The sequence below is a fragment of the Plectrocnemia conspersa genome, unplaced genomic scaffold (genome assembly GCF_051122295.1).
Source record: "Plectrocnemia conspersa isolate PC_06_02 unplaced genomic scaffold, ASM5112229v1 ptg000006l, whole genome shotgun sequence".
NCBI classification, from domain to species: domain Eukaryota; kingdom Metazoa; phylum Arthropoda; class Insecta; order Trichoptera; family Polycentropodidae; genus Plectrocnemia; species Plectrocnemia conspersa.
The window spans coordinates 2,120,684-2,192,772 of NW_028277170.1; the positions used below are offsets into that span (position 1 = coordinate 2,120,684).

Sequence of the window (72,089 nt, forward strand, 5' to 3'; positions counted from 1 at the left end):
GAGAGCTGCTTTGAACGCCATCTTCGTCGAAGAGGAGAGAGCAGATTGATGACTTCTAAGATTTGACTTCGCCTTTTATAGCAACCGAGAGTGCTATATGACGTAGGTAAACGTGAAAAAATGCGCTAAAAACAATCAATAAAACGTTTGCTACGTGACTATTTGCTAACAATACGTATGAAAAGTATTTTGAGAATTTGTTATCTTCGATGCGTGCCTAACGTGTCACAAAGGCTTCGATAAAAATCTTACTTATTTTTTAGTATAGATCATGAAAAAATTCATCCCTTGGAATGTTTATTATTCTTTATTTAGACTAGAGAAAAATATGAAATGGAGAATGATTTTAAAGTACCGCAGGTTATGAGTAGATTCTTACATTTTAAATTGAGCTAGAGCTTTTTGCCACAAAGACGGAATATAATACCACTAAATATAAATTATTACTATCCCCTGCTAGTTTTTTAAATACTTCAAAATTATAATTTGTTCCACGAATAAAAATAAGCAATAAAGTAATCACCTTCATTGACTGCCAATGAAAAATGTGTAAACTTAGATGCCTTTTCTTTTAGCTTAAAAACAATATTTGCTTGTAAGTTTTTTTCACCAATTATCAGAAAACCAATTCACCAATTTTTAACAAATTTGCCACCATTAATATGTAGTATATGTTTTTTAGCAATAATTTAGGCAACGCGGTAACTTGCTCCAGCTGAGGCAACATTTTGATTTGTAATTTAAAAAAAATACTTTGTTGCTTTGTTAAGTCTTTTTTAAATTTTTAAACTTTTTTTCTCAATTCATTATATTTTCAATTTTAATTTATAAGAAAGTACTACCGTAAAAAGTATTAGAAAATTTGTTTCTTGTCAGTTATGTAAAAGTTCGAGCGGACAAAGAGAAACAATTTTGAATTTGGGGGGAGATGAGCGTTGGTTTTTGACGAATCGATACTACAAACTTTTTCGTAGGATAATTCGTAACTGAAATTCAAAGTAATCGTTTTTCTATATATCTTGTCATTTGTCAAAGTTGTGAGCAAAGATCTTTGTTTTAGGTAAAGAAAGCACGTCAGATTAATTATTGAAAGTAAAGTTTCACGGGTTTGGATATTCTCAGTTTTAAAAGTCAATTTTGCAAAAAAAATTTGGAAAAATGAAAACACGCTAGTTATTTTTTTAGAAGTAAAGTTATATTTTCGGAACTCTTGCATCAGAAATTCTTAAAATCTTCCATGTTTGTGGCTATTGACTGAAATGAATAAATAATGAATTAATTCAGCAAAATTGATGAAAAATTTTATATACATAATTTTCTCGAATTTATTGTATTATATATAGAATAGCTAATAAAGTTTGGAATGAATTTGAAATATATTAAGATCGGATCCGTTTTGGCGTTTGTTTTGTGCGGATTTGTAAATATATTAAATAACTGGAATAAAATTGATCGCGATTTAATTATTAAACGGATTAAAATAAAATCTTTGAATTTTAAAACAACATATACAAATAACTTATAGCTTGCGACGTACATCTGTTTTTAAGATAAGCGTTAAACGATAATAAAAGGTTAGCCTTTTCTACATGTTATTTTTTTCAATGAACCAATTCAGCGAATCAGGTCATAGTAAACACCGTCACAAACATTCTATCCACAATCGTTTTTCGAAAAAAATTCTAGCCTAACCTAACCAAAATTTTTCAAAATGCGTACATAGTACGAATTTTGATTAGAATGATTTCTAGGCGTATTTCTAAGAAAAATATTGAAATGTATCGCCATCGTATTTTTCACACTCAATGGTTTACAGTATTTTTCGTTAAAATTTGTCCCTACGTGAACCCATTCAAAAAGTATGTCTTTTTGTCTGGATCCGAATATTTTTTTAAACTGCGTTCGTAACACAAAAAAATTTGACGAAATTATTTTATTTACACTCTTCTAAAATTATTACGAATATTGTGAATCAACATAAGAATTTCCGGGACTCGATGCATCCAAAACCCTATGTATTTCCGGGTCAGAAACCTTATGTACACCGCAAGTTATAAGTTATTTGTATATGTCGTTTTAAGATGCAAAGATTTTATTTTAATTAGTTTAATAATTTATTTCTAGTTATTTCATTTATATGCAAATCTTAACAAAACAAGCAACGATACAGATCTGATCTTTATGTATATCAAACATTATTCGTTATTGTATGTACCTACAGTAAATTTGATGAAACTATGGATATAAAATCTTCAATCAGTTTTGTTGAATTAATTCAATCGCAGCTGATCTTAATTCTAGTGATTTAATTTACATGCTATTTCTCACAAAATAAGGGATGAAACAACTCCGATCTCTGTGTATATATCGAATATAGATTAATACACATCGAATATGTACCAAAAATTTAATCTTTACAACAGAAAGATAGCTGAAAAAATATATGGGATGCTGAAAAACCAGCAGTTCAATCGTTTTTTTTTATATTTAATGGTATTATATTCATAACCCGCGGTACTTTAAAATCATTCTCCGTTTCATGTTTTTTTCTAGTCAAAATAGGGAATAGTCAACATTTCAGGGGATTAATTATTCGATGATCGATACTAAAAAATAAATAAGATTTCTATCAAAACCTATAAGTGATTGCTGAAAAAGCATATGACATGTTAGGCACGCATCGAAGATAACCACTTCTCAAAATACTTTTCATACGTGCCAAATTGATACCAAATGGTCACGTAGCAAACGTTTTATTGATAGCTTTTAGCGCAGTTTTTCACGTTTACCTACGTCATATAGCACTCACGGTTGCTATAAAAGGCGAAGTCAAACCTTAGAAGTCATCAATCTGCTCTCTCCTCTTCGACGAAGATGGCGTTCAAAGCAGCTCTCTACGGACTCCTCGCTTTTTTAGTGATCCAAGTAAGACCTATTTTTTTTTCCAAAAATACATTGGATTATTGAAATAAAATATTAATTTGCAATATGTAATTATAGGGAGGTCTTTCGGCATGTGTTGACCGATGCCCGATAACGGAACCTAGGTGTTGCTGTAATCCACCCACAACCTGCACTACCCCATCCCCTATTTGCTGCGAACCACCCCCACCACCACCCTGCACTACTCCATCCCCAGTATGCTGTGAACCACCCCCACCACCACCTTGCACAACTCCATCTCCAGTATGCTGTGAACCACCTCCACCACCCCCCTGCACTACTCCATCTCCAGTATGCTGTGAACCACCTCCACCACCACCCTGCACAACTTCTACACCAGTATGCTGTGAACAACCTCCACCACCACCTCCACCACCACCCTGCACAACTCCTACACCAGTATGCTGTGAACCACCCCCGTCACCAATATGCTGCGTGCCGCCAAAAATTTGTTGCGTGCCTCCACCATCGTCATGCGAGTGAACACAATCGCCGCCTCTGTTCGTCACACACTTTTTTCCAAAACAACGTGCAAATACACCAAACAACCATAATCAAGCAATACTATATTCTGTATATCATTCTTGGACAAAACATTTTTTTTGGTAAATGAATATATTTGTTTTTAAATACATCAATATATTTATTATGACGAACATATTACTATACCAAAATACAAAATAAGTTGTAAATTTAAATTCAGTGCTATTATATCTTGATGTTTAGTTAAAAGTTAAGCGATGGTCTCGGTTTCGTAACTTTCAGTTAAACACAATAATTTGTATAGCGGCCCTAACGAGACAGAATCTCTAAACTGGACGAGTCGAAGTGCAATATCTGAAAGATAGTACCGACCGTTCAGGAGAGGGCTGGGGAGAGGTTTTAGCCGGTAGGTCGCTGTTAGCAGCGGAATCCGGCACTATCACCAGCAAACTGGAGGCTGGTGGTGTCTTTCGAAGATTTCCTCTCCTCACAACAAAAAAAAAAAAAAAAAAAATACTGTAACTAGACCAATTCCGGTAGGTTTCCTTCGCAAAAGCTACCCTTGAAAGTTATAAACGCAAAAATTTGTGTGTTATGCAATGTTTCAGATGCCATACGTTTGGCCACGTCTCAAAAAACTGCCAGCGAGTCTATAGAAGCGTAAAATGCACCAGTAACCACGACACAATGAACGGCTCGAAGAAGGATCGCGACACACCTGCACAATGTACTGGATGCGGAGGAGATTATCAGGTCAATTACAATAATTTCCCGCTTTAGAAAGAGTATCTTCATACGATACAAAAGAGACATCAGAACCCATCTTTCTTTACGCTATTTGCGCCTAAGCCTATTTAGAACCTGGAACAGTCATAAATTCGTACGGGATAAATTTCCTATTCAGAGGCCGATGAAATCAACACTTGAAAAAACGCCTGTCGTCCGCAAATCAGACAGTTCGAGGAGCCCTTCTCAGATGAAATGTCCACTACACAACTTAACAGGATGCCGATCGTGCTCCAGTAGATCAGAGTCAAGCTGGAAAGTGTGCCAGAAAAATGAAAATCGCCTTGATGATGGTCGAATATCTAGATGTGCTCTTCTAAGATGGAGCTCAACGTTTTGACAAATACTGGAACTTCTGATCAGTGAGTACAATTTTGTTATTATCATAATCATCGAACCATTCTTTAAACATGTCAACGTTTTAATACTGAACTTTGCCTGTCTCCGCAGGGACCATCTTTCGATGCCAGGTGGAGGGGTCGCGATATTTGTAAAAAAATTAACCAAACATGCTCACATCTCGAAACCGTCGAGATACAAATTAAACTGGATATTATATTATTAATAATTATCGTGGGGTATAATTCTCCTGGTGACGGATTTCTCCAGTGCGACTTTGATGCTGTGGAGAATCTGTGATTTAAATTAGAAACTTCAACGCGTGACATGTGCACTGAGATTATTCCGTACGAATCGAACCAGTAAATTAATCTCAAATTATTTACTCAATACGGTCCGAAATTCTCGAACCTACCAACTACACGACACCGTCAATTCTGGATATAGTAACTCTCTTAGGTTAGGTAACTGTCTTAGGACCACCTTGCAGTGTTTTTACGTTGGATAGTGATGTCGAGATCGTGTCGGAGGTCGTTTTTTACTATGCAAGGCTGCTTAGAAGCGATTTAGGAACATGTTAGAGTCTCGGGTATTAATTAAACGATAGAAAAATACCCAAAGTGACCCAAAAACTAGAATGAATGCTATTCATTATTTAACATAAAAAGAAACTACGTCAAACTTTCATAAATTTTGCGAATTTCTATATGTTCAGATAATGGTATAACATTTTTTGAGGTTTTATCCTAAAATAATAACAACACTATTAATATGTTTGTTGTTTGGGTGTCCTGAATAATATGTTATATATCTATTGATTTTAGTATAGGCTGGTCCAAGTTACAAAAGCCAAAATATCGCTAAAATATAAAGTCACGAAGGTAAAGTATAAAAATCATTGACAGGTACAAAGTGTTTATTTCGATCTTGTCGCATTTTCATGTTCAAAGCACTGTAAGTATGCAAGTTGTAAATAAATAACGTGCGAAGCAAATGAAATTGAAAAAGTGCACAAAAACGGTTGTTCAAACCATGGCTTACGCAACATAATGGAATGCGAAATCATTAGTGCAAGGTTGCCAAATCACTTGTTTGAACTCTGAACAATTATATTTTCATTTAGAATTCGCATCCGTCAGCATTTTAAAGTCCATCTGTCAGAAAAAGTTAGGGTTGAAAAAACTACAGATGTTGAATTGTTAATTTAAGAAATGAAAAAAAAGCATTAATTATTTTACAAATGATATCAAAGCTACAAAAGCAATTGATTCGTAGAATCTATCAAAACATTTTAATTAGGCAAACGAAGTCCAATCTTAGAAAAACTTTTTAATTGCTTGCTGTCAATTGAACCTACTTCAACTGCAAGTGAACGGGTGTTTTCCGTTGCTAATAATTTTTCAACAAAAATTCGAAGTTATTTGAAATATGAAACCCTAGATGCGTTGATATTTTTAAAATATTACTTTTTGGAAAAAATTAACAGTAATGAATTTTAAATTCGGCTTTGGAATTTAAAAAAATGTATAAAAACGTGTGTAGAAAATGTAATGTGTGTAATTAATAATAATGTAAGAAATATAATGTATGTAATATTAATGTATCTAATAAAATAATGTTCTTAATTAAGTATTTTTATATGTATGTTCTTGTTTGAAGTTTGAATGATACGTGTGTGTACATTAATATTTCGATAGAATAAAATATTACCATTTATACATCTGTTTTAATTATCGAATCAAACATGTTTTTATTTATTTATTTAAATACTATTTAAGCAAATATTTTAGTTTATAATACATACCAAGATATATAATATTCGTAAATTTGAACTCAGTATATAATAGGAACTGAACGGGAATTTTTATTAACTATTCAATCCTAAAAGTTTATATTTAAAAGAATATTCATGTCAATTTCACATATAAAAATATCTACTAAAAAATAAGTATAATTCCTGCGGAATTTATATTTCACATATTTTACATTATAAAATTTTTATTTAAGTTAATTTTTCAAAAAAGTTGCCGGACCATATAAAGTTTACATTTCCGAACAAAAGAAGCTTCTTTATATTTTATGCATGATAATATATAATATAAAAATAGCTACATAAATTAGAAAATATTCTGTATGTAACAGGGGGTAGGCTTGAATCCGGACTTATTAATATTTGGATATGCTACACCGAATTTGTGAAATTGCTTTTTATATGAAATCGGTTAAAATAATTTTGAACGGGTTGCCACGGCGACCGCGGGGCGGCTGTCAAACTGTCCGAAAATATACTGTTTTAAATTACGATAGTTTGCCTTAATGTCGACGGATCGCGGTGATATTGGTGTCGGGACGCTCAGGAGACGCTCATGCTTCGATTGATGTGCTCTTGTTAAACTGGGGCACAAAACTGACGGTCTGGAGACGCGATGAAAATGGGTTTCGGGTATATATGTCCATTGTTTATTCTTTTAAAATGTTCATCACGGGCTCAAAAGTTTACGTATCGCGGCGATTATTATATCAACTTAAACTTGAAACTTTTCTGCGTCGTTTAATATGCGTCCGGACGGCTGGGGCAAAAAATTAATACGGCGGGGACGAGAACATAAACTCCCGTGTACGCTATCAAAATGGCGGCGCCGTGGTGCTGTCAAAATTAATATATTATAAAAACTCCACTTATCTTCAGGTGATTCCCTTAAAGATGGCCTCTATCAATTCACCGTCAGCACAGGAAGGTCTCAGCAAAAATTCGGCTTGTTCGAAGCTGAATGGCCGTCTCAAAAATCGAAACTTTGCGGAACGTCAGAAAAGCTCGTAATTATTATATTTTCTAAAAAAAAAACATTCGACATATCTAATTGTTATAGTGAAATTGTAAAATTTTTGAATAACAAAAAATAAGATTTTGATTCATTATGGGACAAAGTCTGGATTAAAGAGTTACATAGAGATCACGATGATAATATAGAAGGTCTGAAATTGAGGTATAAAGCTCGATATTTCGAAATATTTAAAACAATTTCCACGAATACTACCGATCGTTTTTAAGTTATTTATAATTTAAAATTTATGGCAATTTTAAACGTGACTTTTAAGGAATACGTAAAAAATATTCCAGAACCACTTTTTATATCACTTCAACGCTCCTATTTATTTATTTTTATTTATTTTATTAATTTATTTAGCTTAATAGCTAATCTTTACATCTAACAAATTTAGTAAATATATATAAAAATATATAAAAAATACATAACAGAAAGAAAAAATATACAATAATAAAGACTTAATATTATAATATTTTATTTCTATATGTACGAAGGTGTTTTTTTATTCCATTTATAAAACCCGTTATATTTTTGCTGTTTCGGATTTCTCTTGGAAGACTATTATATAAATTAAAACCTCCGTACATAATTCCCCTAGCCGTACTCGTTTTCTTATACTTAATTATTTTTAAATTTTCTCTATTTCTAGTATTATATTTATGTACATCTTTATTTCTTATTAAATACTTATTAAAATAGTGTGGTAACATATTATTTTCTAACTTATATATAAATACTAAAACATTCATACTCAATATTTCTTGAACATTCAACCATTCTAATCTATCAATCATACTTTTACAATTAGTTAATCTATTTTTATTTAAGATTACTCTCATTGCCCTATTTTGTAATTTTTGCAACATTTGTTTATCTAATTTATTCAACATATTTAAAAGTGTTGCACAATAATTAAAATGGGGCAATATTATACTATTGTAAATTAATTTTTTTGTATTTATACTTAATATATTTCTTAATCTAGATAATAAACCTATTTTTCTACTAATTTTTTTAATATGTAATTACAATGTTCTTTAAAGTTTAATTTTGTATCAACAATTACTCCTAAATATTTTATATTATCCACTATTTCTATATTAGAGTTATTTATTACTATTTTGGTACTATCATCTAACACATTTTTATAATTAATAAACATACATTTAGTTTTATTCTCATTTAATTTAAGTACATTATTCTTTAACCATATCTCTAACACACCTAATTCATCATTCAAATTACTCACAACTTCTTCAATGTTATCACCCATGCAATAGATCAATGTGTCATCCGCAAATAGATGAACTTTACATTTTCTTACGTTATTAACTATATCATTTATATATAAAACAAACAACAATGGTCCCAATTTAGACCCTTGTGGTACTCCATAATACACTAACCTCTCTTCAGAACATACATTATTTATCTTAACTTTTTGTTTTCTTTTATATAAGTAATTATTAAACCATCTCAAAACTATATCACTTATACCTATACTCTCCAATTTCTTCAACATTATTTCTCTGTCTATTGTTTCGAAGGCTCTCTTGAAATCCAAGAAAACTGCTCCAATGATTTTGTTTGTATCCTTAGCCAACAGCCAATCATTTATCACTACTTGTAATGCAGTTTCAGTGGAATGCTTTTCTCTGAATCCCGATTGTTGTTCACATATTATGTTTTGAGAAGTAATAAATTCCTTTAATTGTTTGATTACTACTTCTTCTATTATTTTTTCTATACACGGTAGCATGTTGATTGGTCTCATTTCTTCAACTTTTTTACTATTTTTTATTTTAGGTATAGGTACAATAGTAGCAATCTTTAAATTTTCAGGCATTTCTCCTAATGAGAGTGCTTTATTTATTAAATAATTTAATTTAGTTCCTATTATTTCCCATGTTTCTTTAATTATATTTATATCTAGTTCATCAGTACTAGTTCCTTTTTTAAATTTACATATTATGTTATGAATTTCATCTAATGATACTGATTTAAATTTACTAAATTTTACAATTAATGTTTTATTATTATATTGTACTAAATTACTAATCCTTGGTATTGAATTTACAATTTCTTCTATGCTCTCAATGTAATATGTATTCATCTTTTCTGCCATTATATAAGGATCTTGATATATATTTCCATTAATTTCCATTTTTATTATCTCGTTTTTCTGAGTTGGATTAATTAATTGTTTTATTGATTTCCACATCTTATTTGGATCATTTTGTATTTCATCTATCAATTTTTCATACCATTTCTTTTTAGCCATTCTTAATACTTTGACTGCCATATTTCTACATTGTGTGTATGTTTTCCATTTTTCATTAAAGACTTTATATTCTATTTGTTCTGTTTTTAATATTTGAAAAATTTTGTATGACTCATCTCTTTTCTTTATAGCATTTTTAACATCATCATTAAACCACGGTTTTGGGTTGTAACGATATTCCTTTTTAAAATTATATTGACTTTTTGTTTTACAATCTACTATATTCTTATAAATTTTGTTCCATATCCTATTAACATCCATATTATCTACATTCCAGTCACATTTTTGTAATTCTAATCTTAATTTATTAAAATTAATTTTTTTAATTATATCAATTTTTTTTGTTTTTTTAAACTTAAGTTCATTATGTTTTTCTATATAAATATATACAATTGAGTGGTCAGTTATTCTTGGAGTTGATTTTACTTCACAATAAATTTTTTTGTTGTTGGTAAATACTAAATCTATTAATGTGCTCGATCTATTATTAGTCCTTGTATTTTCTTTGACACATTGTCTTAAACCAAATATATTTGATATTTTTTCTAATTTTGCTGTGTAAAAATCTTCACATTTGTTCCAATTAAAATTCCAATCTCCAATTAAAACAGTATCCAAAATTTGATCAAAACTCCATTCTGCAATATTATTTATAAATTCTATGAATATATTCGGATTACTATTTGGAGATCTGTATGCTATACATAATATTATGGGAATTTTTTCAATAAAAATCTTAACTGTGATAGACCAGTATGTCTTATCTTGATTATTTTTAAATATAGTATTGAATTTTATATCATTTCTAATATACAGTATAACACCTCCTGTATGTCTGGAATTAGAATCACATCTAATTATATTATAATTGCCAATATTTAGTTCAAATTCTTCAATGTCATTTGTGATATGGGTTTCAGTTAACCCTAAAAATATTGGATATTCCTTTTCAGTAATTAATTCTATTTCCTCTTTATGTTTTAAATAACCTTGTGCATTGATTAATATCCCAGTTACTGATTCTTGTTTCCCATATGAACTTGATTTTTTTAATTGCTATACTATATTATATTGTATTTTATTATAGTAATTTTGCTCGTATCTTTTATAAATTGAACAATTTCTATCCATGGAGTTGTGTTCCACATTCAAATTAAGATTTAGTAATTTATTTGCTCTACAGCAATTCACACAGTTTTCTTTTTTGTTGCATTGATTTATTAAATGTTCTTCCGAACCACATTTTATACAATTTTTTTTATTTTTACATTCACTGGCTTTGTGATTATAACCATAACAGTTATAACAACGGTATATGAATATGTCTTCATATACTTTACACCTATCCCATTCAATATTTAATTTGCCTACATCCATTATATTTTTAAATGTCGTAACATCTACTTCAATAATAGCATCATACTTATTAAATTTGTTTTTTTTAATATGTTTTACTTCTAAATAACATTTGTTTTCTTCTACACATGTGTTTTGTTTCATTATACACTTTTTTAGTTGATCATATTTTAATTCTTCAGAAATTCCAATTATTTTTATTTTTGGTTTCTTTAAATTTCCTACTTTTATATTATATTTATCTCCTAGTTTTTTTACTGCATCTGTCGTAATTTTCGATGCATCTTCTTTACTATCACATGTAATTATTATACCTCCTTTGCTTATTGGTCTTATATTTTGTATTCCAACTTCTAATTCTGTTGGTTTAATTAAATTTTTGCAATCCTTTTTTGTCTGCTCTATATTTTGCAAATTTTTAGGTATAATTATCGCAATATCTTTTCCTTTTTTTACGATTTCCGAATAATGTTTCTTTTGCATTTTATTTTTAATAATGTTGTTATTTAAATTTAGTTTATCCTTTATATTATAAACATCTTTTCTAACTTCATTTAATAACTCAAATATTGAGTTATTATTTTCATTTTTATTATTTACATCGTCCCTATTAGTTTTTAACACATCTAATAAATGTTTATACATAATATCAAATGTATTAGTTATAATGGTTTTTTTTTCTTTTGATAGTATATTACCATTTGATAATAATACATTTAATTTTGTTTTTAATTCATCCATTTCTTTTATTCTGTTTTCTGGCGTAATTACGCCCGCTATATTCACGCCGCTATCGGCCATTTTTTTTATGTAACAATACTAATTATTTCTATCTTATACTATTTATATATTATATTAATCAATCTATTTATACTATTTATTAAATTGTGCTACTTACGCGCAAATATCTGCCGGTTTTCACCTCCAAAGGGGTTGGTTACCACAATCTTGGCTAATTGCACGGCAGACACATGCACATACGATGAACACAAACAACTGACTATGAAACATTTTTAATTTTATGAGTTTGAAAAGTGAACTTATTTAATTAATGAAAGATAATATAATATAAGAGCGTAGAATAAAATTCATTTTCAATTAATAAATTCATAATATGTTCATCAAATAAAGTAAATAGATTTAAAAATATAGTTTTTGTTCCCTTGTTGTTTTGAGGTAATGAACGATGATTATAACAATATCAAGATTGTATTCACCGATCACACATATAAAATATTCGACCATCATCAAGCCGATCTTCATTTTTCTAGCACACTTTCCAGATTGACTCTGATCTACTGAAGCACGATCGGCATCCGGCGAGGCTTTGCAGTTGACATTGCATCTGAGGAGGGCTGCTCAGGCTGATTCAGCTCCATGTTCCAGATTTTTTTTTTGTTGTTGTGAGGAGAGGAAATCTTCGAAAGACACCACCAACTTCCAGTTTGCTGGTGATAGTGCCGGATTCCGCTGCTAACAGTGACCTACCGGCTAAAACCTCTCCCCAGCCCTCTCTTGAACGGCCGGTACTATCTTTCAGATATTGCACTTCGACTCGTCCAGTTTAGAGACTCTGTCCCGGTAGGGCCGCTATACAAATTATCGTGTATAGAGTACGCTCGGGATAAGGATGCCAGTTTGTTATTGTGTGCGTGTACATGTATATAAGATGGAGAAGCGATGTAGCGTGTACTTCGTTGTTTCGCTTTCTCTTTTAAGGACAGTCGCTGATTCGTCAACGCTGGTATTCGTCATTAAAGTGCAGTGTGGCACAGAAGTTCGATCTACTCTAGTGATTTATTTTAAATAATTTTGTGTTGATATTGGTTTAACCCAGATATGCCCACTGTCCCGTGGGTAGGTCACTAAACTCGTGCCACTGTTTTTTATTTATAAATGAAATTTTAAGAGAACAAAATTTCTTGGGCATATCTGGGTTAATTGATATCAAGGCTGTACACCAGTGGTTCTTAACCGGTGCACCGCGGTGCACCAGTGCACCGTGAACTTATTGCAAGTGCACCGTGAGAAAATTGGTAAAAACAAAAATTCCGCAAAATAGTAAAATATTAATGTTTCAATCAATTTATATTTTATTAGAGTCGTGATACCCCACAATGGATAAATTTATTACCAAACGAAATTGTGAATCAGACCAAAATATTAATGACACTGGGAGTACAAGTGGAAGAAGTAGTGACGATGTTACTAGACATCATACTTCTCATACAAAAGAAAATATATCCAGTAAAATAAAAAAAAATAATGGACAGTATTCTGAAGAATATTTACGTTTCAGTTTTACTAGCATCAATGAAGAAGGATATCACATTCCACTATGTGTTGTATGTGGAGAAAAACTGTCCAATAGCGCGATGTATACTGACAAGTTAAATCGCCACTTCACTACGAAGCACGCCGATCTTGCATCAAAAAGTAAAGATTACTTTAAAAGATTGTTAAGCACGCAAAATAAGCAAGCGAAATATTTTGAAAAAACTGTTAAAATTTCCGATAAGGCACAACTGGCTTCATACAAGATTGCTGAATTGATTGCTGTACAATTAAAACCACATACTATAGCAGTCTCTAATTTTACTTGCATATTGTGAAATAGGAAAAATTATGTTTGGTGATGAAGCAAGAAGAAAATTATGAAAATTCCTCTTTCAAACGATGCAATAAAAAATAATAATTAAATATGTCGGATGATATTGAGAAAACAGTTAACGATAAACTTTCCAAGTGATATTTTGTTTTACAAGTCGACGAATCTACTGACATTAGCGGTAAGGCACAAATAGTAGGATTCGTTCGTTTCATAAATCAAAACAAAATAGTGAATCAATATCTATGCTGCAAAGAACTTAAGGAGCATACGACAGGACAAGATGTTTTTGATCTTATCTATTTATATTTAGAACAATTTAAAATATCATGGGAGTTATGTGTTGGAATTTGTATGGATGGTGCTCCTTCAATGGTAGGCTCATTTAAAGGATTTGTAGCCCTTGCAAAGACAAGAAAACCTAATATTATATCTACTCACTGTTTTTTACATAGAGAATCTTTAGTTTCGAAAACATTACCAGCAGCACTAAAATCTGTACTAGATCAAGTTGTAAATATAGTGAATTTCATAAAATCAAGACCTTTAAAAACACGCATGTTTAAAAAACGTTGCATTTCTATGGAAGCTATGTTCGAGTGTTTGATTTTTCACACTGAAGTCAGATGTTTATCTAAGGGTAAAGTTTTATCCCGATAGAACTTAAGAATAAATTTTTAATCTTTTTTCGAAATGAAGGTATGGATGATTTTGTAAAATGTCTTCAGAATAATGATTGGTATGCTAAAGTGGCTTATTTAGCAGATATTTTAAATTAATTAAATAACATTAACACAAGCATTCAAGGAAAAAACGAAAAATTCATGACATCCATTGACAAATTGACAGGATTTCGAAAAAAATAACTCTTTCGAAAAATCGAATAATAGAAAAAAAAGTAGATATGTTTCCTTCACTTAACGAAAACATTCCCAAGGGAGTTATTTCCGCAATATTAGAACATTTACCTTCATTGGAAGAAAAGATTGCACATTATTTTCTATTCTTAAATATAGAAAATTATGACCGAATACGAAATCATCAAATTAGTCTCATTGTCGACTGATCGTACTCTAAAAATTAAATTTTCCGAAATAACTATGAAGAATTTTTGGATTACTGTCCAAGAGGGATATTCAGTTCTTTACATGAAGGCACTGAAAATTTTGTTACAGTTTTCAACATCATATTTGTGTGAGCTTGGTTTCTTAACAACAACTAATATGAAAACTATAAAACGAGAAAGACAGAAAAAAATGTAAACGAAGAATTCAGGGTAACTACATAAAATATTCGACCTAATATTTCTAATATCTGCAAAAGCCAACAAGCTCAGGTATCACATTAATTCATTTTTGATTGATCATATAAATTCCATTATGTTAAGCAGGAACGTTATTTTGGGTAAACAAAGGGGGGAAAATGCACCACTTAGATTTGCCACCCAAAGAGCACCTTTAAATATTAATACAAATATTTTTAATAAAACAGGTAATTAAAAATTGGTTCTAGGGCAAAATTAACTAACTAAATTTATTTTCAATACTAAACTTTTTTATATAATTTAATTTAAAAAAATATGTAAAAAATTTGTATGTAATTTTGTATGTAACTATTATTTTTTTAAAATATGTAATAAAAATTATGTCCACATATTTTTTTCGACCTCTAAATTCTAGTGCACCGCCACTTTTTCCCATGATCAAAAGTGCACCGTGACTTTGAAAAGGTTAAGAACCACTGCTGTACACTGTAAGTTATTCGTTCTCCTACCCGTGGATTAAAATATTTTAATTATTTTTGCATTAATCCGTACGTTGTTGGTTTTTTTACACTATTCTCTGTAAGGCTTAAAAAAATTATTATTCTTATCGTTGTGCCAATGATATTTTTTTAATTTATTCAATGGACCCTTATGATTTAATAGAGTCGTCGAGCCATTAAACAATCTGCGAATAATTTCTTTCCCCATTTTATATCTTTTTGCTTTTGAAGAATAGCTAAAGACTTCATTATTTTTTTGACTAGTGAAAGATTTTGAATTTTGCAAATATTTAATTAATGACATCATTGTCTGGTTTCTTCGATTATATAATATATTTTTAATTATCCGTTGAAATTTCCAACTTAGCTCAGATGTATGTATGTTAAATAAACATATATTTTCGTTTAAAAAAAAAAAAAAATATTCTGAGCGAAATTGTTTTGAGCCACACAGCTCACGCACACAATAACAAACCGGAATTCTTATCCCGATCGTACTCTACCTGAAAGTAACGAAACCGAGACCTTCGCTTTCATAAACTTTCAAGTAAACACCAAGGTATAATAGCACTGAATTTAAATGTATAACTTATCTTGTATTTTGGTAAAGAAAAATAATTAAAAAAACAAAGATAGTAAATATGTTCGTCATAATAATTTTATTGAAATATTTAAAAACAAATATATTTATTTAACAAAAAAAAAAGTTTTATCCAAGAATGATATACAGAATATAGAATTGCTTGATTATGGTTATTTGGTGTATTTGCACGTTGTTTTGGAAAAAGTGGTGTGACAAACAGAGGCGGCGATTGTGTTCACCCGCATGATGATGGTAGAGGCACGCAACAGATTTTTGGCGGCACGCAGCATATTGGCGGCGGGGGTGGTTCACAGCATACTGGGGTAGGAGTAGTACAGGGTGGTGGTGGAGGTGGTTCACAGCATACTGGTGTAGGAGTAGTGCAGGGTGGTGGTGGAGGTGGTTCACAGCATACTGGAGATGGAGTAGTGCAGGGCGGTGGTGGGGGTGGTTCACAGCACACTGGAGATGGAGTAGTGCAAGGCGGTGGTGGGGGTGGTTCACAGCATACTGGTGTAGGAGTAGTGCAGGGTGGTGGTGGAGGTGGTTCACAGCATACTGGAGATGGAGTAGTGCAGGGCGGTGGTGGGGGTGGTTCACAGCACACTGGAGATGGAGTAGTGCAAGGTGGTGGTGGGGGTGGTTCACAGCATACTGGGGATGGAGTAGTGCAGGGTGGCGGTGGTGGTGGTTCGCAGCATACTGGAGATGGAGCTGTGCAGGGTGGTGGTGGGGGTGGTTCACAGCAAATAGGCGATGGGGTAGTGCAAGTTGGGGGTGGTTTACAGCAACACCGAGGTTCCGTTTTCGGGCATCGGACAACACATGCCGAGAGACCTCCCTGTAATTACATATTGTAAATTAATATTTTATTTCAATAAACCAATGTTTTTTTCCAAAAAAATAGGTCTTACTTGGATCACTAATAGGACGAGGAGTCCGCGGAGAGCTGCTTTGAACGCCATCTTCGTCGAAGAGGAGAGAGCAGATTGATGACTTCTAAGATTTGACTTCGCCTTTTATAGCAACCGAGAATGACATATGACGTATGTCAACGTGAATGAATGCTCTAAAAGCTATCAACAAAACCTTTGCTACGTGAAAATTTGCTATCGATTTAGCACGTATAAGAAGTGTTGTGATAACGGGAATTTTTGATGCGTGCCTTACGTGCCATATGCTTCTCCAAAAATCACTAACATGTTTCGATAAAAATTCTGACTCACTTTTTAGTATTATATTATCAAAAAATTCTTCCCCTGAAATAGTCGTCATTCCTTATTTTGACAAAGGTAAAAAAATATAAAACTGAGAATGAGAAGTACCGCGAGTTATAAATGGATGCTTACATTTTTTGCCACAATGAAAGAATATCTTCATTAATATGTAAACTTCTTTTCTGTTTTCAGACGTATCAATAAGTTCGGAAAGTTATTGGTTGTTCAATTGTATTTAACTACCTTTAAACATTACAAATTAGAAAAAAAAATAAACAAACAGCAAAACCTTTGAACATTTCTTAACAACAATAGTAGTCTTTAGAAGAGTAGTGAAAAATTGTTTTCGATCGTGCAGGAAAATTTTAACAAATGTAGAAAGTGTTTTGGATTCTATCGAGCCTGAAACAAGTGAAATATCTGAACTATGTGAGCTAATGTTGATAGAGAATATATTGAGTGATTGGAATATGATTCATGTGATCCAGGTTTTTAAATAACGAGTGACGCGAATATTATTTCCAATCTCATTCCACCAGAAATGAAAGAGAATAAGACAGAAAGTGAAGAAGATATTATCAATCGCATTATTCACAACATGGCACTGATTTCTGATGACACTATTGGAGTGCATCGATTAATGGGAATCCGAATATAACGATATAATAGCTCTAATTCTCTGATTTGAAAGAATAAAAATATATCTTAACGTCAAAAATGAGAATTTTGATATACTGACTCTTGATGACTGGTGCATTTGGGTTTTCTGAATTGGAAAATTGAATTCTTGAAGTTGCGAGGAAAAGACAATCATGTTGCTGACATAATATGCTCTGTAAGCTTATTTAAATCAAAACTGGTTTTGTGGATATCACATCTGCAAATTAAGTCTTTCGTGCATTTCCCAAATATTAAGGAAATGGCAGGTCATTATTCAACGTGTCATTATTTGTTTATCACTTTCAAGAAATTTCAAGAAAAGAGATTTCAGCAGTTTATTATCATCGAGACAATGGTCTCCTTTTTATCAATACTTTTACTTGCCAAATAAATATAATGGAAATAGTTGCATGCATTGCAGAGCTTGTTCAAATGTAGGCAGAAGAACTGGAGCTAGAAATTTTGCACCTTTATAATAATATTATGATAAAATCCTTAATATCATATGAGTTCTTCTGGAATATAGTGGACAGAAAAATTTTCCATTCTTAAAACAAAACTGCATATAAGATAAAATCATTTTTCCGTTCCACATACATTTGTGAATCATATTTTCAAATATGAATTTAATGAAATCAAAATTTAGATCTCTATGATTGTTTACTAACAAATTTCCAACTATGAGGCACTGTCTAATGAACGCTGCGTCACATTGACGAGATTGACAATAGTTTGGCCGTTAGCAGCTACGAAAGCGGTTAGCAACGTTTTGCTACATTAATACGTTTTAAAATTCAAACATGTTGGAAAAACATTTAAACCATTTAGTAGTTCTTCAGCTCAAAATACACCGATTTTTTTTCAGCTAGCCACTCTTTCTTTTTTTTTGGAAAGTTCAGAGAAGCGGTTTGCCATATACACGAGGTTGCCACATGAAATATTTTATTGTTGTCGATAAACCAGAAGTATATTTTCTTTAAATACTTTCTATTCGATACATCTAAAACTCAGTAAAATTCAAATGATTAGGATCCATAGGATAAGTGGAAATAATTTAATAAAACACATAGGAATCAGATTTACAATATTATTTAATCACACATTAGCATAAATTAAAAATATTTTATATAGTATCCAAGCATATAGAAACATAACTTTAAACAATACTAAAAATACAGAGATCTATATAAAAATATAAAAAGCGTAAGAAGATTTAACGCTAATTGATTTAAGGCGCAAACACACTACTGTATTTGAATGTATCAAAAAGTATTTAAAAAACTACTCTTCGCTAATATTTTGATTTGATATAATTTATCTAGTTTGTATGTGGTGTATATGTTATTTTTTATACTATATATTTAATAATATAACAAGTCTAAAATGTTTGAATATCGTAATACTCATGATAATACTGCGTGTGCGACTAGATATTAACATTTTAAAGGAATTGCAACGTTTGTCATAAATGTATGAATATAATATACTGGAATGATTTATCTAAGCTAGATAAAATTTTAACAGCATAAGCCTATACATTAAAATAAAAATATTATTTACTAATATTTGAGATTCTTGATTGAATTCAACTAAGAAATATAAGGCATTTGCGTATTTATAAAGAAATAGTGATTACAAGCTATAAGAGTAGTATATAAGTAACATAGCTAGTATAAAAGAGAAGGCAACAGCTTTTCTCGCAGAGCAACTAAGATATATATTTAACTGATTTGACTTTTGAATAGCTTTAAATAATAAAAATGATGTTTTAATTAGCCTTGCTTTTGAACTATTTGATATATGATAAAATACATAGTTTAAATAAAAAAGCTTATAAGCCTTATTTCTCTATAAGTTATGCGAACGCCAAATAAAATCTGCTGTAAATTTGAAGATCAACATATTGAAATAAAATAAAAATACACGCATTGAACACTAAATTGTTTGGCAGTCTTGTTGTGAATAAGAGCACTTAAAAATGAAACTAAATATTGCTCAAATTGGAATGTATGCGAATGCATATTAAAATAAAATTCACAGCTCATGAAAAATAACATGTTATTTTTCATAATCATAGTCACAGATTGTCTTGTAAAATTATTGCTTGATAATATAGTGATTTTTTATATCATTTGCAGCTTTTTTGAGTATTTCTAATATTGTATATAATCTATATAAATATAAATCACCGTGTAATGGCAGTGCTATTCATTATTCATTGTAAAATTTTAAAAGCTCTATCAATTTGAGATTCTAAATCTGAAACGCATAATACAATATTTTCAATTAGAATTTTTTAGAATTAAATAAAATACATATATAAATAAAAAAATAGTAGAACATATATTGTAGTCCCAGAGTAATAGTGGCAAAATAAAAAATAATACTGAAAAATTTGTTCTAGAAACTCCAAATAAATAATAAAAAATAGTGAATCCTAAAGATATAACCATAATCAGAAAGAGCATAGTTACTCTAGGGGGAAAATATATACATAAATACAAATCTTTAGCTTAATTCTAATCTCATATCATATTTTCTTATTCATATTCAGATTTATTAAGTCACAATTTATCTTTTGTTTCATCTTAATGTTAATTTAGTTTTATAATTCTATATTCACTTTTGAGTGAATCAAATTTGATCCGATGCAGAGATTAGAACTAAGCATAGAACATAACTTATCTAAGGAATGGTACATTTTTTTTAAATATGCAAAAGCAATTATTTTTACAAAATAAAATTAAATCTAGAACATTAAATCAAGTCATGGGACTGACACAAATTAGACTGACCATACTGACATGTATTAACGCTAATATTATTGTTGAAATCACTTGAATTTGAGGAGCAATACTAGTGGGTAATACGTATTGTATATGGAACTTTTAAAAGTGACTAATAAAAATAAACTTCTCAGTTTTTAACGCTAATCCTAGTTGAAACGACATGGAACTATCAACGACCACGTGGTATAAAAATGGTGGAAGAAAACATATTTATTTATTCATATATATATATACTACATTAAAAATTTAATCACTTGTAAAACTGATATTCATTAATGACTAATAATAACATATAATTGGAAAATTTATTAAATTAGTGAATCACACTGTATCTAATAAATAATTCACTAGTATGTATTCTCGTTATTTATTAAATCATACTTTTTTAAGCCAATTCAAATATTAATTTACAAGTAATAAATAGAATTATTATGTTTAGAATATATCGTTATACGAAAAAGTTTTTTGTTTTAATTAACGCTAGTGATTTGAATGCGAAATTTAGCTTTTTACGAAACGCATCTATATATGTATATATTTGATATAAAAGAAAGCTTCGAAAAGGTAATTTTTATCACGTTGTACGTACATACATGCATATAACACGATATATAAAGGAGAATAAAAAAGTGATGACTCGTTTATGTGTTTTACAAATTAAACTCTTTTTGATCTAATTATGATAAATTCATACTTTTAATTTGATGCGTATTTATTAGTAGCCATATTATTTTTATTGCAAGTGCAAACTATAATTTGTTAGTTTTGGACATATATTGGACATTCATGAATAGGCAATTAATCCAAATTTTTTGGTCCTTAAAAAGCTTTAAATCAATATTTTTTTTACAAAATATTGGAATATTAGTATTGATATATTAAATTTGTTTTATTTAAATTTTTCATGAAAACTTCAAGGCAAGTATGTTATATGACATTTTTGGCGAAAATATAATTCACTTTACTAAGTTTTGTTCTTTTTCAAATAAATGCATAACAGTATAACTGTAACATATTTGTGCTATTTAAAAAAATACGTTGGGAGCCGCCGATGCACTTATGCGTCATTCAATATTGGTAAAAATAATGTTCACTTGACTAAGTTTGTGTGCTCTTTCAAATGAATGCATAATTGATCAGTAACATATTAGTTATTTGAGAAAAAACGTTAAGAGCCGCTGACGCACTTATGCGTCATTCAATATTGGAAAAAATAACATTCCCTTGACTAAGTATTGTGTGCTCTTTCAAATAAATGCATAATTGATCAGTAACATATGTGTTATTTGAGAAAAAAAAACGTTAGGAGCCGCTGACGCACTTATACGTCATTCAATATTTGAAAAACTAACATTCACTTGAAGTTTTGTATGCTATTCCAAATGAATGCATAATAGATCAGTAACAAATTTATGTTATTTGAAAAAAAACGTTAGGAACCGCTAACGCATTTATGCGTCATTCAATATTGGGAAAAATAATATTCACTTGACTAAGTTTTGTGTGCTCTTTCAAATAAACGCATTATGGTAGATCAGTAACATATTTGTGTTATTTAAAAAGCACATTATGAGCCGCTGACGCATTTATGCGTCATTCAATATTGGAAAAAATAACATTCCCTTGACTAAGTCAAATGAATGCATAATAGACCAGTAACATATTTATGTTATTTGAGAAAAAAACGTTAGGAGCCGCTGACGCATTTATGCGTCATTCAATATTGGAAAAAATAACATTCCCTTGACTAAGTTTTGTGTGCTCTTTCAAATGAATGCATAATAGATCAGTAACATATTTATGTTATTTGAGAAAAAACGTTAGGAGCCGCTGACGCACTTATGCGTCGTTCAATATAAGGAAAAATAATATTCACTTGATTAAGTTTTGTGTGCTCTTTTAAATGAATGCATAATAGATCGGAAACATATTTATTATTTAAAAAAATACGTTAGAAGCCGTTGACGCATTTATGCGTCATTTAATATTAGGAAAAATTATATTCACTCGACTAAGTTTTGTGTGCTCTTTTAAATTAATGCATAATAGATCAGTAACATATTTATGTTATTTGAGAAAAAACGTTAGGAGCCGCTGACGCACTTATGCGTCATTCAATATAAGGAAAAATAATATTCACTTGATTAAGTTTTGTGTGCTCTTTTAAATGAATGCATAATAGATCGGTAACATATTTATTATTTAAAAAAATACGTTATGAATCATTAAATATAATTTTACCAAATAATATAAGAATATTTAAGGTTATGTAGCACACACCTTTCATAAAAATATTGTTAGTTACTTGTAATAAAATGTGGTCTTTTTAATTCAAGAAATTGTTTAAATACTTTTATATACCCAGAAGGTAGTAGAGAATGATTCAGATGATCAGTTAACGTGTAAATTATTTTCTTGGATGTCTAATATATGGTCCAAAACTTGCACTATTGTAGAACACATAGCCTTCACTTTTCCGTTCGCCCTCATATGGTACAATTTGGTAGAAAGCCAAAATGATCGGCAGATTAGCGATAGAATTTGGTTTCGGTCTCGACGCAATCCTTCATCAGCTCGTCGAGCTCGTTCAGCTCAGCATTGGGTACGTAGTCGTGCATAACCTCGGCCAGTTCCACTACAACCATGTTCTCCATGGCGAACAGTAACTCCTGCACCTGGTCGGAGACGGGCTGCTTCGCGTGTAAGTCGAACAGTGTGTGGGAGCGCTGGAATTTAAACGCAAGTTGTGAGCATACGTACCGACGATGAGTGCGACGGCCGCATTTATACCAAGAGCTGAGCTGATCCGACTCCGAATTTAAAGAACTGATCCTGGAAAGTACCATGAAGAAATTTTTTGCGCAAAAATCGCTCTATTTAATCACTCTTGGTGTAAACGCTAGCTATCATCGTCATTGTGAGTAACAATTTGAATCTATTGCATGATGCTACTAATAAAGTATTGTTAATAAAATATACGTAGTAGGACGCTTCAGTCCGGTTAAACAGACTATACTCACTTTATTAGTAGCATTACTGTTACGGACCATTTTAATAATGCACAGAAAATTAATACAGTAATTTTTAATTATCCGCGTATTATTAATCTACGGTTATGTTACACAATTAAAAATATTTTTTTTATTTCATAGGTTAAAATAAGTAATTATGATTTATTATTAATAAAATTACACAAAATAAGTATAACGAGTGATTACTCTATATACTTATAGAATAATATAGACTAGGTTATTCAATCAACTGATTTTTTGGCAGGCGATCGCGTTGCAATCCGAATCCGAAAACACCTACCTTCAATCTTCAAAAAAAATTTTGAACAATGCCAATAATCTGATGTATGACGGTTTAATCTGATACGTAGATTCTTCTTGCTATCGACAAAAAATATGGATAGATATAGATCATTCGAGTTAGCCTACAAAACTATATAAAACTAAGTAAATATTAGATTTAGATCAAAAAGTATTAAGTATCGTGTCTTTATAATGTTATGACACAATAATTGATATGATTCAATAAGTATGAAATTAAAGAAGACAGATTCTTTTCAAAAGCGTAAGCGAAAAATAATGAATAATCTAATCATAGTACTATATAATAAATGATTTGGTTTTCTACCATATATATTAGTAATCAATGATAAATGAAAATATTAATAGACCAAATAAATATATTCTAAGAAGAAAAAATAAATTAAATGAGTAAGAAACATAGCTCAAGTAGAAACCGAAACTAAACCTAACAAACTTTTGATTGTATGAAAATAAATTATACCCGAGAATAACCAATGATTTTTAAATCGCCTATAATGAATGATACTTGTGTATATTTTTATACTTGAAAATTATATATGTAGTAGATGTAAATTAGGCATATTTTATAGAGGAAAGCCAAGTTTAAGATTATTAGTATTTTACAGTTATTAATTGAAGATAATCCGATTGTTTAATTGAAATAAATATTATACTTACGTTATTGGTGGAGCTAATGGTGTGATGGGAAATCTGAGCATTCGGTGTAAAAATGAACGGCTTGTAGACCGAGAGCCTAGGATCGGGAGTACCTGTAAACCAATGTATGCTTGGAAGCGAGTTATTCAAAATGGATACCTGAAATTGAAAAACAAAACAATAAGTCATCTATGTATATGTTTATCTGTTGCGTTGATGGATGAGAATCTTAGTATCGCGACACTTATTGGTAAAAGTGGCTGATTTTGTTAGTTTACGACCATTTGTTATCGTAAATATACTCTAGAGCAGTGGTTCTCATTTGCGGCCACCAAAGGATTTTGCTGCGGCCACCATAGATTGGTAGATTGAATGTGTATTTAAATACATTTTCATCAGTAAACATTATTTCAACTAGCGAAAATATAATTTCACTTATAGGTGCTAGTGAAATTATATGCTGCTCAAAAATTACTCAATTTGACAGTTGCGAATTATACATTTGCTGTTCAAACCAAAACCCAGTCTACACTACATTAACCAAATGCAACTTGTGCTAATGAAAGTTTGAAAATTAATTATTTTTGAACTTTGAAGTCCAACATACAAACTAAGTCAACCCAATTCTCAAAGAAAAATAAGCGTAAGAAGTACAGACAGACGTCGCATCTCACATATTGCTCCATAATTTGTCTGCACTTTGAATTTACTGTTTTAAAAATATGATAGCTATCCTTACCCATATTACAAAAGACTTCTGATATGAGAGTATTGATTAAAGTGTATTCAAACCAAATTTTGGTCGATAGAAGGGCGCAAAAACAATTATCACTTCTCAGAAGTCAAAAGCAATAAAATCGTGTTGGTGCTGTCGCAGTGGGAGCACTCGGTATCAAGCTGTGGTTCTAAATGAATTAGCACAGCAAAGAAATTTGGATCTAACATTGCAATAGAACACTGCCGGTCAACATTTTAAGACCAAAACATGCAATGATGTTCATGTCACGAATTCACTCTTTTTTCTTTTAAATAATAAAAAATATATATAGAAAATTCAAGAATAAACTATTATTTATATTTACCATTATAATGTAATACTTTTTTTTAATCGCTATTTCTTATTTTATGCAGTCGTAAATGCTGACAAGCGTGACTAAAGCCATTCAGATGTTAACTATGTGTCAGTGAAGGTTTAACGACTCGTTTATTTTTTTTCTCTGCACATTTATTGACATGCATTTGGAACTACTAAAAGCCATAAACTGCGAGTTTGTTTTGGTTTTAACTTAGTTTCATTCAAATTATTGGACCTTTTACAAGCGTTGCTTTTGCTGACATTCAAGTTTAAATTCTCTAGCTATAATGGGGCAGAAAAATAATCTGACACTTGAAAAAAGAGCTTCAATCATTACTCTTTATATGGAAAGCAAAACTCAACGTTACATTGCTCAAAAATTAGATATTTCAAAAACCGCAGTGTATGAAGCGATTAAAATATTTCAAAGTACAGGACTAAATTGTGATTAAAATCGTCCCGGAAGACCTAGGACAATGTCAAAACAACAAGATCAGCATATATCTTGTAAAAGAAATAGAATACTTGGAGCACCAGAAATTTGCTTCCTAGTGAAAAATAGTGGTATTGAAAATATTTCGTCGTCAACCGTGCAACGTCGAATACGGGAAACAAATCTTTAAGACAAACATTATAAGACCATTTTAGAATAGCTTTACCTATGGGCAGATATTTGATTGGACCAGATTTTGTATTCCAACCGGACAACGATACCAAACATGCTTCTAAATTATGCAAAGCGTTTTTACAAAAAAGGATTACTAAAAAATATGATTTGATGACATATCAAGCAATACGTTAATAAATTTAGTTAATAGGATGCCAAGAATAGTGAAAGACAGTTTGATCATTTCTTTTAGTTAACTTTTAAATTTGTAACTAAGTTTTAATGAAAGATATATGTTATATCTCTTATATAATGTCATTTTTATGTAATTATTTAAGGCATCATCAAAAAAATAGTTTGATCTTAAACTTTTAACTGGCAGTGTATGTGATGGATAAATTGATATAACCGGAAACAAAATTCAAGCGATGTCAGATATGAAAGTACTATGGAAATCTACTTCTTTGCAATATTTATAATATATCACTATTATTTTGCCAATCCGCTTATTTTGATTTCATTATTCGATATTCAAACATTGTTTTTTTTTCACTATCATTAAACATGTAGAATCTGACATAATAGAAAATATTTTTCCTCTTCGGAAATTATGCACTTACTTGACTCGACTGCGTCGGATACGTAGCTTCAATCGAATTACAAATCTCGACGTTCTTGGAACGCATTATTTTGAACATCTCCAAAGTGCATTCGTAACTACTTTTACTTTTCAATTCATCTAGTTTCGCATCGTCTCCTAGATCTCCGCTAACCTCTGATGCCGAGAAACACTTTGAAAAGTTGAACTCATCCTGAAATGATAACATTGCAAAGTATTTTGCGAGATTTAAAAAAAAGCATTTTAACTTACAGTTCCGTCCCACAGCTGCAGCTCTTTCGCTTTCTCCTTAAGATTCGTCGACGTCTTATCCATGCTAGTGGTGATGGTGTAGCCCTTGATGTGCTTGGAGGTGGTTATCTTCTGAGCGGCCCAATAAGGTCCACACGCCTCCAAGACCCAAGCGTTTTTCGGATCGGCGATGACGAAGCTGTTGTGGTAACCGATTTCGGTACTCTCTTCAGTGCAAGGTCCTCCCTGTCCGTAATTTTCGAGCAGATCTCCTATTACTTCGACGCATTCCTCAGCGGACGATCCTCTTTCTAATGCGAGTCTGTAAAATAACATATCACTGTCTAAATGTGCCAAAGAATACCCTTTATGTTGAAAGTGAAATGTAAAATAATAATTCCAAGGTAGGGTAATCAGACTACATCAACGAAGGTTAGTATAGTTTAGAACTGTAATTATGAGATTTAAAGCATTAACATATTACAGGCCGCTGATGTACTTATGCTATTACGTTAAAATTTTAAGTCTGGCTAATAAAACTGCCACATAAAAGTGCATTTTTTGCCATGTATAATTAACAGCAATAAAAAATAATAGCAGCTTTATTAATGTTAAAAAGAGGGAGACAGAATAGCCTGCAAGATGTACTAATGAAAATTAATATTAAGACTGCATTCCAGTCCAAAAGAAGTATAGAAAGACGACGTTATTTACAGTAAATAAAGGGTAACCAAACAGTTCATTTAAGATAGGTACCTGACAAGATCCATTCCGATAAGACGCTTTACAGTTGAATCAGCTTCGCCAGTGTTATAGCTGGACTTTAAAACGATGTTGCCGATTGATACGTTTTTATTATTGGATCCCATCTCGGCTCCCCAGGTCCACACCGGTTTGCTAAGAATCGTCGAGTTGACTTCATTAACGGATTCGTCTATTTCAATGTAAGTGCACTGAAAAATAAGTTAAAAAATACTATATTCAGTACAAATTTACTATGCAAAATATGGTAAAGAAGTTACCTTCAACTTGCTATCTTCGCGTTTTCCTCCTTTCACAAAATTTATTTCCTGCACTTCGTCTCGGGGTCGGTGCGAGTTTTTCGCAAAGATTGCTGTCCCATCCGAGTGGAAAGTGATGAGAACGTCACTCGAGATCATGTCCTTTGTCATCTTGTTGCTTCTGGAAAAGACAAAGAAAAATAACTTAGAATGGCAGTCAATTTAGAAATGGAGAGTTCTAACTAGCGTTGGGCTGTTTCTAAAGATACTAATAATTGCTTTCGTTACAAATATATGATAATCTTATGTCACCAAGACACCTCTAGAGAATGTGAAAAGTTTGGAGTTTGTCAATAAGTATTGTTGCCTTGTTGATATTAAAAAAATAGTTTCAGATAATTTGTTTTTTCTAACTTGACAAAATGATCAAACAAAGAACAAACCATTTAGATATTCTAGATGGTGCTGGGGGGGGGGGAGGGGTGATCGACCCCGTCGATCACCCCTTCCCCCATGTGGATTCGCCCTTGATTAGAACAATTCATGGAAGATTGTATGAAGCAGGATTACATAGTGGTATTGTTCAGTATATACTATTGGTCAAAAAAATATAGCTGCATAAGATGTTTTAAGGACACAAATTGGATTCCTACAGTACTAAGTGAAATACAAGTTAGAGCGACGAGATCAGTACGAGAGGCGCCCACTCATGTAATGTATGGAAAACGTGTGTAAATATTGTGTATAAGGACCAACATGACGCATTGGGAAAACCTGTCGAGTCATGACGGTCAGATTTATAAAAAACAGAAATAATTTTATCTGTATCCGTTCTAATAGTAATTATTACCGATCTAACTGATGAGTGATTGTGTAAGACTTTTAATTTTATAATCCTGTAACCCTATTATATTATTATTAATTGAATTTATTTTTTTAAGATGGCAGCCATGACAGGCAGGGGTGCCAATTTTAGAATCGACTAAGCTAATCTAAAATCGTAACCTATCGAAAATATGGTCTCTGATCACCAAATCGAATTAAATTGCTGATCGATATTACGCGACGACGAACTACTTAGCCGTGACGCGAGTGAAAGGAACACGTACATCGCTCTCACACAGATCGCATCCGATGCATAAAACGATATCTCATACGCGTGATTTGACGATCGAAATAACACCGATTAGGTTTTCAGACTTACTTTAAGGATCAGAAGAGTACGGGGAGTATTCGACCTACCGGCCGAACGTCAAGTGCGATGACAGCGCTAAAGTGAGCCACTATACGATACGACTGTACAGACACAATTGTACTAGCGCTAATTTTCACACTAAAACATTAAGCATTGCGCATGCGCAATTGTTTTTTCCGTACCCCACTCCAGCCATAAACAGCAACATGGCGACTTGCCTCGCGTTTAATCATATTAGCGCATGCGTATTATTCAATTATTGTTCGTGAATATTGCTATTACTTGATTTATAGCACACGCTCGATAAAAGTGGTACGGTTCCGTATCGACGATTGGTAATTATTGTGAGTTAATCGCATAAAAAATATGTGGATCAAAACTGCGCAACCGTCAATTAAAACTCGTTTAATATAACGTAAAAAATATTGTTTTAATGATGGTGACAGGTGGCAATTAGACATAGATTGAGCCGCCGCAGTAATATTTTATTGAATTATGAAGTGTTTGCATGGTACGAATGCCCGGATGATTGCCAGTCAAGAGAATAACTGTCACGTCAGTGCTACTCAAATGCCGCCAAGTTTTGGGGGCGAGTGCTTCCTGTGTCATGTGGTGGCTGTCAACGGCGACGGTGACTGACGATGGGGACACCTGGTTGGTGCACCCATCGTCTTGATGGTCCGCCAGCTCGAGTTCGGATCCAGGGAAGTTCCGGTGGGGTCGCAGCAAGCGGCTCTGCAGGGACTGGTGTGGGTGCAGAGCAGTAGCTGTCGGACTTGTATTCAAATCTGTTTATTCCTCTATTTGTGCTGTTCAGCCAATGATTTTTTTATTTTCAACAATTAAATTTCACCTATTATTCCATGTTATTACAATTATAAATAATTAAAGAGATATTTATGAATATTGCGGGTTTAAATCACTAATATTTACATGCGTATAGACTACACAGCTCAGTATTGCACGGATTTATTTGAAACAGTAAGAGAAAGGTTAATAAAAATAAAAAGATATTATGAATTTCATATTTTTATATTTGCGTGCTGTGAAATTGTACTATTTTATATATTATCCATTTATTCTTGAAATATTAAAAGTAATAAATAATAACCGTGTTATAAATATTTATAGTGGTTTATAATTACTGTTTTAATAAATAAAACGTGCAATTTTATTATTATACTATTGACTATAAATTTATATACATAATGGCCAAATAATTTAGTCATCTATCGTCTGACGTTTGCCGTCTATGATATAGGTTAAGGTGTAATGTCAATTTTGCAAGTTGTAAAAATCGGTACGTAGCTTACCATATGTTTTATTATGCATTTTATAGAACCTGGAGTTAAAAATCAAGGTGAAACTGCAAAACATTTGAGCGATGGTAAGTGTACTTATCATGTTAAGGTGAACAAACGCAATATATAGATTTAAAGATAAAATTACACCTTTAATTTTTTTATTGCATGTATACACAGCAAGAACGCACCGAGAAAGAATATTGTCTTAAAAAAGTAAAAATTGAGCAATGCTGGTCTAATGATATGCTTGAAATCGGTAATATATTTATTGATATTATAATTGTTTAAATACTTATTGCTTACTTATACTTTTTCAGAAACACACGACGTTAAAGAAATATTAAATACAGACACTGGTATTCTTGAAATTGCACAACAGCCTGAATTCATCAAGATTGAATGTAAAAACGAATATGAAAATGTTTCATCAAAAAATTATGCTGTTTTTACACAGCGAACTGATTTCTTTAAGACTGAACATAAAGAAAACTGTATAGAGATTCCATCGTTGCAGTCTGGTTGTATCAAGTGTGATCCCGACGAAAATTTAAATACTAACCCCATTGCTACGTTTTCCTATGATTTTATCAAGTATGAAAGCAGTGATTATAATAACGTTTCAAACGTTACGGAACAGTCTATTAAAGAAGATAATTTTAGTTTAAATTCTGATTATGTGGATACTTCGATTTTATTTCGGCAATCGAATATTTCACAGCAGTCCAATTTGAAATGTAAACTATGCAAAAAAAAATTTAAAACGAAAAATTGCCTTTTAAAACATGTTAGAAATACTCACTCTGTTTCAAATGAATTTAAATGTAAAAAGTGCTGTAAGACGTATAAAAATAAGAGCGCTCTAAACAGACATTCGTACTGCCACCTTGATTCTGACGGTTTTCAATGCGAGTTGTGCGGAAAAAACTTCAAATATAAAGGTTTCCTTGTAGCGCACATTAGAAACGTTCACTCTGATACTAAAGATTTTGAATGTGAAAAATGCGGTAAGAAGTGCAAAAATAAATATACATTCCGCTCTCATATCAATACTCATCGCGATTCTAATGATTTTGTATGTCAGATATGTGAAAAGACGTTCAAATGTAAAAGATACTTAAACAGTCATATGCAAACGCATAGTGATCCTAATAATTTTATCAAATGCGAGGAGTGTGGAAAGGAATTTAAATATAAATGTTTCCTTGCGGCTCATATGCGGAACGTTCATCGCGATTCCATTTTAGTCGAGTGTGCCAATTGCGGTAAGGCATTCAAAAATAAAAATTATCTCTTAAACCACATTAGAAAAGTACACGAGATTTTTAAAAGTCAAGCTTATCAATGCGACAAATGTGATAAAATTTTTAAATCTAAATATTTACTCCACAATCATATGTATATTCATCGCAAAACCAACGACTTTGTATGCGGCGTATGCGGAAAAGCATTCAAATGTAAAAGTTATCTTTCGGATCATAATAGGAATTATCACCGTGACTCTTATATATGTAAATGTCAACAATGTGGTAAAACATACAATGACATAATTCTGTTTCGCAAGCATAAGAATACTCATAAAAAATTAAAGGCCAGTATTTAAAACAATTAAAATTAAATATTACATAAAATTTGGCACTGTCAAATCCGCAAAGTTTTTAGAACTAAATGGTGCCTTATATTCTTTTCGTGTTAAGTAGATTTACATATTGTATCAGATATATATTTTAAGTTTTAGCTCATAAGCCAAAGGATAATTTTTTAAGAATTTGCGTTGTAAGATAAAGTCGATATTATCTTTAACACTTGCTGTGAAAAAATATTCATAGATAATTTTTATTATTGATTATGATATAGAGCTTAATAAAAATTAAGTTTTGTACTCTATACCATATTACACATATTTATCCAATTTTTCTATTGTATATAAATTTTGTAGCTTAATATAAAATACTCATTATTACAACATAATATCGTTAATATAAAAATCAATGCTTAGTATGAAATTTTTTACAAAATTATCAGTTTTTTGTGTAGTGACGTAGAATCTACTGCTGCTATTATATTTATCTGTTGTAGTTGATTTTATCATTTATACGGATAGTTTACGGTAACATTTTGTCATTGCTTAGCGTCAAATATAGCCATAAAAAAGTATAATAAAACTAAGAGATCCCATGATGACAATTTAACATTAAGAAGACGAAAGGTAGAAAAATTCACGTTGTACGAACAGGGGTACAGCTGGACCCCAAAGTTTTTTTACATAAAATTATATGACAAAACTCTGTACATGCATTTGTGCTCAAATAATAAACAGACCCTGCCGCATTTCCGCAAACTTTGCTCTTAATAATCAGAATATTATAACATGATTATTATATATACTATTTTAAGCTTTAATTTAAAAATTTTTGCTATTTCATGGCATTTCTTGTGTGAACGGACCAAATATCTACAAAAATTCTGAAAGTCATTTTAACACAAATACTGATTTTAAATCATCATAGGTAGAATTTGTCAAAAACCAATACAGCATATGTGTAACATATTAATACAGGACTTAACAAAATAATAATTGTAATAAAAAAATATATCACAAACCATGGAAAATCCATAGTTAGAATCTAGAGCACAGCATAGCTTTAATTGTATTGAATATATTATGTTATATACTATGCATCATATTATTGTAAGTATAATATTTTGCCAAAGAAAATGTGCATTCATTTTACATAAAAAATGAGTTATCCAGTCTTTGTGTCATTTTTTTGTTTAGTGTATTATGAAATCTACTTAAGTAAACAAATGTTTTTGTTCTATCGTATGTTAAAGAAATCTGTATAAAATTAGGTTTTTGCTAATGTTTCTGAGAAAACACTTTAGTTCATAATATTGTTATTTTGCCGTGTATTAATAACAACATAGACATACAACATCTGAAATATATTTTTTTTATTTACGTTTGTAACATATCTGGAGAACTAATATATATATTTATATATATATAATATAAATATACAATATATGCGTACGTCTGAAAATACAAAATAAAACAAACTATTCAGTTAATCTATCAAAAAGTTATCATTCACTGTATAACTTAGTTTAACATTACAGAAATAATAAATGCCAAAACTAATCTAAAGAGAATTATGTATTTAGGCTATACATATATTTACAGTGCAAAATTTACGATTTAACTCAAAATTGTATTCTTAATTTCTTCTTCACAAAGGCTATACCAGTGTGTCTATATTTGTGATTGCATATTCATGTATTGGCTTGCATATATTTTCATCATTATCATAAAATAATTGATTTCACTTTTAGTTTTTACTATATATTTCATACTCGATATAGAAGTCAGGTTTAATTTCTGTAATAATAAAAAACAATTGAATTTGTGTGAACTGAATATTCATATATCATATCGTCGGTGATACTGCATAACCGCTGAACTACTGATTGCAATACTGCGGAACTACAAATGACTGAACTTTACAGGAGGTAAAAAAAACTTTGTAAGTATTACATTTTAAAAGCTAGATGTTTAGTAGATTAATATAATCCATATGGATCATCGAGTTTTTTTCATTACTCTTACACGGTTTTGTCATATCGAATTAGTAAAATATGCAACATGTTTAACATAAATACGCGGAATTCAATTTTCTTTTAGTTTCAAACATTTTATTAATCAAATATAATTTTTAATAACTACATCATTAAAACTATACAACTACAAGAACATAATAATAACGAAGGCAATACATTGGCACAATATAATCATAGAAAAAAAAAGAATTATCAACAAAAATGAACATTACACTGTTTTCTAGTAGCATACAATTTAAGTGTAAGCAACAGTCTTATTTTGTTATAAATAATCAGTCTTGACAATATTTATTATCAATTAAGGAATGAACAGTCAGGTATTGTTTGGTTGATAAAAAACAAACAGGAACCCAGGAACGCTCTATAGAATCAACAATAAATAATACTTCTGAACAAATTACGAAATGAAGCTCGGTATTGAATTTTTTTAATGCATTGTCCAAACTACCTTCACACTATTGTTAAAAATCAAGTCAAACATTGTACTTGTACAATCTAAAACTCAGTTATGCCGATTGTATGTATTATTCTGTCTGCTCCTGTTGCTTGTAGAAAACTTTTTGAAGATTTACTTTTACAAGAAAACATTACACTTTACCAGCCAAAAAAATGAGTGTGATACTTGCTGTGCCTATAAAGTCGGTAATATATCAGAGATTATCAAAGAGACGTTGCTCTGAAAGAAGCTGCTCGACTGGAAAAGAAAAAAGATAAAGAGGCAGCTATCAAAGATAAAATACATGCTTTGGCAGCTGACTTGCAAGCTGTAATGCTTTGTCCTTATTTAAATGCCAGTGCACTATATTTTAAAACGAACCTTTGTATTAATAATTTTACAATTTATAATTTAAGCTATTACCAAGTAATGTGTTACTGGTATGACGAAACTGTTGCCGACTTGAAAGCCACTACTTATAGTACATTTTTATAGATTATTTGACAAAGACCATAAATACATTATTATATACACAGATGAATGTACCACTCAAAATATAAGCAATATAGTTTCGAAAGCGCTTTTACGTCTAGCTGTGTAGAAAAAAATAGCAATTGCGAAAAGAACCACACCCAAACGTAAGCCAACTCAATTCATTCGGGTGTGGAAAAGAAACTTAAAAATCGAAATGTCTCTTCCCATGCAATATGCAACTGTAGCAAAGGAAGCTAGATCTAGACCCTTAGTTATACCAGATTTTATCTTTTTCAAAGATTACCACGTTTACGACTCTATACGCCCTGAAAGAGTTGCTGGAGTCGAATGTGTTACTGATATAGAGTCCTTAGGTATAACATCGATGGCACTATTGATTACAAAGTTATGTTTTCTGATGAGTTTTCTCTATTATCCAAGTGCCCTAAATAAATCGAATCTCTTTTGTCAGATATTCCCCAGCTTCATAAACCCCCACAAAAAATATCTAAGACTAAGTACAATCATTTTCAGGAATTAAAAAATGTAATACCGAAAGATTGTCATAATTTTTATGATAAGCTCAATTATGACTAATGATCTCACCAATCATCATGAAAATTATAATGTCCATTTGTTTTCAAGAGATTTTTTTTAAGTTTAATTTTTTCTTGGTGCCATAATTAATATTTTAGAGTTTAGTTTTCGATTGTGATTTTTTTAAATTGTTCCTTAATACCAAAAATTTCCAAAAACATACTTTGGCATACTCTCACTTTCTTGTCAGAAGTTTTCAGATAGTAGACTTTGCTTTCTAAATACATATATAGTTTTTTGTTGCGTTTTTTGCACGTCAATTAAAGTCAACGCATACACTTTTTTACGCCCAACAATTGTTTGAAATATTATTTGATTAACTTTATTTATTTCTGGTTAATTTAAATTTTCTTTCTCTTGAAATATTGTTTAAAATTAAAAAAAGTATTCTGTAACACTCGCGATTGGTTTAAGGCGGTACGTACGTAAACGTAACACAGACGCAACTATGTATGTATATGATTTTTAAAGAGTCTTTTATCGGGTGCAACATTAAAAATTAATTAAAAAATGTCAGACTTGATGGACGTGACATAAGGCTATTGTAAAAATCTATATTGGAACCAGTCAGTTATGGTGAGTGTAGTTGACAAGCATATCTAATGACACGTAATTCAAAATTAATTAAATAAATAGAGACGTAAGTTCGGAGAAAAATACGGAAAAGGATCGAAATATTGGGAATTTTTTTATCATGGTCCACGATGAAAAGCATTTTGACCTATCGTTGGCTTTTTATAGAAATTTGCTACTAAAAGTACATTGCTGCACCTGGTCCATATTCTTCTATGGGTGCGTAGTTTATACTTAAAACTTTTCGGTAAAGAGTTAACATCTAAAAGTAGGTAAATATAATAAAAGTACCGTCAAATTAGAGGTCACGTTTTTGGGTTGAAAAGACATGTAAAAGGTTAAAAAGTTGTGGATTTGATTTTTTAACTTTTCACAAATTTATAGTTTGTTTTAATGGAAAAATCAGGTTATTCACAGGGCAATATAATACTTTCATTTACGTGTTCGAGTAGTTTATTTAAAATTGTTTTTGCGTCAATTCCACTCGTGATGGGTTGTAAACTAATAAACCGGTAAATTGAAGAAAGCTTAGGGTCCGTATTCTAGAATATAATATCATGGTTTACGAATAATTATTACGCTTTCTTCCTTTCCCTCGGTTGGAGATTATAGATAGCAAAGAGACGAGTTTATGATGCTTAAAAAGCAGTTGATGGAAATTGTAAATGAATTTTAAAGACTTTATAAGGAATGGATTCATTTCCAATAGCTAAACATTTTCCGGTTTGTTAGTTGTGAGCTTTACCAAAGGTTTTGCAAGGTATATAATTAATATAATTTCTTGCAATTTCATTTTAAAACATTTTTTAAGATTGCTGAAATAAAGTATTCATCGATTTTGAAGCAATAGTTTCAGATTTTACCTCAACGGTATATATTGTACAAGGTTTTGCAATGGGGTTAAGATTGGATTATGGTTCGCGACGAAAAATTATTGACATGTTTCACAGTAATTGTTTTCCGGGATAATCTGGGCTAATCTGTAAATTGCCAAGTTTATTTTACCAAAGCTGATTATTATACGTGAACTATATTTTTTTCCAGAGTCGAGTTCCTCTCGGTAGGTCTGTGTACGATATACATATATGTATATGTAGCGGTTTTGAATGAGGAAGAGTCGAATTGGCGAGTCTGGAGAGTCCACCGATTGGTCGTCGATCGAGTTAAAGTTAGTTCGTGTCGTATGTACAAGTGATTGGAATGTAAGATAATGCTAATTTATAACCAATCACCTTATTGTTAGACACGCCACAGACCCCACCTCCGATCCATCCCTTTAGTGAAAGCTTAATTTTCAAGTTTCTTAACGTGTCTCGAAGCTTATGAAAAAAAATTTTTTTTATATGATGCTAATTATTGATTATTGATAGCTTTCTATAGTCTAAGGCCGGTTTCACACGTGCCGGGTGGATTTGCACGGCACCGGGCCGGCGCCGTGTAGTGGGGATGGTGTTGTATGGGCTAGTACCTATCATTTCAGACGTGCCGGACAAATCTACCCGGCGCCGGCCCGACGCTGCCTGCCGGGTTGTCGCCGGCCGCGCTCACTAAACTGTCCGGCGCCGGGTACCGAGTTGAGTGTGGTGGGGGTGAAACTCAAACATGAACCGGGCCGTTGACAGTGATTGTGGTATCTTGTAATAAAATTATTAAATATATTCCTCGTGTTTAGGCAATTGCGGAAGAAATAGACCTCGAAATTTTAATTATATTAATGTAATCTCTTTTAATTATCTTAGTAGAATACATACAAAAATAAAAAAATAACGCGAAATGTGTGGAAGGACTTATGTGAAGCCGTTAATCCTAAATTACTGGCACCAGTTGACGGGGTATAGGTCGGGTTGGGAAGAAACCGGCCAGAAACCGGCCAGAGACCGGCCACGTGTGAAAGCTTTATAAACGGCGCCGGCCCGGTGCCGGGTGAATCCATCCGGCACGTGTGAAACCGGCCTAAGAGGCCATTGCGCAATTTTTTTTACATTACAGTACAACGAATATTGCTTGGCGAATGTTTTTACTAATTTGGAGAAACAGTCTTGAAATTTTAGTACATATGCCGATTGAGTATTCATATGCAATTAATGTTATTAATAAATCCTACTTCTAAACTCTACCTTAGATACTTTCACTAATATGCCTATGTTTTCCCTAAAATCATTTTTTTACTTATTTTGAAAAAATTCCAGTCGGTCATTATAAATATAATATTTTATTTTTAATGTAGTTCTAATGAATTTTATTTGATTTTCGATATAATTATTTTCTATGACTTCAATCAAATTAGATGTCAAAGGCCGGGTTGTATTGGATGGTATACATATAAAAAAGGTCTAGCAATTGACTGATACTTTTATTCTGAGAATATCGGATCTGATCTGCCAATGTTTATGACTTAATAACGTAATATATAGATTCTCACGCTGGTGTTTGAGTACTTACTTTAAGGTGTTGATTGTGCATTGTGTTGATTTTACGCATTGGGCCAACTCCTGTCATATTGTAACTGAAAAATTTACAATAAAATATTAAATTTAAAAACAATAAGTGCGGTTTTTTTTAAGGCCATTGGGGTCAAAATATCCATGGAATACATGCTTAAGTATCCAGAGCTGCAAACAGTTCCAGATACTTAAGCATGTATTCCGAAGAGGAGAAGGTAGTCACAAGCAGTCACTCGAAGAAACCATCAGACGCCCGCCGCCCGTGGACAATATTATTATGTTTCTTGTAGATACGTAGCTGGATGACTGAGAGGGAGTTTAAAAAATTGAAACAAAAATAAGAATAAATTGGATTGGATTTAACTCTTGGTATAAAAATATTCCGTACGTAAAATTAATATATAATATATTATTATTCCTTAACTATGTATAACATTCCTGTGACTTTAGCAATAAATGTAAATTAATAATTTTGTTATTTTTATTGATAATTTTTTGAAATAAAAATATTCATTCGGGGGGGGGGGGGGGGTCAACGTTTTCTTGAGTGCGGCCTTATGTTGAGTCAGATAAATAAATGCTGCCATCAGAAAAAGAAAGGTTCTCCAGATCTGTACTAGACCTTTAAGGACCTCCCACGGGCATCATCCCAGCGCCAGCTTCTCCACCACCACTCGGAGAAAACATCTCGCCATTTATCGTCTGTAGCAATTGTAATATAATTTAATAAATTCTAACTAGATTCCACCAAGTGTTTCACTGGCCGCGAAATCACACCCCCTAAGGTTCTCAAACCTTAAATGGGTAACAATAGAACAGAATACTTAATACGACAATTGCGTTGTAATTGAAGATTTCGCAGACATATTAGCACATCCACCCGTTAAACGCTTATAAGCGCCAGAAAAAAGTTCGTAAGGTATGTGTGATAGACAATGTGTCTATCCTGCGTAAAAACCGATATTAACATCTACCACTTGCATTAACGATCTTTGAAAATTTCACTATTTCAAGGCGTAAACATGTTTCGTTGGTTGAATAAGCAAGCGATGCAATCGATCCACCAACATTCGCATCTGAGATACACTGGAGCTGTCTCGAATTAAGGGTATAAAATATGTGTTACTTTGTCACATTGACATACTTCACAGTCACACACTTGAAGACAAGATGATATAAAAAAATGTACATAAATTTAATATTATAAATAGTGGCAGTTTAAATGTTGATATAAGAAAATGAATATTGTATGGATGTCTTAATTTATGTAATAACATTTCTAGGACAATACACAGACATATATTTTAACGGTTGTAATTAATAAAATAAAGGAACACTTTGGTACATTAGGACATAAATTATGTATGTAATTATATACTTTTGATCTTTTTTATTTATCTCATATTATATTTTTATGCTATTTATATTTTTGTTATATTATACAATTAGCTATTAGCTAATGTACATAAGTAAGTAAATAAATATATCTAGAAAGCTACATAATAAGTGGAAGCCATTAGATATTTTTGTGAATGCTTTTTATGGTGGGTGTTTTAAAACTGTATTTAAAAAAAATCCATCAATTGATATGGAGATTTAAAACAGATATTAGCTCATATTTTGACGTTCACTTTATTCATTTCACGTTCACTTTGAAAACTAATAACATATAATACACGACAGGATTTGACATCGAAATGCATGCAATGAAATACTGTATGCCAGATTTTTATTAAAAAAAATGTACATACTTGATGAAACGTCAAAAACACGAATGATTGACGCATAAGCATAGTATATTCGGCGCTGGGCTCTAAATGGCATAAAACGTGATTCTGCACGTAAAATAATTAATATTTTTATCGTCTGTCTGTATCACACACAGCAGGGATATCTCAAAGTTTAAGGATCGAAATATAAAAATCTGCAAAAAATAATTACACGACTTTATCTCTCATCCAAATATATTATAATAAAAAAATAAACTGAGTGTTCGAATATTTTAATTGTAGTATTTTAAAAAAAATATATGTGATAATTTTCAAAGGAATTGAGCACCTCTGTATTTCTGAGAGGAAAAAAATGTATGCAGCTAGCAAATAAAACGGGGAAAATATGTTCTGTGTTTTTTGCCAATCTGTCAGTTGCCTCAATTTTGCTGCTTTTTAAGATAATTGAAATTGGCATGTGGCTCGAGTGGGTAGGTATATAGTGGGTATACTTCGCACGAGCGCCGTCTGTCGGATTAAAAGGGTATTTCGATTGTCGACTAAGTGGAAAAGATAAAAATGTCATTATTGGAATGGAAAATTGAAACCTGGCAGAGTTGATTGAGCGTAAAATGAAATAATAAAAAACACTAGTAATCCGTTTTTTTACAAACGAATCGTTTCAGTCCTTGAAACACGGAAAAGCATTGAGTAGTCACTTCAAACATATAGTAAATTAAATACAAAATTATGATTGATCAATTATAAATTAAACACAATAGTGTACTATTTAGAGTGCTAAAATTGACAGTACAATAATAAATGCATGTAACGTGAGATAACGATTATAACTAAAACGAATCGCTTTAATTTGTAAATACCATCAATAATTTTACAAAAAATTGCTGCCTAAGTACAGTTAATATTAAAGCTTTTTAGTTGCTCTTAAGGTAAATTAGATGCAGAAATTACTTCACTTCGTGGACACGATTTTCATTCGCATTCCAGAAGCAGAAACAAATCTCTTAGTGAGTCAGAACATTTATTGATGGATTAACTGCAACAAGAACAAATAAAAGGAGCTTTCATTTTCATCAGATTTGGTAAATACTAGTTAAGCATCAAAAGTAGGACGAATTATTTTTCTTGCGAATATATAGACGTGCGATTCACTTTGCGGATATTCAAATAATTTATATGTGAATTCAAAAAGAGCAATGCATATGTTGAAGTTGGCAAATTTGTTTAATGAGGGTCTCTCATTACCGCAAATATGAATATTTACTAACAGGTGTTTGTTTTCTGCATAGATTTGAAAAGCCCTCATATATTCAGACTAACTAAAGCACATACATATGGATGTGAAATATAGACACTGAGTTGTAAGTTTCCGAACTTACAACTAATTTAGAAAGATTTTTAACCGATAATTTAGAAATATTTTGGGCCTATGTATGAAAATGGTACTTGAGGTCATCGGTACAAAAATGAACTAAAAAGTTGTATCAAGAGCCTGACGTCGTCAAGTATAATATAACATATTCAAATACAACGTCAGTTAAGCTGGATATCTAACTTACTTGGATGACTCGAAACCTGCAAAGCGATAACATTCCATAAGCCTGAAATAGAGAAGCGTAGATAAACCATAACTGCGTTTGCTGAACTGCATCAGTGACTGGTGCTGCGTGGCTCAGTGGAACAGATTAAAGCGTTATAACAATGATATTAAATAATAAATATATATTATTGTTCTAAGCCGTCTCTTCCGGACGCGCGCACTTTATAATTAAAAATTCAACGTTCAATTTTTTACTCTGTAAGTCGTATCGCTTTGTATGAACTGTGTATTTAATAATACACGTAAACAAAGGAAATTTATTTAATTATAATTATAATAATATAATATTAAAAATAAAAATTATGTTTGCTCCGGTAATGAATTCTGTTGTTTCGACCAATGAAAAATAAGCATTCAAATATAAAACAAAATGGCCGACAGTAACGTAACAACAGTTTTAAATAATATACAATAATTTTCATTATTTTGGTATGTGCGTTGTTCAATTTGACTGACTATAAATAATCAGATTGCAAATTAATTAGATGTGTTATAACTATGAAAATCAAATATATACATAATGTGTGTGAATATAAACAATCTTCAAATTTTGAGTTCCGAGACTGAAATGTGAGTTTTAAAATATATAAACATTATCATCGCTTCCGCTTTAATGCACATATTCGTTAGATTTGATTGAAAATAATTACTCGAATTGCAAATAAACCAGGTACGTTTTAAACGTAAACATGTAATATATATTTAGTACTAATGTCGATCAAACTATATAAATGCTATTAAAACGTATTTTTTCTATTGATATTTGGGGATACTATATTTCAAGACGATCACGTGACAATGGTGATGCAGTCGGTTATTAAGCTAGAGAATTCCATTTTTGCGTATCTTATTGTTCACTCATGGTTCGATTTTTGCATATCTTATTGCTCGCTCGTGGCTTCTAAAAATAATTATAAGCAATAAAAATTATGTACAATAATTAGAATCTAAACACAATACTTACACAGAGAATTGACAATGATTTGGCGAGGATGCAAATTTTTGAACTTTTAAATTCATTTTATATTTATCCTAAAACGTCAGTCATGGGTTCTCGATTTTTTATTTTTATGTTTTTTTATTTAGGGGAGTGAGTTGGAAAAATAGGAAAAATATTTCGCGGACCGGCCTTAACGCAAAATAAAAACCAATGTTAGATAGACTTTTATTTATTCAATCTAATGCTATAAAATTACAATTTTTTGTTAGTGTGACATCTGCAAGCAAATTTGATATACGTGGTTACAGCGGTGTTTCTGAAAGACGAAGCGCTGAACTAACACTGTTTGGTTTTTATTACTGACATAGATAGAAAAGTCGTTTCATACAAATATGAAGTTGAAAACACTATCAATAATTTTATAGCTTTATAACTTAGAACTGGATATTATTTATCCAGAGATATCCAGAATTGTGATAATGAGTGTATTTTATATCTGGACACCAGAGAGACATTAGAAGATAATTCGATCAGCTTTTCTTTTTCACTACGATCGAGTGCGCATAATTTTATGTTTTCTAAAAATGAATTATTTATCCATGGTTTCCCTCAGAAACTGTTTCTCTTCTTCTCTCAGTTCCAACAGGCGTGTAAGAACTTTTCCTCTTGATAACCATCTAGCTTCCGCATGGAGTAGAAGATGTTGGTGATTTGAGTACATACTCTCACACAGTGTTGTGAACAATTTTGAGTTCATAATGTGTAGTTTTATTATTATCTAGCTAAGTTTTAAACGTAATCTTAAATGCTATACAATATTTAGTTTTATCATTAAATTGCAAATTAGACTTTAAATAATATATAAAATGGGTTCTTTTGAAAATATTTAGCTGAATTGTAAATATATTTTGAAATGAATTAAAAATGTTAAGTAGTTTTTTATAAATTTAATCATTTTGACTATCATTGAAAATCCTAAATATTTGTCTATATTTAGGATCAACCGCATATCTCTCGGGCGCGTACGTGTGATCTCATCCCATTTATATTGTAAATTTCACAGTTACACATTAGTTTTAATGTATCATTTCAACCGTTAAATTTAAAAATTGATTAAAAAAAATTAGAAAGAAGCAAAAAATATATGATATTTAAAACCCAAAAAGTTGAGGGTCCGGTATTCGCACACTCGCTAGCTTCGGTACCTCACTACAGTGAGGTACAGACAGCTAGTTTATAATTATTATATCAATAAAAAAAATACTTGAATGAACGTAAAAAAATATGATGCGTCTTAAAAATTCTATGCATTCATAAAACTAAGGTACTATATCATCTTGAATTTTCTTCACTGCGCTCGAAACTTTTCCATTTTTGTACATAATAGGAAAGTTCTCGGAACGAATTACACAATAAAACATTGCGGATGTCGCATTAACATTTCAATAAAAGTGCAAATTCGAAATATTCACCGCAAACTTGCACTGCGCCCGGTAGAGTGTGCATGTATAGCTATGTGCCTGCTTTGCTTTGAAAGCGCGGAAAAAGTTTTTAGACTTGCCATCGGCATGCAACCGAAAAATGAATATTGCGAGTCGTGGATGCAGTTTATTGATAATCTGAATATCAATAAACCAATCGTAACATCCTACGCCTATTATACATTATTGGATAATTGAAAATTTATTTCTATTATTAGATAAACGAGATAAAAAATACGTAGATTTATTCTGAAAGAATAAATTTAAACCACCTTGTGGGATGTTTTGACTCGTGGAAGAACTTAATCAAAGTGTATATAGAAATGAATGCCAGTTTGAGTGTGATTATAAGTTACACATGTGTACTTATATGAACCATTATTTAATATTAGTTTAAAATAAATAGGTTTTCTTTTATATTGTATGTGCATATATAACGTGTATATTATAGTGTGAATAAATTTTTATTTATTTAATTTTTTTTATATGTTAATGTATTTATTAAATTACAAATAAAAGTAAATATTAATACAAAATAAACAGATTATTAATTTAAATAAAAAATAAATACATTTTATCATTAGATATCGGATTCGCTCTATTAAATTCAGATTTCGTGTTTTAAGTATTTATAAAATAATTCTATTTAATGTTCTCAATTTTTATTTTGTATGTCATATATTGTAATTTTTGAATAATATTATGCATTAATCTAATAGGTGGAATTTTAATTTAAAAATCTGATCTGCGTATTTTTTTCGTGCTCAAATTTTGTGTGCGCGATTTTTGTTTGCGGAATAATCATCCAACCCAGTTTGAGTACGTTTTGTTCGCGTTTTCATACTTGGGTGTCTGGCCGATGCGACTAATTTGGGGCGAAAACAGACAATGATATTGCTTATTACTTTACGTTTAATCTGTAGAAGTTTAAATGCATGTATGTCATGCACAAATTTGTGTTACTATTACAGTCCAAGGGCATCTATGTCATGCCGAATATAATTTCTATTTTTTTAAGCCATTGCAAATGAATTGATGAAAAACTTCCAGTATTTTATTGAATTAGTTACTCAGAGATACTTCAATCAATATATTTGGTACTTTTTTTAGTAAACCGTTTTACTTGAATTGTTAAATTATTAAATTTTATTCGTAAAATCTCTTAACCCATCTGTGGATTTTGGAAACAATTTATCGACAAGTCTGTACCAGCCGCTCAAAACTTAGACGTGTAAATTATTATCCATGGTTCGCAATCTAAAAAGTTTTGTTTTTATATTTACGTACATATTTTCTTTAAATATATTGAATTACTATTTTAAACTCAACTCAATATATTGACAATATATTTTGAGAGCATTAAATCACGAATCGTGAAATTAATGTTGACGAAATTATTGTCATATATTTATTATTTTGTGCCCTGTTATTATAGGTCTTTAACGTCGCGAGGATTAATTACTCTGAATGTTTTATTTTAATCGTGAGTAGTCCTTCAGTTGTACAATAGATTTTTGAGATACATTGTTCATGCTGAAGGTTATCATATACAAAGGTGATCCAACTTCAGTTTCCAAACCTAAAAAAACACACAAATTATTCAAATACTTTATGTATTTCATTAATTATAAATAATTTTATCAAATAAATGGCCGCCTCTGGAACTTTTGCAACAGCCGATTTTTTCACTGTAGTTTTTTACGACTTTTTTGTACATTTCGGTACTATACTTGGTTGATGTTGCGGTTTTGGTGCTCTAACAATATTGGCAAATAGTTGCCACCCCTTGAATTTGGCCTGAAAAATTATTGTCATTTAATGAAATGTTATGAATTTTCATGGAAGCGAAATATTAAAAAAACGATCACTGATTGAAACCCCCCCCCCTTAAAAAACTGAAATGACCTCCTTAATTAAAAACTAGAAATTTTCTGGTTCTCCATAAAAAAAATCCGATTTAAGGTTTTCTAACTCTAAGGGGTTTGACTTCGCAGCCAGAAAGACACAGTTGGAAACTAGTAAGAATTTTATTTAGTTTATATTACATATTGCGAGCTACTATGCGTGATCGTTATTCTCCGAGCGGTGGTAGAGAATCTGGCGGAGGGATGATATCAGTGGAAGATCTGATTGGTGTAGTAGCGACAGTATAGCGAAGGTTGATCCCTTTCTGCTGCGGTGCTCGTATGGTGAAGTCCCTCTCAGGATGTGAGCGTCCATGACAATATGTTGTCCGCGGGCGGGTCGAATCTGCTCCTTCGAGTGTCTACTGGTCCTAATTGAAGACCAGTCTAATGTATTCAGGGTCACAAAGCTTGTTGATCAATCACAATCATGCAGCGATGATGCAGAAATATGTAATATGTTTCGTAAAAAAATAACACTAGCTTGATGGAAATTGTGCAACGGGAATGTTGTGGCCTTACAGTGCTTTTTATTTATATTATTATATATTGTTTCCCATGACCGTTTCGTAGCAAAGAAATATTCATTCAATGTACCAGAGAATCCTTGTGTGCTATTTATGTAAGACCCATTTTTTCTAAACGTAATGAGGACTTTTTTGTGGTCCTATCCTTTACATTATTGTCTAATTTAATCATTATTGAAGAATGATAATTTTTGGTCACAGTCATTAACGCAAGTTTCAATTTTTAAAATATGTCATTTCAATGAAATTATATTGGAATACATTTTCAATGGTAGATATATATTTTTTCCAGAGAATCAGGTGATGGTAAAATGATATGCTATCTGCTTTTCCATGCGTAGCTTATGTGATGTTTAAATGTTACAGTGAATGTGTGTTTTTCAGTCAAGATATTTTTTCACTAGTGAAGTTTAAATAAATTTTCACCAGTAGATATATATTTCTACTAGAGAAAATATAATTCAACTGATATGCGCTAATAACGTTATATGCTGCTCTAAAATGTCTATGAAACTCTATTTGATTTACGCAGTGGGAACGCTCGGCAATGAGCATTCCCACTGCGAAGGTAACGGCACGATTTAATTGCTTTTGACGTGGATTTTTGACTTCTGAGATTGGATAATTGTTTTTTGCGCTTTTCTATTGGTCAAAATTTGGTTAAAATGTGCTTCATTTGATTATCACGTATTGTAAGCCGTAATATTGTTAAAAAAAGTCTTGACAAAAGAGCTTCTGAAATAGATAAATTATAATATACAAGGTTTCTATATATTTAAGAATTTATATCATGAAATTTTTATATGTCTCGTTTTTTTAACCATATGAATAAATGTTTTTCTTGGAGAAGAGGGCGCCAAGTTCAGGCTCTGCCCCGGGGCAGCTTCTTCGCACAGCTTTGTTTAGTAACTACCTATAACTTCAAACTGAAACTATCGAAGTACAGGCAAAGAAGTTTTTTTCGGAATCAACGCGTAGCATAGTTTTTTAAAAAATTATTAAAATAGCATCTACCTATTAGAAAATTAATATGTCCTAATTATATTACAAATAAAAGGTTAGGCATGAAAATTAAAAGGCAAAAAACAAGGCGAAATAATTAGTGCTGAAAGGGGTGGAGACGACAAGAGTTTAGCGCAACCAGTGGCTAAAATATATCCTCTTCATTTAGTGTTTTCGTTCTTGAGTACTACATATTCTATAAATTGTAAACGCGTGTAAAAGAAAAAGAGTTAGGTTCGAGGCCAGTGTTAAAATTTATACAAGCAACTCGGCCTCAGCTTTGCAATTACATAATAATTATTAGATTATTATAGGTATACATGGCTATACGAAGTCTAATTTTGATCACATCTCGTGGCAATAACTCCAGGGCACAATACAGCCATTGGCTGTAATTACCCGAAGCTAATTTCCCTGATCAAAACGGCTTTGTGTAGATAATAACGTCGTAATGAATAGGTCATGGCGATGAATGCAATATTTATATTTAAGCCACTGATAAGAGTATGAAATTATCTCATTATAGTTATAGAATAAACATGTCATATAAAGATGTTATTCAGGGATGATCGAACTTTTTTGAGGGCTTGAGCTCTTTGGCATTTGTTATTGAAAGGTTGCATATTTTTTATCTGATTCTCAAGACCAATTCTGTGTCTTTGCTTCTCGAAAGCACATTTTTTTATCTGATCCTCAAGACCTTATCATTTTTTGAGTTTTATCCTCTATTCATAAAAATGTGACAAATTGTGCAATGATTATTATAGAACGTTCCATTTCTGCATAACGAAAAAATATGTTTTGACAAAAATATTTACACATTCGATTGTAAAAAAATGCGGTTCAGTTGTAATCGCAGGTCTAAAAACTCGGAGAGTCTTCGCTGACGTGTCGAGTTGTATCATTTTCGGCTGTGATTTCAGTGGAGCAGCTAGGAGTTGGCAAGATGTATTCTCTGTCTCTCTAGCTCGTCTTTGTTGGTGTCTCTGCTGCTGTGACTCCGTGGGAGTATGCCCAGCGTCTTCCTTGTACGTCTCTCACCGTGTCTATCACTCAGTTACCAATAAGACAGTGTACGCCACAGCTTCCAATTTTACACACATACGTCACAAGAAAAAAATCGTATACGTCGTACAAAAATACGATTTGTGTGTTTCTACCTGCGTTGCAATACCGGTTATTATCGGGAAACTGCAGCGCATCGGCATAATTTGGCGAGCTTAACAGAGGTGTATAACAATGTTACACGTATGATATACTATTTAAAAAATGCAATTAAAAACATTTCAGAAATTAATAAATATATATTTTATGTAGTGATACAAATTACATACATATAATAGATATTTATTTATTTTTATTTATTTATTTATTAAAATTATAACCATCGTGACCTGACAGGCAAACCTAATGCGTCACGATAGTCAAAAGTACTAATACATCATAATACATAAAAATATAAACAAGACAAAACAACAGACACAAATCACCTCAACAGGTGTGCATTGTCCCATACGAATTGAACCAAAACTCCATAAGTGCAAGAGAAAATGTCAATATTACTATGGACAGAATTGAGCAAATAAATGGCCTTGGCCAGAGAAGAGTTGGCAAGTGCTCCAGTTCTACCCTTAACAGGCAAGAATAGTGGACGCGACCGAGAACTATATCCACCTTCAGGAGCCCACATTTGAAGCTGCTCGAGCACTGAAGGATTGTCTACGATACCCTTGAGCAATTTCCAGAAGTGTTTAATTACATAAACACTTCTGCGAGTATCCCAGGGCTCCTAAAATAAAAGCACTGGGAAACAAGAACGGATAATACCCGTATTCCTTCAAGTATAAATATCGAAGAAATTTACGTTGTACTTTTTCCAGCTTCAATTCATTACATTGATTCATTACGCCTGGGATCCAAATGATGGAGCTAGTTTCTAGTATGCTGCGGACTAGAGTATCATAAAGAGTGCGCAATACTAAAGTATTCCTGAAGTAACGCGCATTTCTCAAGATAAAACCGAGCATTTTTAAGGATTTGCTATGAGTCTCTGCAATGTGCTGGCTAAATTTCCAACGTTCTTCGAAAGTCACTCCTAAATCCTTAGTTGAAAAAAACCTTTCCAGAAAATATCCGCCTAGATGATATGAATATTTTGCCGGCGTTGATGACCTTGAAAATGAAATTGTGTGACATTTCTTTACACTGAAAGGCAATTGGTTATAGCAAGCCCATTTCCATATAGAGTTGAGATCCTCCTGTAGGTCGAGCGAATCAGAAATCGAATGCATTTTCTTGTAAATTTTCAAGTCATCTGCATATAATAAAAAATCTGAATGCTCTATTGCTGTTTCTATGTCATTAATGAACAATAAAAACAACAATGGACCCAAATTGGATCCTTGAGGTACTCCAGTAGGGGTCTTATATCGTTCTGAAAAAGAGTTATTATACTTGACGAATTGATATCTATTGGTCAAGTAATTTGAGAATAGATTTATGAGATCTTCAGAAAACCCAAAATTAGATAACTTTTTTACAAGTAAAGCATGGTTAACTTTATCAAATGCTTTTTCAAAGTCTGTGTATATGACGTCCACTTGTACACCAGAGTCCAATGATTTTGAAACATAGTTAGACAAAACCATTAGATTAGTGACAGTGGATCGAGATTTACGGAAACCATTTTAAAATACAATTAATTACATTCCCAATATTAACCGTTATTGCAACGCAGGTAGATCAAAGGTCGATGGGTAGACCAAGTCTTCAGTGATTGGATGACGTAACGAGTAATACCAGTGCAACCAGAACCAGCAATTGGAGAATCCTGGTACAGAACCGGAAGAACTGAATTTCTATCTTGGATTGTTGGGACAAAACTATTTAATAGGTGAGTGTGATATTTAATTTTAATAAAGTGAAAAATTTAAAAATAACTTTAAGGTTAACCGTTTGTATGCCACGGACACGTCGTGACCGTATTCCCACGAGCTTCTTACGAAGCTCTCGCAAAAAATCACGTTTATGTTTTGAAATAATATTATATAGAGCCATTTATGAAAAAACGATTAAAATTATATTTATATAATATTATATATAAAATTCATAAAATAGCGAAAATTAAATGTTTACCTTTCAATGTCGCCAGGGCTGTCAAGAGCAACTTGTGCAATTGTAATTTTTAATTACAATGACTGGCATTACGCGTCGTATATTTCACCAAAATACTTTGGCACATAAAGGGTTAAACAGTTGAAATGTTATTATAGGTTTAATATATAGTTTTATAAATTACGCCGCTCGAAAAAAATCAACCACTCTTTTCTTTTTCGTATTTAAATGTGTATTATAGTATTGTTTAACTTTTACTCAGTTGTACTGACTAGCATGAAGCGTCTGTTGCTGACGTCAGGTGCGTTGGGTACACTTAATAAAGTGTACACCAGTTCGTTCTCTATATCTCATATAACGAAAGCCATCGTTATTTTGCTTAGAAAAAAGCGGCGGGAGCATTATTATTATTATGAATTTTTAACAAGTGGCCATTTGAGCGATGCAAAGGTGCGATAATATTTAACGTTCAATTTCGCCTAAGCGAAAGAGCAAGAGCAGAGAAAAAAACGAAAAAGTGGAACGCAGCCCTTTTATAGTGCCTAGTGTCGGAGGCTCTTGAATGAGTCGAAATGCAAACACGGCGGAACGACAATATGGCGACTGAGCAAACACAGGGGCGACTCGCGGAAAAAAGGAAATACTTCAACATTTGAGAGTCTTAAATTCAATTTGCTTGGCGCGCTTGCTAATGAGGAATCTCTGAAAGGAAATCTTATTGATTTGCGCCGTTACGTTAGCGAAATCAGATTTGAATCGGTAAATCGAAAGGCAACGCGGCAGGTTTTATTTCTCCTTGGTTTAAAAGTAACAATTGACAGTAAATAGTTTATTGTCTTAATACTGTTTAAAAAATATGTTGAAATATATTTATGATGCAAGCATCTCTTAATCCGAATTTTACGTATTCATATTTTTTAGTATTAATAGTATAGTATTTGTTTTGACACTTTTAAAATTTTAACGGACACTAATTATTTTGTACATGGATTATTCTGGGCAAATTTTTTTTAATATTATATTTAAAAGAAAATGGTAAACATTTGGATTGTTAATTTTTCAACCACAGCAGTCAATGTATCAATCAGCTTGAATTAAATATAATGAATCAATATTTTAATTTCGTGAAAAAACGTTTTTTCAGTTTTTATAACATTTTTAACTAGTTAACGTCTATAAAAACGGCCAATTAAATGTTACATATAGATTGATTAGGACTTTTTGGCAAATGAAAATATATGGCAAATTTCGGATGTGATCAACAAGGATACGAATTTTGCAGAATTTAGCCCATTTGTTAAAAAAATACGACAAATTGCTACAAAAGTAAATTTGGAAAATCAATTTGGGAAAGAATTTTGCAAAATCATATATGATGAGTAATTAGTGCAAGGGATTATATTGATAGAAATACTACTCGATAGCTAAAAGGATTATCGGGTTCATCATCGGAACCACTCATCTATCTATAATTGAATGGAAGGATTAACGCAAAGCATCATAAAAAAGGCCAGTTTCACTCGCTTTAAAAGCGGTTTTTACTGTTGAAGAAAAAAATGGGGTTCTGCGGTAAAAAAAACACTTAACGGGTTATTGCATTATTTCAAGTTTTTAGAACTAAAAGTAATTTGCTTTATAATCATTTAAAATTTTCAATGATATAATAAGATACATCACATTTCAATGAAATGATTAATTTTTAAATTTTACTTATTGCTAAGCTTATAATATTTTAATTAAAATAGTAAAATAATAATTTCGTAAAAGTAACGCTAAATTAATGCTTCCCGAACTCACAAAAATACAATTTTCAAGTAAAAATAGAAAATTAAAAAGTAATAAAAAATAAGATGAATTATGGATAAAATTAAATATTTATTTAAATTATAAGGGAGCTACTAAATAAATTAATTCATACCTGTAAAGCAACATGAATGGCATGTTTATACTTAAATTTAAGTTTGATCTTGTCGTAGTCACCAATTCTATAGATTAATGGATAAATATGGTCTTGCATGTGTATGGAAATGTATTAAAAAAAAAGAATCACTAGTGTTACTCCACACCGAGCAACAAATATATATTGCATCTCACATATTGCTCCATAATTTGTCTGCATTTCGATATTACACAATGTTTTAAAAATATGACAGCTATCCTTACAGATATTACTATATACTTCTTATATAAAAGAGCTGAACAAAGTATATTCAAACCAAATTTTGGTCAATAGGAGAGCGCAAAAAACAATTATCACTTCTCAGAAGTCAAAAATTCACGTCAAAAGCAATAAAATCGTGTCGGCGCTGTCGCAGTGGGAACGCTCGGTAACGAGCGTTCCCACTGCGACGGCGCCGGCATGATTTTATTGCTTTTGTCGTGGATTTTTGACTTCTGAGAAGTGATAATTGTTTTTTGCGCTGTCCTATTGGGCAAAATTTGGTTTATATGCTCTTCATAGTAATATTGTTATTAAAAGTTTTAATATAAATGCTTGATAATCGAGCGTTTTCACCGTGATGGCACGATTTTATTGCTTTTGACTTGGACTGGAAGTTTACTATACGGCAACACTGAGCAGCACAGAAAACATGACTAATTATCAGATAAATATTATGAGTAGATATTTTTAGTAATTTTTAATGCTTGATTAAATATATATAACATTAAATATGATTTTAGAAAATATGTAGCAACGGTGGCTAATTTTTATATTTATTTGTAGCATTGAAAAGGTTAACTCGTACCTATTATTATTTATTCAAGAAGTTATATTACGATGCTAAAAAATATTAAAAATGCCGCATTTGTTTTCCCAGGGCTCGGATTCGCTCTCAGCGGCCCTGAAGTCAGGGATTTCTTATACTGTTTTCAATTTATACTCCGAAACTATTTTTATAGAAGTACCCCAAAAAAATCAATGAAGAGTCAATTAACAATATTCGTTATACTGATGACACGGCAATCTTCAAAGATACATGGATAGTGTAAATAAAGAATGTTTGAAAATTAACATATATACAATAAAATTTATGTTTAACACCAAGCTCTTATTCGACGGAGATTTAATTGAGAGGCTGAAGCATTTATAATAACAAAGTAGCTAGAAACCGGTTTTTAAAATTTAAAGCTGGTCTCACAAACAAAAACTAATGTCTTCAGACCAGAATTAAATACATAATCAGTGTTATTAAGCAAATGCGAGACCTAAGTTTGAAATTTGTCTTTATAGGCGTATGCTAAAAGTTCCATGTATTATATTAAGAGAGTCTCCAATGACCGAATTCTCTTCATGATAAGACGCGATCGAGAACTCTTTCAGCAAACGGAGGAAGATGGAGCGCCTCAGACACATGATTTATGGTTACCGCATATCTCAATAATAAAAAAATTCAGGTAAAAAATAGATCGAAAGACAGATTATGTATTGGCTGCGAAACATATGCCTATGGATGGAGATGACAGCTGAAAAAGTGATTCAGGCAGCCGAGGACCGGAAGGGATCTTGGAACTTACAAACATGGCAGTCACCAATGTCTGGAATCGGACATGACATCACAAGAAGAAGAAAATTGTGATTTATTTTAATATGAAAAATAATAATAATTATTTATATTTGTAAACATATATATTTAGTAAAAAATAAGTGAATGTATGTTATTTTTATATTGAAAAAATATTTGAATAAAAAAATATATTGTCATGCATATTTGTTAATTTTAACTGCAACAAATCATAAAACAGTCACGATCATCAGACACGAGGGTTCGTAAAGAAGATTTTATATTACATTAGGCAGATGTGGTATATGTATGTATCTGAGGCACAAAACAGTAGCGGTGTCACATATGAATATTCAGAGGGATATATTTTTTTAACGTGGCAGTGCATCCGAACGTATAAAATGAAAATGTCTCCGTCGAAAAACAGAAGGGTGAAAGGAGCGCGAGAGAGACGGGCGGCCGAAGAGAGGGAGCGCCTAATGATTTATATTGTTTTCAAGTTCAGTCGGACGCTATGGAAATAAATTTCTTTCATGGCGTGTAAATAATAAAACTCGCGTTGACTATTATACAACTTTGTATCGTTTACGCGATTCGTTCGCTCTCGCTACATGAATCGCAAAGGACATAAAAGCGAAACACTTTTTAATAACGATAGATCAGTAGTCGTTGTTTACCAGTAAGTTGAATTCGATGGTGCATTGATTTTATTTATATGCTATCTTTTGTCCAGTGCTTTTAGATCTCTGAGAGAAGATTTTAACTTTTAGACGTGTAATATAAAATTATTTTTATCGTTCGGGTGAACCGTAAGGCTGATTTATACGATGCGCGCCAGTGGAGGTTGCCAGTCACTGGATGCCAGCGACTAGCACCGTGTAAACGCTTAACGCTAGTCACTGGAGAAGCCAATGCGCCACTGGCATGCCAGCTCCCTCTACCACCACACTACCGTATTAACGCAAGGTGAGTGGAGCTTTTTCGTAACAATAATTCTTTCAGTTGTCGGCACTGTGTAAACGGTAAGGCGCCAATGGACTGGAGTGCCGTCACCCGCCAGTCAACTTCTTACTGGCATGCCAGCAACTGGCAGCGTGTAAATCAGTCCTAATTGTTGGGATTATATTCAATATAGTTGTTCAGACCGTTTCTCATTATCTTGTACAAGAAAAATATTATTAAATAAAGTAATACGTATTTATCTATTATATATACAATGAGAATACAGCTATTTTAAATAGTGCTTTTAACTTTGTATATTTAACTGGGTGTCAACATTATTGTAGTAGTAGTTTTTACTAGTGTTAAATCACTAAGCAACCAGCTCATTAAAAAGACGTTTTAATAATTTATCAATGCTTTGTAAAAATCTTTGTTAAATAGAAGTTAAAGATTATATAAGTTTTAACTTTGCCTCACTCCCCGCCAGTCTGGCTTTTTGTTACTAGTATATATATTCGCAATAATTCGGAAATCCTTTGAGTCTATTCATGAAGATTTTAATATTCTCCTTTTGAAATGCTTTCTCAAAGTCGATTGAACATAAGTAATCCTATACAATAATGTCGCGACAACGTTGTATCAAAACTTATATACTAAAAGAGTTTTGCGGAAATCAAACCGTGTTTCGCAAATCTGCTGGTCAATCTTTTCATATAATATTTCACGATTCATACATAAAAACATAGTATTAAATTGCTTTCAAGCTATCGGATGTTATAACACCACTGTCATAAATTGCTTTAAACAACTTAATTTTTATTATTAGTAGCTATTGTATTTTTATTTTATTTGTAAGGCTCTTAATATATTTAAAACATTTGCTGAATAATAATGAAATATTACCTTGCATTAGTTAGATTAAGCTATAAAATAAATTGATTGCGAAAATTTGAGTTACCTTAAATATATCTTCAGGCAAAATACTACAAAGAACTCATATCGAAAAATATGTAAATTGATATTTGTATATAGAATTTCCCCTCTCGTCCATTGGTCATCCTTTGAATGCTGTTAGAAGCAATGCATAATAACCATAAATACGTATTTTAATTTAGAGATGGACCCCAGTATTATTGGCTATCCTTTGAGAGTCAGTTGTCAAAGGCAATACATAATATTTTCTCTCAAACTTGAATTTTTTGCAATTATCAAGCGGCGGATGGAAATAGATGCGAATCCTGTTGACCATTTCTAGGAAATGGACACAATTAAGCGAATGGAAAAGTCTGTAAATCCGAACGTTTTCAGCAAATTGAATTGAACGTGATGGCTTTTGCACATTGATACTTATGTATAATATTCATACGCTGCGGATAAAATATGGCGTAGTTGGAAAGCTTTAAGCTTGGTGTTTGATAGCAAACTTTTTGTGATTTTTTTTATTTGTATGGTATTATGCTTACAGTCGTTTTAGTCTTCCTGTACATATATTAAGTTTAATCATTAGAAAAAAACATATGTATTTAGATAAGTATTAGAATAGATAATGAGCAATAATTTAAATTTATTGAACATATATATGTACATTAAATATCAAGTTTTATAACGCGATCTATACAATAAAGTTTTTGTTTGTAACATAAGTTGGATAAGCTTTTGCAACTTATTGAGTTTTGAAACTTGTGGACGATCGTTGAATTTATTACAATAAAGACGAGACTGAATACAAAGACATCGCTCGTTTCCTACGAAGTTAAAGAAGCCAAGGAGCAGTAATTAGAAAAATCTTGAAAGGAAATAGAGCGCCTTGGAAAATTGCAAGGATTATGAAGAAAATATAACAATAAAATTAATATAAAGGAAAAGTGCTGTAAAATTCGTAAGCAGCAAATGAAATATACAGTAGCGTGCAAAAATACGCATTACCTTTGAAATTATCATATTTTTTTACAACTTCAAAATATTTAAATGATAATTGAAAGATTAAACATAAAAAATAAAATTAAATAGGTATATTAGAATAAAATCAGTAAAACGGCAAAATTTATGTACTATAATTTTATACCGATGGGAGAAGCGATGTAGCGTGTACTTGGTTGTCTCGCTTTCTCTTTTAAGTACAGTCGCTGATTCGTCAACGCTGGTATTCGTCATTAAAATGCAGTGTGGCACAGAAGTTCGATCTTCTCTAGTGATTTATTTTAAATAATTTTGTGTTGATATTGATTTAACCCAGATATGCCCACTGTCCCATGGGTAGGTCACTAAACTCGTGCCACTGTTTTTATTTATAAATTAAATTTTAAGAGAACAAAATTTCTTGGGCATATCTGGGTTAATTGATATCAATGCTTCAAATATACACTGTAAGTTATTCTTTCTCTTACCCGTGGATTAAAATATTTTAATTATTTTTTCATTAATCCGTACGTTGTTGGTTTTTTTACACTATTCTCTGTAAGGCTTAAAAAAGTTATTATTCTTATCGTTGCGCCAATGATATTTTTTAAATTTATTCAATGGATTCTAATGATTTAATAGAGTCGTCGAGCCATTAAACAATCTGGGAATAATTTCTTTCCCCATTTTATATCTTTTTGTTTTTGAAGAATAGCTAAAGACTTCATTATTTTTTTGACTAGTGAAAGATTTTGAATTTTGCAAATATTTAATTAATGACATCATTGTTTGGTTTTCTCGATTATATAATATATTTTTAATTGTCCGTTGAAATTTCCAACTTAGCTCAGATGTATGTATTTTAAATAAAAATATATTTTCTTTTAAAATAAAAAAAATAAATATTCTGAGCGAAATTGTTTTGAGCCACACAGTTCACGCACACAATAACAAACCGGAATCCTTATCCCGAGCGTACTTCACACACATTTATGCTATCACTTAATATTTACGAATGATCATTTTAAATTTTTACCCTTAACTCAATTAATTGCATTTATTTTGACATTATTTAAGAAAACTATATTAAGCAATAGACTTGCAGTGTATAAATCATACGTAGTCGTTTCGATAGTAGGTCTCCGGTTGCATCGATTGTTTCTTCTAGAATTCATCGATACTTGTTCTCGAGCAGATATTCTGGAGATGTTTGCTCGAATAGGAGGCGAGATTTAAGTCTTTGTAGCGTAAAAGTTCTTTAAGCGAAGTCGATTGTGTATAGTCTGGTTTTGTACCGCGTAATATACACCGTTGTGCACTTAAACCGTATACCCATCTTGCGCGTTGTTAGGGGTTGTAGGAATGCGGCGTTCTTCTGGACAGCTCGTGGGCACAGTTCACTGGACTACAAATGCGCGTGTAGTGTGTCTTTTGTCTGGTGCTGTTTATGAATTGCTACAGACTGTATAATTTGTCTTGTTGAAAACCTAAATTTTTAATACGCAATAATATTAATTATTTTACTAAAATCAAATCGTATCTATACTATATTTGCGTTAACATAGTCAGTTTGAGAGCATTATTTATTTTTTGAAAGAGATAACAAGTTTGGGTTTACGCGCCTATAATTAGCTCTAAAGCACACGATACGGATATATGTTCGATATACGGTTTATTTTGTAAAAATATATTTTTTTCTATAGATATGTTAACGCAAATATAGTGTCAAAAATTTAGCATTTTGTTCAATTTTAAATTTAAGCTTTATAATTCAGTTGTGTTTAAGCTATTTATATCTGAATACGTATGTTGTTGTGTATCATATATGTTGGTGCAAATCAAGACGCAAAAATTTAGTCTAAGTATCTTTGGGGAAAGGGGAGCTTAACGACCGAGTTTGGCTTCCGCGAAAATTTATTGATAACACGTCAACTTAATAATTTGTGTTATTTAGAGTACGGGTCTTTTATTGTTTAATATAGAAAAAGCTTTTGAGGGTCTGATTCATACAACGACATTCATCGTAATGATTTTGAAAATTATGTGTATAGTACGCTACTGTATATACACATATCACCGTAAAGCGTATCGAAATTCATATCAAGATAATGTTTATATTTTTATTAATACAAATACGTTTTTTTTCTTAAGCCTAAGCCTAATAATCTGATCACGTCTGTAGATCTTGGAGCTCGGGTGGTGACCGCCTGCGGTCTGAGGTCGGAACGGTTACGCGTAAGTTACCCCATAAGGTCACCACCACACATAGCCACTTAGTTCCGGGTAGATTGAGTATATTGAGTCTATCCGCGTAAATTTTCATGACGTTCACCCTGTATATTCTAAGACACTTGTGCGAAGCTGCCATTGTTGGCGAAAGGACAGCGATAAATCTGAGTATTTTAAATGTGTCGGCAATTGGCCGGGTGATACAGCGAGTCACCGTAGCGTCGGAAAAACACGGCAATAAATAAAAGTTATATTATTCGTTGCTTCGAAGCGAACCCACTGAAAGCAATGTTTTTAAATTTTGTTAAAATCGTAAATCTGTTACGTGAAACAGCTCGTATATTTCAATCATAGCTTGTTTATGACCGTGAAAAATTCAGACACGGTTTTCACGTGGCTTCCGGTTTGAAAAACATGCCATTACACGACACGGTAGGAGAATAGAGAAGTTCTTACATTTTTTATATAGACCTTTATTAAATGCTTATAAAAAAGTGTTATAAGTAAAAATTATATAATTATAATATTAAAGTAAGTAATAATATTTAAATGAAATATTATAAATGTTAATGAATTTCATCAGAACAAGGCACTAAAAAAATAATACGTTTAGTGCAATTAAATTCGAAATGCCAACTTCTAGTACTCACAAAGAATTAAATAGCCATGTTTCTCCAAATTTAATATGTGTATATTAATCTATCAAGAGCTATAAATAAATGTCTAATAACTTAAAAAAATAATTGTTCAGATTTTACATTAAATGGAGAATTTAATAACCGCTTTGAAAATATGCACATCAATTATTTATACATAATATTTTTAAAAAAATATTCTACTTTGTAAATCGTATCGCTTTGTATGAATATAATAATACACGTAAACAAAGGAAATATATTTAATTATAATTAACAAAAATTAAAACAAGATTTTTGAGCTTCCGTTAATGTATTCTTTTATTGTCGACCAATAAAAAATAAGAATTCAAATATAAAACAAGATGGCCGACAGTAACGTGACAACAGTTTTAAATAATTATTATTTATTGATAACATTTTGCTACGCGACAATAACCGTCATGTGCGTTGTTTAATTGGACTGAATATAAATATTCGGATTGCGAATTAACTAGGTATGTTATAACTATGAAAATTAAATATATACATAATGTGTGTAAGGATTATAAGAATACATTAATTAAACTAGATACACAATCATAAAACAATCTTCGTAATGAAATCTTCAAATTTTGAATTCCCGTCGACGGGCTCCGAGGCCAAAAAGTGAGTTTTTCCTTTTACAATACATAAAAATTATCATTGCTTCTAATTTAATGCACATATTTGTTAGATTTGAGGTATTTTAATGTGAACGTGTAAGATATCGTTAGTATGTATGAGGATTGAATGTTAATGTCGATCAAATCAGCGCTGTTGCAGTGGGAACGCTATATATTATATATCAGCAAATGGACAGCTTATAAATGTGTACTTTCTTGGATGTTATCTAATAAACAATTATTATAAATATGTGATTGCCTACCTAGAATAATCGATTACCAAAATATCTAAGAGTAGGTTATTTTTAATTCCGATGTAGCAAACTATGGTTTTTTATAAATTTTCTTCTGTGCAATCATTTCTCTTTTGGAACAGCTAAATTCAGGATATTAAGTTACAGGTGGCCCTCGACTTTCGCACATAATTGGTTCCTGAAAATGTGTGCGAATGTTGAATGTTTGAAAGTAAAGGAAGTAAAAAATTGAAATTATGTGTATTTTAAAATATTTATTTATCAAGTAAATATAATATGTTTAAGAGGCGTTTTAAAGACATGTTTCAGTGGGGTTTGCGGGTGTTTCCTTTGAAAAGTTATCAAGAGCTAACTGTTTTTACACTATTCTTTTTCTTTTCTTCATATAGTATTTTATAACATGCTATGTCTTTATTGATCGCCCTACGCACTTGAGTTATGCGTTCTCCATTGGGATCACAATCTTCTATAATATTTAAAAATTTGTCACGATGCATGAAGGCTTCATTCATATTTTTCATTGTTAAAGAGTTTTCCAAAATAAACCTGTCTCATCTACATTAAATATTTGGCTAGAGGAATATTCTCCATCTTCAATAATTTTGGATAATTAGGAAATAAATTCTTTTGCACTTTTCTAGTAAATTTAATATTATGAAAATAATACATACCTCATTTTAAAATTGTAAAACCAACCGCTACTTGCTTGAAAACCCGTGTTAAAATCTTATTTTTAATTTGTCCTTCCAATGTTTGTGTAAACTAAGAGCTTTTGCTTGAATAATTGAAATACTCAGAGGGACATCTTTTTGATGTAGGTCATCGATCAATGATGACAAAGATTTTTCCATTTCATCTATGTTGCTTTTTGCCGTGTTTTTTTTGGAAACATATCTTTAAAGACTGTGGAAAAATAGCATTAATTTCCAAAATTTTGAACGTATTCCTTAATTATATTTTTATTTTGCAAAATAGAACATATCATAGACCTGTTTGTATTATACGAACGTCCGATTGAAGCAAAAGATTTACCGCTATCAGATCGTCTAATAATTTCCATCTTTGTCTCGAATCGAATGAAGTTTATGAGTCCTTGATTTTTTTTTGTTCAGATCAACACTGAAGTTTTTCCGTTTCTCACTCATGCTTATAAACTTTTTAAAAAAGCCGCCTATACATCAAACTTATGTAGTATGTTCTTTATAAAAATATAATAATTGCTGTCAGTGACTAACTTTTTGTTTATATATACCAAGTCGTCATATGGGTCATCAAATTGTTTTATCATTGCTTCTGAAAAATAATTAAAAACAATAAGACCTTTATAAATAGTGAAACATTGAATACGTTATTACTGCTAATATAATCCACAAATGAAATTTAAACGACAACTAAAGAACAAAATTAACCGAAGTTACCGTAGAGGATTATCATATACAGAGGCATCTCTTCATCTTCTATAAAGTTAATGTTATTGGATCTTTAATTGCTTCTGAAAATGAACTGTAAAAGATACTATTATATTGTCTATAATTCCAAGTGCTACATCATTTGAAATCATTTTCAATTAACACTTTGTAATAAAAATGCTGTGCTTGTAACGTATTTCACTGTTTATTTAATTGCACTGAACTGCGCGCAAAAAGTAGTAATTTATACGGAATTTTAAATATAATATATATAATGTGGATTTGTATTAGCTTTTCTATACAGAAAAAAGGTGTACTTAAATTTTGGCGAACGTTGTTATAGTTTTTTATAAAATTTTAAAATTTCGTTTGAAAAAAATTTTCAACAAAAAGAGGCAAAGTTTCAAAATAAGTACTATTCATTAACAACCAACTACTAAACACATGGTGTTGAAAAAATCCCATTTATTGACTACACACTACTATAAATATTTTTAAAATAATAAAGTTTCAGAATAAAATTTCAAGATTTATTCAAAATATTTTTTTAAGCTGTAAAAATAAATTTTATTTTATTATGGATTCAAATTTTTTCAGTTTATTGTAGATTTTATATATGTTTAGTTTATTATACATTTTAAATACAGTGAAAATTTTTTGTATTTTTGAAAAATCTGACGTGATATATATTTTTTTTAATTTGAATTTACCTTTGCATTATGCATTATGATTAACTTGCAAAAAAGTTAAATATTTTGGTTTTATATATAAGCATTTAAAAATCAGTTCAATTTTTTCAGTAGAGGTAATACAATACTTTTTTTAAGCTCAAAGAATTATTTATTTGACTTTTAAGAAATGATCCTTTCTCATGTTCTGAAGACGGTGATTTAATTGCCCCAGAAAATAATTAGGTATTGTATTGTTTTATTTGTATATATATGTGTATATGTGTGTAATATATGTGTATATTGTAGAATATATAGGGTTGTATTAGTGAAACACATCGGGAAGCGGGGTATATCAGATGGGCGGTCCAACACGTAGCAATTGTACGGAGAGATGGGGAGAGATTGCAACACACAATTTATTACGACAATGAATAAGAGAGAAAAGGGGAAAAAATAAAACAGGGAAATGAAACGACCCGGCAGATAAGGGAAATGAAGGGTATTTAAGCTTTCTTGTTTTGACTTGCGTTATTAGCGGACGCACTCTCTCTCTTTCTCTCTCACTCGACGCGAGATATTATCTTTTGGCTTATCACCATCTTAATTGCGCAGATAAGAAACGAACCCCCCACCACCACCCATTTATTATCGATCATTTCTTAAGACTACATATTTTTTTCTACTATTTAAAAAAATATATATTATAATATATAGTTTAAAACTCAGTTTTAAAATAATGTCTAATGTACTGTGTATAATTAAAAGATAAGTTTCTTAAGCTTTACAAACTTTTCCAGGTTTTGACTTAGCTCACAATCATTTTCCAGTAGTCACGGTCCTGTTCAGTGGTTTGCCAAGGTCCTCGTTGAGGCAATCGTTCCATCTGTTTTCAAGTTGTCTTTTAACCCATTTTTTCTGCGGCTTCCATTTTGTTATTTTTGTTATTTTGTCTACATGCCCTTTGCATCTTAGTCAGATTTGTAAAAGCTGCTATTTTTTCAACACTAAAAGACATATTTTTCATTGCTCAAAATATGTCTTTTAGTGTTTTTTGCTTATAAGAATCTAGCTTGAATTATTAGTTTATTGAGGCAATCGCTCAAAGTTCTGTTTAAATATACAAGAAAGAATTAACATTTGGATTTAGAAAAACCTTAAGTATACAAGAAGCACTCTTGCACGCAGATGCTACTTCAGATATGTCACATTGTTCGTAAATCTATTACATCTACTTATCTGTTTCATAGATTTTGAGAAAGCAGAACGCATAAGTTCTATCGGATAATAAGTATAAGCATTGAAAAAAATGAATCCGAAAATATTTCAATACTGAGAGGTGTCAGAAAGGGATGTGTGCTTACTCCTACTTTTTCAATATATATTTTGAAACTATATTAAAATCACTCCACAAAAAAGAATAAAAATTTCCGAAGAATCAATTAACAATATGCGTCATGCTGATGACATAACATTGCTACAATGAAATTTACAGTTGTAAGCAAGCTTCCTAAGGGCTCAGACCCGACGAGAGTGGGGAAAATTCCCGGAGAGGCCCGAAAAATCGTAGCAATAGTGATATGTATATACTGATGTATTTCAGGTAAAAGTTCCTTCAAACCTTTTTATACATAAAACAAATAAAAGAAACGGAACATTGCCTTCAAAAGCACCCACATTCTAGGTAGTACTTTCACAGTTAACATTATTATTCAAAGGGACAGATTGTAGTTTTTTGACGCGGCCCCTTTCTGTTAAAATTTGTTTGCAAGTTATTGCTTTTTGAACGTTTAAAAAATATTAGTTATGAGAGCAAATATTCAACGAATGTAAATTAATGCAGCAAATTTAGATATTCTATCTATAAATTCAGATCGAATACCTAAGTAAGAAGTAAAGAAATAACAAAAAATCAACAACAGCTCCAGCTGAATAATATAAATTTAATGTTTTATAGATTGTATTATCGGTATTTTTACAAATGGATTCAATGCAGCAAAATAAATAAATAATTCATTAAGTTTCATGTGGTTTTTCCTAAAAGAAAATTTAGAAAGAGCAGTCACGCATCCATCCAGAATTTTATTTTAAATATGTATTTTTAGTAAAATCTTATCAAAATACATTTTCACCGGTAGATATATATTTTTACCAGTGAAAATATAAATTATCTGGCAGGTGTTAGTTTAAAAATTCCACGACTGTGGCTTAGAATCAGTGACTTCTTTCAGATTTTTTTTACGGAGGAGGGCAAAAACTGACTAGTCAGTTGTAATTTTTTAATATTACGATTTCATTAAGATTCATAGTATTTCATTTAAAATCAAGCATTTATGTGGGCAAATTCAAGGGGGGATAAATGCTCCCGGAACAATCAATTGTTCCGTCTTTTGAATCCTTCGTAAGCATGTAGCAACATTCAACAATTTATTACAGCATAAAAATGAGCAATTTTTCGGACTTTTTAATTACCAATTATTATTATATATATAAATATATTGACTGTTTTTATTCGGTAATACCGGTATTAAGAATCTCGGTATTATTGTTAACCCTATAATCGCTTCTGAATAACTCCTAATATTTTATACCAGGAGCCAGAGCACAACTTGCAAATTCTTTTCAATAAAATAATTTTGGTTAGTTACGATTTTCTAAAAAAAACCCACGAAAAGTGGTTGAAAATTGTGAATCTATCGAAAATAACACTTATGTTAATCCCTTACAATGAGTATTATTTTATTCTCCACTTCTCTTTTCAAGTAAAATGGAAAGCTTTGTTTTTGTAGTTCTAAATAATGAAGATTAAATTATCGTTTTCAGCAAATAAAATGTACGGATTTGGGAAAAAAAATGTTTTGGTACTGCTAGTATTTCATTTTGTAATACCAAATGTCGATTTTTGCCGCAATACCGGTATTGCCGGTAATGGAATTGTAATTCTTATTTGTATATCGTTGGTGTTGGTTGTACTATATATAAAATAGCATATAACGGTTTCAGTATATGCCTTAAGTTGTTCTCAATCCTCTAAGTTTGTTTGAAACTCTAAGATTACTCTTAATGTCTTATCACCGATTACCTTACAAATAAATATTATACAATCCTCGTCATATCTCATATTAGAAGCCACCACGCCGCGCGTAATTTATGTATTGTTTATTTTTACATAAATAACAGCGGCGGCGCGTGATCTCGCGGGAAATACGCTCCGAAAATAAAATACGTGTTTTCTATTCCGCCAGTGGTGGCGCGGATACCATTTATTATGCAATAACTGTTTTCGCGGCCCTAAGGGGGAATCCCGCACTATCTTCCTACGACCATTTACATATTAACATTTGTTTCGGTTGCGCCCGTATTTATGTCTGAACGTCCCTGGCATCCATTTGGTAGAATATAGGTGAACAGGTGGGGTATTCATATCGAAAGATTCTTAAATATAAGTACGGTGCGGTGCACAGCGCAACGCGCTTGGCACCTTCTTGAATAAAATTTTACATATTTTGATCCTAATCTGAAAAATATTTGTTCGGTAATATAGTTGAGCAAAAAAATTCGTGACTTGACAGGTTTCTCAAATAAAAAAATAATACAAAGTACATAAATAAAGAAGCAAATTAGGGTTGTCATAATATGCAGCAGATATTTTTTTTGGGATTCTTTATAATACACCAATCTCAATTAAATCAGGTTTTTTTCTGCGGTCCAAAGTTATTGGTTTAATATTGTTTTCTTGGAGCGAGAGGTATAATTGTCAGGGTTTTTGTTTGTTTGGCGTTGAAATCTCCGATGTGAGACTGTTTCTCAATGTTTTGAAGAAGTCTGTATATTTATTTTGCTCAATTTGGTGTTTGGGAGGGATGTAAAAGTTATTGGCTTTGTGGCTTAATTAATAATTCGTGGAATTTTTTAAAGAAGTTTTAATGACTGCAGTTCTTCCTTGAGCAGATCCGTCTGGGTGTCCAGTATGATAAATGTTGTAATAAGGGATTATTTAATACATTTTTAAAGTAAAGTGAGTCTCTGATAGTATTAATATGGTTTAATAAAAATATTTTTAATTCTTGAGTTCTTTGCCCTAATCCATTGGCATTCCAATAATTGTAATTTTGATTATTAGCTCATTTTTGTTATAAGTGTTGTGAGCAGATTTAACACTGTATCCATTTAATTTTTTAGGTTTGCAATTAATTATTTAGGTATTTTTATTGGAATGTTCGTATTATTTATTTGGGATTCTGTCTTAAGGGTGTGACTTCGCAGCCAGTAAGACGCAGGTGGAAACTAGATTATATTACATATTGCGACAGACATGTTTTTGTCTGATAGTGGCGGAGAAGCTAGCGCAGGGATGATGTCCGCGGAAGAGTGTAGCAGAATTTGATCTTGTATGGTGGAGTCATGACCGTATGAATCTGCTCTTTCGAGTGTCTGTCGGTGTCAGCGTAGGCCTCATTGAAGACCAGCTTTATGTATTCAGGGATGAAAAGCTTGCTGACTAATTACAATCATGCAGCGATCATCCAGTCAATCATTGCACTCGCTTCTTAGAACAGCGAAATATGTATACGCCTATAAAATTGCCATGTGTTTGATGGACATCTCCGAGGTCGAATTGTTTGTGATATTACGGTGCTTTTTGTCTTCCGGTGATATATTATTTTTCTCGAAAAATTCTCGAGAAGAAACAATAGCCCGAGATTTTATCCAAAATGTACGAAAAAGTTATCGAAAATCACATTGAAAGAATCGACTACTGCAAAAGTTCAAGAGGTGGCCACTTAATTAATGTTATTTATTATAATATAATAATTATTGAAATATATCAAATGTGCGATTTATAAAATAAATCCAAAGATCGTGTTTTTTTAAAAAAAAGTTCGGAATGTCGTTAGTTATCAGTAAAAAAAATATAATTTTAAGTAAAAATAAAACAATATAATTTTGACTAAAAATAGTTATTGCTGCAATGTAAGTCGTTCAATACTTACTGCAAGATTATTGTAAGCATCAGATTAAACGTTAATTATTTTTAGATATTAACTTGCTTGATTGCATTTTACACAGACAGCGAAGTTTTAAATGTGAATAAGGTGAATTTTGATCAGAACTAACACCACTCTGCACTTCCATTACTGCGGACGTCCTAGGATTAGTCGTCGGTATCGGTGTTAAATTATGGCGATGGCGATTCAGCGATAAGGCGCATATAACCCGAGCTTTAATTGGATTCGCAGTTTGCAGATGGCATTGGCTTTCTACGGTTTGAATTACTTTTTGAATCGATATATGCAGCTCTGGCTGCAGAACGGCACCCCTGCATTGCGACACCTGCGTGCAAAAATGTATCAGCTGAAAGGTCTCGCAACCCCAACAAAACGCACGATTCGATATTATATTGAGTTAGTTACATATTTTTTTACATCGTTTTAGCGGTGATAAGGAATATTTTTGTAAAATTTAAGGTATATTAAAAAAAATTATAAACGCCATTAAAATATGTTTTTACGTTGATAATTATAGTAAATATAACAAATAGAATAGGTAAATTACAAAATAAAATTTCATTTAAAAAAAATATACTGAATGACTTAAACCGCTGTGAAATATTTCAAAAGTCTCAAAGTCAATTCTAGTCAACTTAAAACATATAAAAAAAAATAAATAAAAAAATAATCAACTATCAACTCACAAACTAGAAAATATCATTCAATGTCTTCCTAATCGTAAAGCTCCCGCGAATGATTCAATTCTTAATAAAGCTTTAAGAATTCTTTCACCTCTTGCTATGGACTACTTTTTAAGCATCACAAATCTTTCCTGTTTATATTTTACAGGATGATTCATTTCAAGTTTCCTATGTTGGTAGCACTGTAAATCAGTAATAAAAAAATAAAAAAAGGATTTCAATAATACAAAAACCATGCTGCAGAATAATAAACTGAAGCATAGTAAAATTACGGTAGTTTAATTATAGATGCTAAAAATAGGCGAGGATACTCTTTTACAACACATTCGGCATGAATACATACACTCTGAATGGAATAAAAGAATTATATGTTCAATACATAAAAAGGGTGACCCATTGATATGTTCGAACTACAGGGGTAGAATATTATTAAATATAAAATATTATGTAGTATTACAGCGGGCCGCGTGTAACATTATTAATATAAAATATTAAGGAAAAAATAATGCGAATTTTGAATATAAAAATCATTAATAAAAGACCAGGAATATATTTTTTTGAGTGAAGGAAGTCTGGTAGCAGCCAAAAATCAGTCAGGATATTACAAAACAAATAGTGTCAGCATGTTATTTCGGTGTGATAAATCAGATCAAATCGCAGACCTCATCTCTTCGTATGAAAATACATAAATAAAAAAAAAGATTACCTATTTTTTCTGTTGTAGTTTTTTCTGTTGGATCGAGATTTTGTCTGTGTGCTTTTGTTCTTTGTGTTACCATTACGGCATTTTTTAAACTAAGAAAGTATCATTAATATGATGGAGAAAAAAAATATATTAATAAAGATCAGATACATTTTTAATGGAGTGTAATGGTAATCAAAATAATTTTAACTTATTTATTTAAATGTAAAAAAATATTTAAAATATTGACACAAACACTCCAAGCTTCCCCTTTTTGCGTATCGATTTTTGTCAAAGCTCATAATTTCGTTACGAGTTATCTGATGTTTTCCAGAGTTTCAAGTGCCAGATAATCTGATTAATATATTAATATTTTCACATTACACACACAGTCGCGCAATTCGTATCAGCAAAATATTTTATTTTACTAATAGACATCTCTAAATTTATTAATTAAAAAAGTAAAATATTAATTTATTTTAAATTAAGATTTTACGTCAATATCAATATATTATATATTAATTAATTTTTATTTTAGACAAATGTAGTGACATAGAACTAAAAAATGACCTATCGTAAAGACTTTTATTGTCATAATTTATAAAATAAATGAAAAATTTCTATTACCATAAAAGATAATTCACAGAAAATATATTTAATTAATAATTAAAATTTTGTAATGTTTTCAATATAAAAAATAGAAAATTATTAGATGTTAATAAATTTCATTATTTTAATAATCCAACGATTAATATAAATACAGAGTAAAGCCACAAAAATAATGTAATACAAGTTTCTTAAAAAATTAATAAAAATATTGAACTACCTGTGAATTTTATTTATTTCTGAGCTTCTAAAAAGTCCCTTGTTGTGAATTATATCAAAATGAAAATAAGATAGATCACCGATCCAATGAGCATTATTAAAAATATCATCACTGCGATTAAATAATGTTAAGCATAGATTATAAAATTGTGTGTAACACAAGATGGAGGTTTTCATGCGAAGCGAAAGGGACCGATCGGCGTCTTTCTCTCCCTTGGCTTTCAATTTAATGAAAGTTCGTAACAACTTTATCCTTCGTCGACTCTTCGGTTTAAGTGCTACTTTGATTGTGGCACATAAAGCTTGCTTGCATTGTTAGGGATTTGGAACTCACGTATTGCTTTTAAACGTACATACTAATACATACATACATACATAGCAATCGAAAGCAAACTTGGTCTTACTATGTGTATGTGTGTATGTATGTGACGTGTATCAGCGGTAGACAATATTTATTAAAATAGCCATGAATATTTTTCATGGTTTACTACTCAGCTTGAAAGTTATATATTGGGTCATCCGCTAATATATTATAATTTTGAATGAAAATGTCATTACTGAAAACGTAGTGGTAACCGATTTGGGTGTACTAATTTAAGTGCACTACAGATTCTATTAGTATAATGAAAAAATATGCAATGAAGCTTCTAAGATGTTAGGATCAATTGAGGAGCTCGAGGAAACTGTGTACTTTGTTTAATCACCTATTGCGCAAAAGTAACATTGAGCATTTTAAAAATAATATTATTATTTTAAAAACATACCGTTATCTATAATACATATTACTAATTTATTTATTTATTAGCTACAGTATATTAAAAAATAATAATGTAAAATAAAACGTTAATTGAAAAGCCTTAAAAATTTATGTGGAATAAAAAGAAAATGACGGTGCACATTTATCTCATTTATGTAGTTTGCTATTTTAAACTATAATATTATTTTCTAATATAAAAATGACAATGTTTTATTTTTATTTATGGTATTTAAAAGCTATTATAAAGTTTGTAATAATTATTAATCATTATTTTAATATTTTTATTTCATATAACTTGAAATTTAAAAAGATAGTATTAATTTCTGTGGCGCTTTCTAATAAATATCGGTTTAAGGGACACAATGGCTGCAAGTTCTTGAGATGTTCTAAAATGTGTTATTTAAATTTAAGCTTTAAGTCCAGGTGTAAGCTCAGATATTCAACGTTAGATTTAAATTATACGTCACTGAAAAAGTTTGTCTACGTTTCGTGAATATGATTTAATTATTTCTCCAACTCTCGAATTATTTATTTAGGTTTAAAAAAAATGTAATTGGCTTAAGACCATGGGCACTCGTTAAAATAGCTGTATATAATAGATAAATGCGTGTTTTTTTTTATTTCAGGATATTGATCGTATACAAGATAAAGAGAAAGGAGTTTTTCGCGGTATCGAGTGTTCATTATACAGTTTGTGGTGAGCAACATAATTTTTGGGTTTGTACCGGTAAGAAATGAATCGTTTTGTAATAAATATTGAGTCATAGGAATAGATGTGAAAAAATTGTCTGTGATCATAATTTATTGGTAGCGATATATGCTACCGTTTATGCACATAGTCAAAATCATCTGAATTCAAAGATAGAAGACGTG

The 72,089-nt window shown here is 31.2% G+C and overlaps 2 protein-coding genes across 4 annotated transcripts; one reads left to right on the forward strand and one right to left on the reverse strand.

Annotated features, from left to right (window-relative positions):
• Positions 1-21,520: 21,520 nt before the first annotated feature.
• Positions 21,521-29,476, reverse strand: LOC148234034 (secernin-3). Of its 2 annotated transcripts, XM_088188082.1 has the most exons (8): positions 29,346-29,464; positions 28,163-28,322; positions 27,897-28,093; positions 27,162-27,462; positions 26,911-27,102; positions 24,630-24,767; positions 23,950-24,029; positions 23,228-23,363 (listed from the first exon to the last, which is right to left on the reverse strand). In XM_088188082.1, the coding sequence occupies exons 2-7, from the start codon at positions 28,310-28,312 to the stop codon at positions 23,952-23,954; spliced, it is 1,056 nt and encodes a 351-aa protein (XP_088044208.1). In that variant the 5' UTR covers positions 28,313-28,322; positions 29,346-29,464; the 3' UTR covers positions 23,228-23,363; positions 23,950-23,951. The 2 variants fall into 2 exon arrangements, with proteins under 2 accessions (XP_088044207.1, XP_088044208.1); XM_088188081.1 differs by lacking the exon at positions 23,950-24,029 and having other exon boundaries at positions 21,521-23,363; positions 29,346-29,476.
• A 394-nt stretch (positions 29,477-29,870) lies between these two features.
• On the forward strand, positions 29,871-33,582 carry LOC148234035 (uncharacterized). Of its 2 annotated transcripts, XM_088187662.1 has the most exons (4): positions 30,579-30,603; positions 30,676-30,723; positions 30,818-30,896; positions 30,958-33,582. In XM_088187662.1, exons 2-4 carry the CDS (start codon positions 30,721-30,723, stop codon positions 32,238-32,240), a joined length of 1,365 nt encoding a protein of 454 aa, XP_088043788.1. In that variant the 5' UTR covers positions 30,579-30,603; positions 30,676-30,720; the 3' UTR covers positions 32,241-33,582. The 2 variants fall into 2 exon arrangements, with proteins under 2 accessions (XP_088043787.1, XP_088043788.1); XM_088187661.1 differs by having other exon boundaries at positions 29,871-30,723.
• Positions 33,583-72,089: the final 38,507 nt, after the last annotated feature.

What these genes read in the sequence shown, in the direction of transcription:
- LOC148234034 (XM_088188081.1), bottom strand. Translation starts at nt 28,312, where the DNA reads ATGACAAAGGACATGATCTCGAGTGACGTTCTCATCACTTTCCACTCG. An exon ending in TGCAGCTGTGGGACGGAACT is followed by an intron (nt 27,103 to 27,161) that starts GTAAGTTAAAAT and finishes TTATCATTTCAG; the next exon opens with GATGAGTTCAACTTTTCAAA. An exon ending in ATCCGACGCAGTCGAGTCAA is followed by an intron (nt 24,768 to 26,910) that starts GTAAGTGCATAA and finishes TTTCAATTTCAG; the next exon opens with GTATCCATTTTGAATAACTC.
- LOC148234035 (XM_088187661.1), top strand. An exon ending in TAATGATATGCTTGAAATCG is followed by an intron (nt 30,897 to 30,957) that starts GTAATATATTTA and finishes ATACTTTTTCAG; the next exon opens with AAACACACGACGTTAAAGAA.